Here is a 72,089-nt window from a genome sequence, read left to right on the forward strand (position 1 = left end):
ACACAAACACTGCAGTGCAGTGTAATAGTATTATAGCCTACAGAATATTCTGTCTATGCGTGCCGTAAACATGGAGTGCTGTCTCTGTGTGTGGAGTAGGAACTTTCATCTCGATAAACTTGTAAACATTTTGCGCTGCTGTCTGTTATATCAGTGCGCTGTGCCTCCATGCCCAAAAGAACAGTGCGTGGCTGCGTGCTTATAGTGAGAGAGCGAGAGAGAGGTGGGGGGGGGGCAGTCCCACACATGAACGTTATGAGTATAATTTTATCACCATAGATTTATCATTTCACTGTGTAGGCTAGTTTATGAATGGAACACATTGATAAAGGTCCCCCCTGCTGCGTTTCCAATTGCTGCGGATCATGACAGTGTGAAGGCAAACCGTAGCCAATTAAATATGCAAGAATCCCATTTCTCCGCCCATACGCATTCGAGTCTACCGAAGTATTAGGTGAGAATGCGACCTTACAGAATGTTGTATTTTAATAGTCATTTGAGCTGAAAAGTGACTGCAATACTGTAGTGAGAGTCTGTCACTGTTCACAAAGACTACACTCAAAGCATGCCACAAGGCCATTAAAAAAAATCGTGGTCGATGTCTGCCATCAATTACACCCAACAGAAAAACATCAGTGAGGCCCTTTGATTGTTTTGGATGTAATTTATTGCCTGAACAAATTCCCGCCCATTCTCTTATCTTGGGTGCCAGAATTATTTCAATCATTTACAATTTACATACTTGCATGCATACTTATTGAGTTCACCCCCTATTGTGGCACTTCTATTTAGCTATAAAATATGACTTATGCTATACAGGTTGTCCTATTCAAAAGGTGATATTGCTCAGAACAGGTGACGGATGGCATACATGGCATGAACCTTTAGGGGGTGCTATGTACACATTCACCACCATACTAATCAATACTCACTGTACAGTAGTCTTAACTCAGGAGGCTGTGCCTCAGGCAATGATGTGTGGTACAGAAGTTGGACACTCCAATAGGCCAGTGATTGACCAAATTAAATGTATAAACGTATACACATTTTTATATTTTTGTGACTAATAGGGGAAGTTTTGTGCTGATAAAGAAAACTCGAATTGATGTAAACAAATACTTACAAATAGTTTTAATAAAGCTAACAATACAACTGTGTATAAGTACAATTTTGAGGTTTTGTTTTTACAGTCCACTACAAACATTTGAAAACTTCACACCTATAGTCAATTTAAATGAATGATTTTTTACATTTTTATTATAATTTGTTTTACATTTTATACATTTGAAAACTTGTGAAATGGGATCTTCTGCATAATGAGTACTTTCTATTTTAGGTACTTTCAGTACATTTTGATTACATTACTTTTGTACTTAAGTTAAATTTGGAATTCCAGACTTACTTGTAACAGTATTTCTACATTGCTTGCAGTATTGATACTTTTACTTTTCCCCACCACTGGTCTCCAAGAAGTAAACATACAGTACCGTACTCCATTTTCTGATGTAGAATGATTCAAAACTTTTTATTAGGTGGTTAAATATGACAAATGTCAGGGTCACAGGTCACATGCAATGTTTTGCTCTACTCCCAAACTAAACAGTTATACTATTCTCTATTTCGGTAGGGTTTAAGTAGTTGTAGGGCACTACCAGGCTCACACACACACACACACACACACACACACACACAAAATCCTAATAAACAGATGTTAAAAAAAGAAAACAATGAGAACATGTCAGAAAATGCAACAACCTCTGCACCTAGCATCCTCATTCACAACCTTTGATACCTAAATGGTTACACTATTCTCTATTTCGGTAGGATTTAAGTAGTTGTAGGGCACTACCAGGCCTGCGTTTCTTGCTGCAATAGCCTCACTGAGGAAGGAGAGCTCTGCTTGGAATTCCTTGATCATCTGCTTTGGGGCAGGCTCATCAAAGTGTTCATCTGGATATAAACCCAGGGGAATCTGGAAAAGATGGAAAACAATCAGAGGTGGAAGAAGTTCTCAGATGTGTTACTTAAGTAAAGTAGAAATGTAGAAATACTGTGTTACAAGTAAAAGGGGTATTCAAAATGTTACTTATCTTTCCAAAATAGCCAATCTAGCTTGTTGATCGGCTATTTTAAAATAGACACTGACTAACATAAGCTTTTGTGGGGAGGTAATCGGAATAATAAACTTTATTTATATAGCACCTTTCATGTCATAAAATGCAATGCAAAGTGCTTCACAGGGCAAAAGGAGATAAAACACAAACATAATAAAGCAAGCAATAACACATACAGTAACATTAAAATAATAATAATAAAAGAACAATAGCAAAGAGCTTAAAAACAACAAATAGCAAAGAAAGAGCAAAAAACAGCAGTAAAACAGGCAAGGCAAATGTGAATAGGAACACACACATGGGTAAGAACAAACCGGTTTAACGACTCAACTAACGGTAAGAGTAAAGAGGTGAGTCTTAATTGAGCTGTGCTTTGAATAATATTCAAAGCATATTATGCCTACAGAGGGTGCCTGTCTAAGCTGTAATGGGAGCTTGTTCCAGGCTGTTGGCGCATAGAAGCAGAAAAGTGAGAAAACCGCCTCACCATATCTTTTAGTTGCCATCCCTTTAGGCCTGTCCTCAAGCAGGCCAGCAGTGGAGGACCATTTAGAGCTCATTTAGAGCTTATAAACCAGTAAAATCAATTTAAAAATCAAGCCTAAAAACTACTGGAAGCCAATGTAATGAGGCTAAAACTGGGGTATGTGTTGTCTCATCTTAGTTTTTGGTTAAAATTCATTCAGTTGAATGCTCTCTCCAAAACACTCTGACACTGATTATTTTTAGGAGTAGAATGGGGTAAGATGTGCTTAGTTGACCACCCCCTTTATCTAGAAAACATGTTGTCATGTGACCTTAAATCTAGTAACTAAAGATCCATCATTTACACCTAGCTTTGAAGTAGTTGGGAAGCACATCTGGAAAGTAGAAAATATTATTTTACACAAAAAACTGTTTTGTCGGTCAAAGTCAGATTTCGCCAGGTAAAATGACTGTTGGCAGATTCTTTAGATTTTACTGCCATCTCATTTTGCCATGCTTCCAGGACAACTTAAGCAAAAAGTGGTTCATCTTACCAGGTGAATACCGCCGGATTTGCCCCGGGGCGACTGTGTTTTAGGTTGAGCGTTTTGGTATTCTGTGGGTAATGTGTGTTTTGTATTAAGAATCTAAAAAGAATACGTAGTAATGAAAGTTTTCAAATAATTGTAGTGGAGTAAAAAAGAGTAGTATTGACAGTAGTCTCAAGTAGAGTAAAAGGGCCTAAATGTATTACTTAAGTACGGTACTTGAGTAAATGTACTTAGTCACTTTCCACCACTGAAAACAACGAAACAAACAGGTTTAGGAACAAGGTCTTAGTCACAGCATATAATGGCAATAATTAAACTATTGCCTAGTAAAACTTACAGAGTCCTTGTATTTCTTGGTGAGTACCCAATCTACTGCCAGGAATGTGACTGACTGTCCAACTGTCGGAAGTGTCTCAAAAAACGTCTTCATGCTAGACTGTCCCTTCATGGTTGGAGGAGCTTTACGCAGTAGGAGAGGGGAGTTTGGGACCCAACATCCATATTCAAACTAAAATTGAGATTAGACAATGCACATGCACAATAAAACAAATCACAATTACACAGCACATTCATCTTCCCTGCAGGGACAACCAACAGACTCATGGGCCCCATTTAGACTGCATGCAGTCACATCCAGTCAAATATGCTCTTCATATCACACTGCATTTGCAAATGACCAGATCGGATCTGTCACTGATCTGTGTGTTCAGACTGGCAGCCAAATCCAGCAGATCTGTGCCACATCCAGATTGATTTGTTTAAATACTGTAGGTCTAAACACAAACAAGTCACATGGAATCCTGATTTAGATCAGGCTACTGCGTTCAGACTGAGACAGATCTCCTAAAATTAGATTTGAATCAGATTTGAAACCACCTGAATGTGGCTCAAGTCACATTTGTAAAAATCGGATTTCATGTGACTTGTTTGTGTTTAGACTTACAAATCAGATTCCTATATGGATGTGGCACATATCTGATACAGGCTGGATTTAGCTACCAGTGTAAATGGGACAAGAAAGAGTTCATATCTCTGTCATTCAATTTGTAATATACAAAGTCTGATTGTTCTCCAAAAAAAGCACCCTCAGGTGTTTGGTCCCAAACCATTTTGTTTGCTGGATTCTACAATGTTTCGAATCGATTAACACCGTGTGTATTTTGCAACAAGGTATATTTAAATTAACTGATTTCTCATCTCACCTGCCCAAGGTGGACTGCAGCATGTTGACATGACACATTAAAGATCAGCATGGTTATGAACCTGGTCACTTCCTCCACAGTGTGAAAGGTGCCAGGAATCCCTGTTTAGATCAATATCAATATACATTTTGAAGCTTTTAGATTCATTATTTCAATCAATCAAACAATCATTGAACAGACCCTGCAAATAGTCGTCACTTTTCCCTCATTAGCTGGCCTTGGTAAAAGGCCAGTCAAAATAAAGCTATCAGACCCTGCTATCAGACCCACAATATCAGTCGGTTCAAACTAGGGATGCACCGAAAGGGAAATTCTTGGCCGAAACCGAATACCGAATATAGGAAACAGTTGGCTGAAAACCGAATACAGAATATCCGAATATGATTTATATTATACATCTTTTTTCCTACCATTGCTGTCTGTGGCCGTACCTTAAAGCGACCTGATTTATGTCAATATCAAAATAAATGTTTATGGCAAAACTTAAATAATAATCACTATTATGGGTCCATAAAACATTTATTCAGCCCTTTTGAATGCATTAATTGCATACACTATTCGGTGATATATTTTCTGCCTATTCGGGCCGAAACCGAATGGGCCGAAAATGCATTTTTAGCCATTTTCTGCCGAACATTTTCTGCGGCTGAATATTCGGGGCATCACTAGTTAAAATAGTATGTTTATACAGAGTAAGTACAGAATAAATTATCTCTCAATCACCGGGTAATGACTGTGACACAGTCCTGTAGCTGAAAGGTCAGAAGGTCAGTCCTTGCAACCACAATGTTTCCAGCCAGACAGGTCTAGTCCAGAATGCCACTTAAGCACTATATACTTTGTTGTACAACAAATAGCAAAGATTGTTGACCTACAAGCTTGTAGATGTTTGGATGGTTATCACTTAACATACCTACACCCGCACAGTATCATTGGTATGAAGTGTAACTGAATATCGCTGTTTTAGTATCCCCACTTAACCCATTAACCTGAGTTTGATTCTACAAATGTTATGTTATGGTTATGGCAAAACATAACTTAAATAATAATCACTATTATGGATCCATAAAACATTTATTCAGCTCTTTTGAATGCATTAAGTGCATACACTATTCGGTGATATATTTTCTGCCTATTTGGGCCGAAACCGAATAGGCCGAAAACGCATTTTTAGCCATTTTCTGCCGAATATTTTCTGTGGCCGAATATTCAGTGCATCACTAGTTCAAACACTTGAGTCCGTGTCAGGAGAAGCACAGCCTCTAGGAGGATTTAGCCCAGCTTTTAGACACACGTTTGTCATACTGTAAATGCAACATAAACAAAGCTTCTAATGATGTTATCTAGTTTGTCAACACCATACCATAGATTTGTGGTTTACTATAAATAGCATTATGATTGGTTGAAGGCAAACTAATACCTGAGCTTTCGTTTCCTAAGAAGGCTTGGATGAATATCTCGTTGATCCAGTCCTGGAGTTCAGAGTCTCTACACACGTCACTGTCTGAGGGGTAATAGTGGTCCACTATTGCCCTTACAAAGCTGCAGATACATTACGACAAATATTTAAAATATCACTGGCCTAATACATTTCAATGCAGATGAAATAGATAATTATATACCATAAACATTATAAAAAAAATGATATTGGTGTCATCACCAAAAGCTCATAAAACCTCAATTCATAAACTTTCAAAAAATAAAATAAAATACATTTCAGATAATAAACAAGGAAGTCAAACAATACAAGAACATGTTATCACATGTCACGTGTAACACATCCTCCTGCCCCTGCAACTATTGCAATACTTACCACAAAAATATAATGCATCTAAATATTGTCTGAAGTGTTTTGATTTCTTTCTTTCTTTTTCTTTCTTTCTAAAGAGTCACGGTTAAAGTTGCAAGCTGCAATCTAAATGAGATTATTTGCCAATGTGCTTCATATGGTTCAATGCAGGTCAATGGTTAATGATCACCTGTTGATGATGTTCCACAGCTTCAGTCCATCATCTCTGTAGTAGAAGTTTGGGACAGATTCCAGCCCTCGTGCTCTGATGTTCTCTGGCAGACAAAGCGAGGTGTAGGTCGTTTCAGAATGAGCCCTTCCCATGAACTCACCGATACCATCTGGTGTTAGTGAAGTCTAAATAAATAATTAGTATTAGACAAGGTTAGGGGCTTTGTAGACCAAGGCGTTTCTTTCCGTTTGTTTAGCATTAAGAGTTGTTTTCAATGAGAATGCCATGAGCATCTATTTTGTGCTGCACGTTCACGTCTGGCATTTGTATTGGGTTGAGAGTTGAAATATTTTCAACTCTGGGCACTTTTGGACAAGAGCACCTTGATTTTTAGCTAGGAATAACTAGCCCTGATCCAGAGCGTTAGCGAGTTCTCTCTTAACTCCCTGCCAGGTGTGCTCGCTGACTCAGACCCATACCAAAGTAGTTTTGCAATTCAAGTTTGACACAGGTGAATATTATATTACTTACTCCAAACAGAGGTCCTCCAGGGGCAATAAGTAGTTGGCGGGCAATAACATTTACTTGGAAGGTGTAACGGAAGTGTGGGATCAGCAACTGGACAGACAAGAAGGAAGAAGAACCATGTCAAAGATTCATCGCTAACCCAGAATAATGTTCTTCTACACGGTGGTACAATATTAAATGTTTTATTGTGCAAAACTCAATTGTTTTGGTTAAAAAGCAGTTTGTTATATATTCTAAAATCAATCTAAGAGTTGTCTGACTGAAATACAGCATGGTCATTTAAATGATCTTCATGACCATACCTTGTAGAGAGGATGAATCACTGGAAAGCTTCGCAGAGTTGCAACTGCGAATGCTTCTGCCAAAAAGTGAGTGTTCAATAGATGATACACAAACTGGTGGTAGATGGTATCGGCATGTTTCACAAACAACTTGGCCAGCAACCAGTCACACTCTGGGTCACTGGGCAGAAAAATGGGATTCTGCTCTGAGGGCTGTTGGGTCAGCTGGGAAGATAAAAGGAAAGATCTTTCTTTTACATTTTCATGTAAAAACCCTCAGGCTCTAAACCTTCTCAGTATCTCATCCTTACGTACAGTAGTAGCCAAACAATACTCATAGTGTGACTATATAGTAACGGAATGACCTCATCAGTGAAATACCTGAATTGCAATGGGCATCAGTTTATTCTCTGGGCTCATGTAAAACAAGCAGAGACCAGGTGTCAAAGGCAGAACTTCACCATTGTCCACGTTAGTGGACAATCCAACCAATCCCTTGTAGTCACATAGGAAAATATTGCCTTTCTGTGAGAGAGAAGAACTTAGATTATAGATATGGCATATTTGTACTTCCCGGCTGTCACAGGCATTGACAAATTAATTGAAACTACCCAAATTATAATACACTCCATACCTCCATCTCCCTCTGGAGAGAGCTACCGCTGTCTAAGAAGGGCTTCACCATCTCCTCTGTGACTGGAAAGTTGTGAGGAAGCTCCAAGCAGCGCTGAATCATATTTGGGTTTATTCCATTCAGAAACTGGAATCCATAGAAGTCATCCTCCATCCAATGTACAGAGACATACTCTACAGGGGTGACAATTGGTAAATGTTTTGTTTATAATGTATTGTACACCGCATATACATTTCTGTTTCCTAATGGTCAAAGAGTATTTCATTCGAATTCTCCATTGAGTTACACTAGAGTCCATTTCTACCTGACATCGGTGTCTTTTTCAACCAGAAAACTCTTTCCATGGCTTCAATGTCCCACTGCTCAGTAGAGGTAGTCATTCCCTTCAGTTTGAGTTCAACATTACTGGGAAAAGAAGAAGAAGAAGAAACTGTATTATTTTCATTCACTATCATCATTACTAGGTCTATTTGTCTTTGTTATAATATGTAGGGATCCTGAACCATATGGACTTACGTCATTCTTTTTTCAAAAGCGAATTCAAAAGCTCTAGAGAGTGAGAAACAGGCTTCATCAGGGATCTCAGAACTGTCTTTAAAAGACGCGATGTACGGCAGCCTTTGACCAATGGACCATGTCACCCACCTGTAGTGAAATGACAGCATGAAAAACTTCATATTTTTACCGTGTCATATGTCAGGGTATACCTCAGGCTTAAAACTAGAGCTAAGACAATAGAAGCATTTGACAGACAGTATAACAACAACCGTTTTTGCAGTATATAATTGTGCACACATAAAACTCACTGGTACAAGTCATTGTGACATTTTAACTCTCTTTTTCTGTGGTCGGTCAGAAGGGGATGATCATCCTCAAAGGCCTTCATGGCTGTGGACAAAAACGAATAGTTCATCAATCATCACCATGAAATGGGAGTGAATGTTTGACCACAATTACTGTATATTAGTGATGCACCGAATATTCGGCCGCAGAAAATGTTCGGCAGAAAATGGCTAAAAATGCATTTTTGGCCTATTCGGTTTCGGCCCTAATAGGCAGAAAATATATCACTAATAGTGTATGCAATTAATGCATTCAAAAGGGCCGACTAAATGTTTTATGGACCCATAATAGTGATTATTATTTATTATTTTTAAGTTAAGTTTTGCCATAAACATTATTTTTCCATAAATCAGGTAGCTTTAAGGTACGGCCATGACAGCAATGGTAGGAAAAATATGTATAATATTAATCATATTCGGATATTCGGTTTTCGGCCAACTGTTTCCTATATTCGTTATTCGGTTTCGTCCAAGAATTTCCCTTTCGGTGCATCCCTACTGTATATTATAGTGTTGATTTTATTTGGAACACACCTTTCCCTCCTCTCAGCTCTACCTGTTCCCCATCGGACACCCATCTGTAGCATGGGAAAAGGATGACATCGTCCTCTGGAGTAGTCACCACAATCTTAGAACAGAACCACGCATCATCTAATATCTTAAAGTTTGCATCTTTCTCCAGTTTCACCAATAGAAGTTGCCCGAGATGTAAACTGGTTTTCACAGTGTAGCTCCCCTCCTGTATGTAAAAAAGAATAGGAAGAAAATGGCCAGGGAAACTTTGCTGACAAAATGACAAGCTGGGCTGGTTTAAAGTAAATGGTAACATTCAAAATAGCAACACTCATCCCTTTAAAGTTTCAATGACTCTAAGCTTACCTTTCCAGCAATAAAATCTATGCCAGTATTGTCCAAATTTGTGCGTTTACTCTCTCCTTCAGTTCCAATTATGGTGACATATATGCAGTCTAATGTCCCTGCAAATGCCTGGTCACCTGTTGACACCTCAAGCTTATACTCAGCCATGATTGCTCTGTGTCTAGAATAAAGAAATTAAAAGGCTTCCAATTAATTATGCCTGTTATAAAAGTTTCCAAGTAGGCCTATGACAATTTGCATGGCCCCTGTTGTCATCAGGAGTTACTGCTCCCTGGTTATTTTGCAGCTGGCTTTTTATAGTACTTGGAACACCCGAGAAACCTGTATTCTATCTCTTTCCCTTTGCTCTGTCCCCTCTCTTCTTCTAAAAATGAAAAGAATTTCAGCCACTGGTTTACACCTGTCATTTTGTAAACCTGTTATGTAACAAATAGAGAGAGAAGGTTTTCAAGACTAGAGCCTTTGTGTGTGTGTGTGTGTGTGTGTGTGTGTGTGTGTGTGTGTGTGTGTGTGTGTGTGTGTGTGTGTGTCTTATTATTTCTCAAACGAGCCTGAATAATATTCACATGTCAAACTTGAATTGCTGCTTTCATTGTCCAAACTAAGGCCATTTGTCCAAAACAATTCGAAACGCAAAACAAAAGGAAGAAACGCCTTGGTCTACAAAGCCCCTAGCGTCGGAAACCCAGACGTTTTAAGCCCCTTCACTTCACTAAAACCAGAGGGTCTCGTTGAGTTAATGGGAAGGGCTCATTCTGAAACAACCTACAGTACAGCTCGCTCTGTCTGCCAGAGAACATCAGAGCACGAGGGCTGGAGTCTGTCCTAAACAGACCTTTAAGAACTTTAACCCTGGCTCTCTATTTTGGGCATGGCATTCCGAAAATATTTTGAAAATAAATCATTATATATTTGTAAGTGGTTCAGTGGTTAACTGAAGGGGAAATAGTTGCAGGGGCAGGAAGTTACATACAGTCACACCCAGGAGCCACTTGATGTAATGTTCTTTTATTGTTTGACTTCCTTGTTGTTTATTCTTTGACTAATATTTTCTTTTTTTTAAATGTATGATGTGAGGTTTTATGCAATAGTGATGATCTTTTGGTGTTTACACCAATATCTTATCATTTTCTAACATAATTGTATGTAATTATCTATTTCATCTACATCAAAATGTATACTGTAACTATAAGTTTAGGCCAGCGGTATTTAAATATTTGTCATAATGTATCTGCAGCTTTGTAAAGGCAATAGTGGACTACTATTACCCCTCAGACAGTGACAGTGTGTAGAGACTCTGAACTCCAGGGCTGGATCAACGAGATATTCACCCAAGCCTTCTATGGAAACAAAAGCTCAGGTATTAGTTTTCCTTCATTCATTAATACTATTTACAGTAAACGGCAAACCTACGGTATTCTGTTTATGGGTGGGCATGCTTAAAACAATCATTAAAAAGTCCATATTCTTGGCTGCCTCCTGGTCATGCAGCAGCCAAGTCTATGGACCACCCATGACATACAAAAGCAAAAAAAGCTTCACACAAGTGTGATTTTTCTTTTTAGTCCAAAATGGTTCTTTTCACATTTTTCTTTATATTCTTTGTACTTTCACTTTCTCTCCATATTCTTTGTACTCTATGAGTGACACGCGGCAAAGGCCGTCAGGCTCGGGAGTTGAACCCGCGGCACGCCTTCCGGCTGGCTTGGCAGCCTAGGTGCCCAGACGGTTGAGCTAACCATCCGGGCCTTATTTACTTTTTTTATATATTTTTTTGGCGTTTTCTGCCTTTATTAGATAAGTACAGTAAGCTGACAGGAAATGGGGGGGAAGAGAGATGGGCAGTGACGCACAGCAAAGGTCGTCGGGATCAGGAGTCAAACATACGACACGCCGTTAGGCTGGACCGCTATATAGGCCAGCCCAGACCTTACTTTCTAATCACTTTCTAATCACTTCCTCCGCAGAGTTTCAGTAGCAGTTTCTTATAGTCACCTGATGTGTCTCCGGAAATGTGTGTGTATAGTGACTTCCCATATTTCTTCAAGTATTCCTGACGGATATCCAACATGTCAACCTCAGAGCGGGTGACCATGATTCGACTCAGGGTTCTGTCGTTGGTTCCCGCACCCTTCATGGCTTTGTAGAGTCTCTCAGCAAAGTAGACGGGTGTGCTTTTAATACACTTCACCACGGCTACCATGCCACCCTCAAGGTCACCGGACATTTCTCTTTTAAGGCTGTTCTGAATATCCCTGCCACACATCTGTTGATACTCATGAAACACCGCTCTAAGATGGGGTTTGCTCCTGGCACACAAAATAGCATTGAATTTAGACTCGTCAGTTCCAACTTTGCCTTCTCCAGCAACATAGAGTGCCTGAGCATCCTGTGAGGCCATAGACTTGTCCACATGCTCACTTTCATCGCGATTACCTTGGGCCAGTGAGATCAGGAACCTCCGGAAGTGACCTGAGGTATCACCACTGATGGCATCCTCCAGTGACTTCTTGTACTCACTTTTGAAAACCTCATTAATCTTGTTGATTTCGGCATTTGATCGGGACGTAAGGATCTCTATCAAGCAGGCTTCATCAGTTCCAGCTCCCTTCATGGCACTGTAGAGCTCGTAAGCATCAAATCCAACAGGGGTCATCAACATGGCTAGAACCAGATTCTCAAAGTTTCCAGATAGTTCTGATTTCAGGTCTTTAATGAGATCCTTTCCATACGCCGTTTTGTAGGCCTTGAGCAACGACACACGCTGCTTGTTGGAGCGGCTTCCCAGCAGGTCAATAATGGCCTGCTCATCAGTTCCAATACCCTTCATGGCCTTCCTCAGGACCTCCGCATCACTCATTGGGTCAGCTCCAGGAAAGTCTGTGATTGTACCCTTGAATCCTCTATTGATAGCAGTAGTCACAGGCATGGCTCCTCCAGCATAGCTTCCACCATAGGCTGGCATGAACGGGTTTAGCGAGGCATCCTTTGGGCATCCTGGCCCAGGCCCTTGCGCTCCTCCATAACCGGGCATGGACAGGTTATACGGTGGTGCAGAAGGGTATGTACCACCCGAGGACTGGCTTGGCTGCCCAAAGAATCCTGGGCCTTGTGCCTTTTGCATGGTCCCTCCTGGGTTCTGGTACAGGCCATATGGCTGTTGGTTATGGAAGGGAGTACCAGCGGACCCGGTGGCCCAGCCACCAGGTGATGGCATGGGAGCGTAGCCTCCGGCTAGGGGAGCGTAGCCTCCAGCCTGTGGTGGTGTGTAACCCCCTGGGGGGTAGCTGGCTGCTTGGGGAGGATATGCTCCATGCTGGGGTGGATACGCTGTTGGCTGTGGAGGGTAAGCGCTCGGCTGTGGAGGGTAAGCGCCTTGCTGAGGAGGGTAGCCCTGCTGAGGCGGGTAGCCCTGCTGAGGCGGGTAGCCCTGCTGAGGCGGGTATTCACTGCTTTTCTTATGAGGAGGGTATCCGGGGTAACTCATGCTTTCAAGCTTTAGTCTAAAATGTTTTATCTGACTATTGGTTGGGATCAGAACTCACTGCTTAATGTCTTCGGCGCCCGTAGTGACTACACCAATTACAGTAATGGAAGACAGCTTATTACAATAATGAAGATCAGAGCTCAAAGTCTCTGCTGAAGATGCAAATGCAAATGCTATAAATACCGTCTGGGCGTGTTTGCTCCTGTCATTGTGACGAGGTCATGATGCATTATCAATGTCCATATATGGAGTCTGGGGTTCATCAAGCTCATATTATGTTGCCTTGACACAATGACAGCTTTTTGGGTTTTTGAGATTCAGCTATTAGTGTAGAGAAAAAAATAATATATATACATGTGTGTGTCACTGTGTGTGCGTGCGTGAATGCTGCTTATCCTCTTAGCCCATCACAGGGATCCTTCGAAGACGGTTTTGAAAGCTGAATGTTTGAAGTTTTTGCTTTTGGACCTGTTTTGTACCTACCTCCTCTACCTGTTTATATTTGTTCTATTCTCTGTCCATGGTACCTACAGTATGTTTTTATGATGGGAGTATACAGAGTGTAGGTGTGTGCTGTAGTAGTCTCCTAGTTAGTTAGTGACTGAGCACAAAATTGTAACGTGTGAGTCTGACTGTGACAGTAACCTCGCCTCACCAGGCTTTCCACCACCTCGGAGGACACACTGTGACAGTGTGTGTGTGTGTGTGTGTGTGTGTGTGTGTGTGTGTGTGTGTGGGGGGGGTGATCAGCTATTGAATCTGTAACATTGGAGCTCCCTCTACTGGAATTACTGGACATCGCTGAACTGAGAAAAAACAATTAGGCGGCGGCCTATCACAACCTTTTACAGTCTATGGTCACAACTCACAACCGGCAACAATCCTGTGAGTGTGAGCATGTTGATTTATACTGTGAGAATGTTTGTCTTTGGGGCGCTCGCTGGCCTAGTGGTCCAGGCGCTGACAGCGCGTCGCGTGTTCGAGTCCCGTTAATGACGACCTTTGCTGCATGTCTCTCCCCTCTCTCTCTCTCCCTCTTTCCTGTCATTCTTCACTTGTAGGCTATCAATAAAGGCAGAAAAGCCCAAAACAAATATTGAAATGTTTGTCTTCGTTTGTTTGTCTAGCTCTAGCTGATACGAACTATATTTCTTGTTTCTTTTCTTTTTTGCATTAGAATGAGACGAGCATTTGAATTTTGATGAAAGACTGAGGATATAAAGTTGAGTTGATAAACCTGGGTTTGTTTGAACCATGAATGAATAGTCTCGCGTAGCCAGAGACAACTATTCCACAACAATCTCCGAATACTATATGAAAGCGTTTGGAAATTGCGAGAGGCAACATCTTAACCGAGTAGTAGTAGCTTGTAACGCGAGACTAAACCAAACCATGAAGAACAGTCCGGGACTATGACGTTAAGCGGATGTTGTTATCATCGCGGAAGTACAGATGTGGTGGTGCTCGATATTAAGCAACTAATCTTATGCCTGCTGTATTTATTGTAGCTTTGTATATACGCAAGAGTTCTCCTTCTGCAGTGACCTCAGGTAAACAAGCAAAACAACCCGCTTCAACATAAATGAACACAATTTAGACTGTAACTGGAACGTCCTGGTTTAGCGAACAGGTTATACACGCTAGCAAAGGAGCTAATGCAATGTCGTAAATCAATGCCAGTCATAATCTCACACACAGTGATCAAAAACCAGAGATAAATTAGAAAGATAATTGGATAAATAAGAAAGATGTTCCCAAGGAGACTCATACCAAAATGTCTGTTTGACATTACGACAGATGAGCATGGCATTGTTGCTTGTTTTTAACTAAGCACAGCCGCAACACAACCCCGGTGGCCATGGTTCAAGAAGTTGATCGAAATCTTCATGTCAAATTGAAATAACATACATTATTTTATATCTGAGTCTGGTGCAATGTCAATACAGTCTCGGTTTGGAACGGGCTCTATGCCAATGTCACTGGAGGTGCAGTATAAATCCTGACTGCAATCAGATTTCATCAGTGACCATGCTTGTTTGTGTATTCTCCTTTAAAATCTCAAAGAGCATGGGTTTTTTGGAAATGTAAGTAAATTGAACTAAATCAAGATTTATTTTAATATTGACAATACCAAGATAAGCTTTTGTCACTGTACATTTAAACGGCCTGTCCCCGAGGCTAGTGGCTACTTAGCCCTACAAGCAGAACCCAATGCTACACATTTCAGAAAAGCTTTACGGAGGGTTCCGAGAGGGGCTGGCTACTGTACATTTGATGGCTTGTGAACAAGCGTTTTGAAAATTACACACAAGAGTACGCACAAACGTGTACATTAGCTATAACCTTCATGTTATCCAAATTAAGATGGAAAGATTTCTGATGCAGATTTTAAAATCAATAGACTCTCTCTAATTCTGCTGCTGTTGTGATTTGAAATACGTTTTTTAATAATTGATGCATTGATGCATTAGAGCTGCATTGAAAGCTTAAAGGAGAATTCCTTGCTAGAAGAAGGCTTTTTTTTTTTAAATCTTTCTTGCCTTTCTTTGTAGTTATGTCCCCACCAAAGAGGTGCTAATTAGCACAACACCCCATAGCCCCATTCAATTCCCATTCAATGCAATTAATTTAGGGCTTATGGTAGGGAGCCAATAAGGAGCTTTTTCACAAAATAACACCTGGACCTCTTTGGTGGGGACGTAACTATAAAGTAAGAAAGCCTTTTAGTTTGGAATACTCCTTTAAGTGTCAGTTATGCTGCAGGCTTTGGCAAATTAGCATTTACATTCCATTTGCGACTGGCCTTTCTCGTTTTAATGATTCACGGAATACCAGTCAAAAATGTAACCTCTGCCTTGTAGTGAAGAAAATTAATGCAATAGTATGATCATTGATGATCTGATGCAATAGTAATACAAAATAATCAGACCTTTCTGAAGTGACATGTTGCTACCCTAGACATTGGACAGACAGACATAGGGATGGACGGACATTGCTGGTTCTAGGAGTGGTTGCACCACTCAAAAAATATTCATATTTATTTATAAGACAAAAATATTCAACCAACTACAGCTGCCATGCCTGTGCTACTGAAACTTTCTCTCCATTTTCCTCTGATCACTTTCCCTCAAATTCTTCGGTGACATATTGTTTTTGTCAAACCTTGATTTTTGGCTGGTGTGTGGTGTGTGGCCAGGAACTGGTGTTTTAAAAACATGTGACCAAGGCTGAAAGACTGCTCTGAATTTGATGTCGTTTCAACAGAGTAGACTGTTGTGAACGCACTTGCAGGAGTGACAGCAGTGAACTGCACAGTGCAGGCACGTGAAACTGCTACAGTTGCTTGCTGTTGGGCAGAAACCTCTTATTTGTTTTTTTGTAAATTAATGCCCTACTAGATCATAATACAGCGTCACACAAAAGTACAGTAGCAGATCCACAGGCTCAAACGTGGCACAAAGTCTGTTTTGAGCTTGTATGTCTGCTACTTTTGCTGTTTGAATCAGTTTTGGACACCCGTGACCTGACAGAGAAACGAAGAAAGAGTGCCATTAATGCTGCAGTTTGGCTAGTTTGCATGCCATTAGCCCTCCGCCTCTTCGCCCTAGGCCTAGAACATCACCTTTGATTCACCGAATACCAAGAATTGACCTAGTGAAGAAAATGACCTGATGCAATACTAATTGTGTTTTTTCTTTTGTTTTGTAACGAAGGCTTTCACTCACCTTCACGTATGCGTATTATGATAGGTCGCCAGAGTTACACACTGAATATTGGTACGGTATCTAACTAACCTATCTAAGTCTGACATGACAAACTAACTCCATATTTGGTTGTGGTTGATCTTGTACTAGAGCTCCATAAATATAGAGCTGGCTGGCCCGGCAGAGACATTTAGTGCTGACAATCCTGACATGCTAATGATAAAACTCCATATATGGATATATCTGACTTATTGTGACATGAGTGAGATGTAACCAGCATCCAGCCAGCACTAAAGAGTGGCATATCACACCTTGAGTTCAAATGGAAGCAGTATTCAGTTGATTGAACTGTCTAATGTGTGTTGTGCCTGTCTTCCTAGTGTGTCAGGTGGAGGTGAAACGAATCAAACTGTGTAATCATGGCAGACCACAACGATGTTAGTCTGTCACCAGAGGAGCGTGTCCGTGCTCTCACCAAGAAGGGGAGCTCAGTTGAAGTCAACGATGATGTGCCCCCGCGGCGTTATTTCCGCTCTGGCATGGAGATGATCCGGATGGCTAATATCTACATAGAAGAGGGCAATATTGAGCATGCGTTTGTCCTCTACAATAAGTACATTACGTAAGTGTTTTGTGTGACTTCTGTCTAATGTTTTGAATGCATGATGAAAATGGATATGTTCAGAGCATTTAATGTTTTGTTTTTCTCTTTCTCAAGGCTCTTTATTGAGAAACTTCCAAAGCATAGAGACTACAAAACAGCCAACATTCCCGAGAAGAAGGACACACTCAAGGTAGTCGCTAGTTTAAAGTTTTTCAGAGTTGCCCCCTCCCTCCTCTCTTTCAAAACCCACCTCTTCAAGATAGCTTTCCCCAGCTGAAGTCTGGTTTTTATTATTATTATTATTATTATTATTATTATTATTATTATTATTATTATTATGTGGCCTCTAGAACAGTTTTGTTCAGGATAAATAAGTTCTTAATTTTCTTTTGTGTCCTCTTTCAGAAACTTAAGGAAATTGCCTTCCCTCAAGCAGAGGTCTTAAAGAAAGCTCTTTTGAAGAGATTTGAACAAGAGCATGCACAGTACCATGTCAAAAAGGTAAATTCCATAACAGGAACAGGAATAGATGGCCTCATGTGTGACTATTTCTCTGAAATATATGTATCATCAAAGACAATCATTAAAAGATGGGGGAATTATCAGGTTTGATAAGTAAAGTAAACTAAGTTTAACATCCAGAGATAACAAAATGTAACGTCCCATTTCTGTGGTATAGCTCTTTTGTCTTGCCATTATTTCGAGTGTTAACTACATTTTTATTAAAATGTACTTCACTGCATTTAAAAAGAAATGCTACAGTTTATATTAAAAAGACAACAAGAGCAATACAAATGGGTTAAGGTAGGGAGAGTTGCAAAACCATAACGGAGCATCCAAAAAAGATAATAATAATAATAAACATGTCTGAGATTTATTATATGCAATGTGACATTTTAAACCAAGGTGTATTAACTGTACACCACAAATAAATTAGGAACATAGTTGTGGGAGTTTTCATTAGAACAAAACATGGGGCCAAGGTATTGCAATAGGACCAGAATAGATTTATCAACGTTATTCAATATGGAACACTTCACATGAGTCATATTGCTACTCACTCAATGTTTTAAGTTAGAGTTAATGTGCATAGATGGTATTATTTGACATCAAAGATACCATGATAAGTGAACTGTTACTCGTTACTGTAACTCGTAACTGTTACTGTAACATGCTTTGTGTGCGATGTCCATTACGATACATTGTGGCGATTATCGGTGCGTCGCCACCCTCACCTACTGTTCAGTCACGTGATGATACCGTTGCCCAGCCACACACTTTTTATCAATGACATGACGTCTGAGTGAGGAGTGAGTCGGGCCGGCAGCTCGTCTGAGCTCCGGAAGGACTGGCTGTTTGTTTGATGCTGCGGTACACGTTTGTTTTGTTTGTAGCCTTGTAAAGTTTATATTTTCGTTGTCGCTTCGATCGGTTCGATTGTAGTGGAGGATCACACGGAGGGGGCCCATTTCTCTATGGATCATTGGGATCGTCATAAGGAAACCCTCTGAGCCGTGGGGATTTAACCACCAAACCTACGTCTGTGAGTAAACGTGCAGACAAACCAGAGGCAGAGCTAAAGGGTTTGGTTAACCTTTTCCGTGCAGGTTTACGAGGAACTGTCGGGTTCTTGTGAATTGAACTGGACGGTTGTGAATCATATGACTTGAACTTAGAATATATATATAAGCTAAACTGCAACTTTATTGTCTCTTTGAATTATTGTGTGTGTGTTGCAGTTGGTTGGTTGAACGAACAGTTCTTGCACAGCCTTTTGTAGTGGTTAGGCTACAGGCTAACAAACCTTTTGCCAGGTGAAACGCCTGGCTGGCACCCCAGACCATTTTCGTATTTGGCCAAAACGTTACAACATGCAAGCTATATGTTTTTTTAATTTCAAGATTTAACACTGAAGTGAAAGGTGCTTTGTTAGCTGTATAAAAAGATGAAGGTGTTGTCAAGTTGGCTCTCATCATACCATGCGGATTGTCTCTCAATTGGTGCTGATATACAGAAATCAGAGGAGGAAGCCTTGGCCCGTGAGCAGTCGAAACAGAGGGCGCTGGACGTGGAGCGCCAGCGCGTGGTGGAGCTGCAGCGCCGCCAGCGGGAGCAGGAGCAGTTCAGTGCCTTCGAGGAGATGATCCGCCGCCAGGAGCTGGAGAAGGAGCGCCAGCGAGTGCTCCTGGAATTTGCCACACCCGGCACCCCGCCCCCTGACATGCCCCTCATCCCGGGCATCCAGGGCCCGCCTGTCGGAACATTTGCAGTGACTCCTCCGCACAGCCCAGGGGACTTGTCTGGTGGTGGCACCAACGACAACCACAGTCGCCCTCCGGCCACGGCTGGAGCACCCACCACTGGCCCACCCACCTTTGACCGATCGCTCAAACCAGGCTCTCTGGCCAGCCCTGGGAACAACAGTGAGTTAATCTCATTCAGAAACGAGTGGAGCCTACAGGCTTTAAACGGTTACCGGAGAGCTCGTCAGTTTACCAAGTCGCCGCAGCAAATTCTTCATCGATGTCTTCATCGTTATGCTAACGGGCCGTCTTCATCAGTGTAGTATGTCAAACTCACAGAAGTTAATTTCCAAAGTGATCAAATTATTTTGTGCAATTAAATTGTCAGCTAGATGATGATAAAAAGTTGAGTATGTGAATACCAATGATAAGTAGGCCTACTGTACTATTTCAGGATATTGTTTACTAATGAATTACATTGTTTCGGTACTTTGGTGTTTAAACTTTTAGCATTCCTACTTTCTCAATGTTAACTCTAAACAACTATCCTCTCTCTCTCTCGCCAATGCAATTTAAATGAAGGTGAAGTAAAACTAAAATGCACTAAATCGCAGCGAGTTGGTAAACTGGCGAGTTCTCCGCGTACCCTTTAAACCCAACCACCCCTGCTCCAAAGTGTTTATTCTCTGCTGAGCTGATATTGTTTGACCTACTTTAATCATGCATTGTTTCAGTAAAAACAAAAACAAACAAGAAAGCAACTTCTCCAAAATCAGTCCGTGATCATTATTTTTGCAGATACAATGTCGGATGCCATTCGGCAGTTGGCGGTGCCTGCAGAGTTGTGTCGGAGTTTCCTCAGGTTGGCAGCGGCCAACACAAGCAGAACTGTAGAGACGTGCGGGATCCTGTGTGGCAAGCTGGTAAGAAAAGAAACGTCAGCTTTGTGCAACTTCAAGTATATGTATTATACATTTTTCCATAAAAGTGTTTCTCTTTAAGCTTTTCCCCGCAAAGGTTACTTTGTCTGTGAAAATGATGTGGCCTTTTCACTCTGAACCCAAAGTGGGACACACAGCAGTTCTGCATTGTTGGTAGTCATTTTTTGTGTCCTCTCAACAGACCCAAAATGCATTTACCGTGACCCATGTGATAGTGCCAAAACAGACTGGTGGACCTGACTACTGTGACACGGAAAATGAGGAGGAACTCTTCCTCATCCAGGATGAGTACAATCTCATCACCCTGGGCTGGATCCATGTGAGTAAAGACAACCCCAACTCACCTGCATACTTTGTTCTGCATGGTGTTGCACAACCAAAATAGACAACTTACTGTGACGTGTTGAGAGCTTCTAAATTGTGTATTGATCAGGCTTTATAGGACACTGTCGTGTACATACTTGCTCTGCTCTGTTGTCAGCCTGGTATACTGCATAACCGCTATTGTGAAAATAGCTAATGTGGAGTTATGGGGACACAATAGTAAATATGCTGAAGTATGCCTACATGCAGTGTCTGGAATTTCCTTCGGCAGCAATATCAATCAATCACTATCTATTTCATGTTAATTACAGTTGAGTATGTTTTATGTAATCAGGTTTTGATGATAGATTATATGGAAATTGCTCAAAGCATGGCTCAAAATAACCCTGTGGAGGAGATCGCAGTGAGATGTTTTGCTAGGAACAGCGTGCCTGACATGCTCTTCTCTCTTGCACCACAAGACACTTTTTTCGGCCAGTCATACCTTCCGATATGATGCCGGTAGATGGCAGGAACGATGGCAAAATGCAGAGGAAAGTTTGATATTGGACTCGACTGAACGTCTGCTTGACTAAATCTTTTCCTTGTAATTCATTTGATCACCCGTTTACATATGCATTGTTGGAAGTGTCTACTCTGCACCTGTATAATGTAAAGATTGACCACTGACTGCCTGAATTGTTCTTTCAGACCCACCCAACTCAGACGGCGTTCCTGTCTAGTGTAGACCTCCACACACACTGTTCCTACCAGATGATGCTACCAGAGGCCATTGCTATCGTCTGCTCACCCAAGTTCAATGAGTGAGTCTTTAGGCAGGAAAGTCTCTGGGAAATTGTTAATGCTTCACTGATGTTTTTCACCATGCAATTACACAGTAAAATCCTCTGTTAATTTTACTCTGAGAGTGTATTTTGTATTTTTTGTTTTAATGTGTTTGTATATTTGTCAACATAATTCCCAAGATATTTTCCTTGAGTGTCTATGTGCTAAAGTTGTTCCAAGCATGACAGGGTTGCTCTCTGTGTTTCTGTTGCAGAATTGGCTACTTCAGGCTAACAGACCGTGGAACAGATGAAATCTCCACATGTAAACAGAAGGGCTTTCATCCTCACAGCAGAGACCCTCCTCTTTTTACAGTGAGTACACTTTTATACACATGTTGTAGGGCTGTGGATGTTACTTTTGATGCTTTTGTGTTGTTTCTGCCCGACAGCAAAGACATTACACACACACACACACACACACGCACACACACACACACACACACACACACACACACACACACACACACACACACACACACACACACACACACACACACACACACACACACACACACACACACACACACACACACCTGTATATGAATGGTGTATAGTGATTAACCCATCTCTTTCCTCTTTCAGCATGCAGATCATATCACCATCACTGATGGCACAGTGTCCATGTTAGACTTGCGGTGATTTTATACACTTAACAGACTCTCTAAGGAAACACAGAACTGTCCTGTTCTAGAAAATACCCATTTTCAAGATGGTACCAAGCAAATAAATGGCTATGGGTTTGACCATTTTCAACGGACCTCAGTTGTTCTCAAAGAGAACAGCATTGGGATTTTCTTTTCTCTATTTCAACCCCTTTCAGCACTTTCCAAGCAAACAGCTACACTTAATGTGTAGGGGAAACCTCTGGCTATTCAAGTCCATTGTTTTTGTGAGGGTGTACAATGGCTCCCCCTCTTTTTTACTTTAAACTTTGCCATTATGTCAAATTTGTGTCAATTAAATGTTGCTTTAGTTGACATTATGTACGGTTCAACTGTGTACCTTCAGCCTTTGTTTCATGATTTATATGAAGGGTTGGGCATGCCTAACAATCAAGTGCCAATGTGGTTTTGTTTATTATGCTTTTTATCTAGTGACATGTACCGGTATATTATGGGTGCTTTCAGAAATACACTTTGAGAATCTGCTCCGATTTCAGAGCTCTGGTGGAGATGTAATGGAGCACTCTGAATAGTTCATGTCAGAATAGTTACTCATTTACTAATGTTATCATTTTCAGCTTTTAAAATGCATCCCATGTATAATCATGATTATTCCATGTGTGAATTGTGAAGTGTTGAATACTGCATACAAACCATCTCAGACTTCCTCCTCCAATGTTCAGATGCTCGACCTCGATTTGGAGTCGAAGCAGTCAGTGTGCGCACTCCCAGAGAGCAACACTCACAATTTCCCAACGGCAATGTGCTGAGCACTCTGAATTTACCAATGACCAGACAGCACTCAGGGTGCACTTCATTGTTCTCAGTGTATATCCGAATGCATCCTATAGGCGAGTATAGTGCATAGCATTGTGCGTGGTTTTCTGGTTCCACTGAAAAATTGTCCATTCATGTTTTCCCATTGAGATTTACAAAAATATGTATTTATTTATTTTAAGCAAGCCATCCAGAATCTGCTAAACTAAGGGTATTTATTAAATGTAGTATATCATATCATTAAATATTACGATATTTTTTCACAGAATTCACACGGAACCAACTAATGTGTTTCTGATTAGTGCCTTTTTTTCTCCAGTGAATGGAATCCTTAATTCTACAGCTACAATAACATTCTCCTTCCAATTTCATAGCAATACCTTGCAGAAGGCTGTTTTGTGTTTAAGAATGACAAACCCTCCATGCCCCAGATGCCCCTCCATAATAGAAATGAGTGAGGAAGAATTTGACTGGTCTGCAGCGCCCTGACCTCAACTCTAAAACTTTGGAATGAATTGGAACACCAATTGTGATCCTGGCCTAATCGTCCAACATCACAAAATATTTCAGGCATTTTACTTACTTTTCTGTGAGGAATATCTTCAATATTGTTAAAAATTAGTCCAGAGATTTTCAAGTTGTGTGAATTTCTGCCTCTTTGGGGGGTATCTATATGCAAATATCATGAACTGACAAATGGCATTGTAAGACCCATTGTAAAACAATGGGACCCAATGATTAAATTGATAATAAATTAAATTCAAAAAATAAAATCTTTGAACTCTGTTTTTGATCAAATTTTTAAATGTTGCCCAAAAGCATCGCAGGGCCCTGCAGGGTTAATGACCTTGTGGCTGAATGGAAGTAAATTGCAGTAACAATGTTCCAACGAGTGAAAGGAAGCATGCAAATTGTCTTGTCACTGAGAAGGTGTTTTGACAGTCTGACCATATTGTCCACTTTGTCCAGTCCACTTTGCCCACTACCTGGCCATGAACAAGAAACAAACTATCACATCGCTGTGAGAACCTCAAAAGGTTATTCCTCTTCGAATACTGCATGCCATGCCTTTTGCTACGTCTGTATGAATATTTTTTATGTATTGTATACTGTAATTATGAATCTGTGCTCCATACATGTAAACATGGTTTAGTTATATAAATGATGACATTCGCTTACAAAGACCACTAATCAGAAACACTCATTAGAATACAGGCTTTTGGTGTATGTCTTATCTGAACTGGTCTGTTTCTCTGTCAGCTAAGAGAAAATAAAATCAATTGTAACTCAGGTATTGTAGCAGTGTTTCTGCACTGTTCTCTAATTTTGTATACAAAATACATCGTAGAGTGATTCAGTTCAAATTATTTCTGCTTACCACCATATTTCCACCTGATTTTCTTTGTTTTGAGGGGATATTGTTAATGAAACAGCTCAGACGTGTGACGTATTCATGGCATACTGTACCTACTACTGTACAATACTCACCAGCTGACCATCATTCAAGCTTAACCAGCTTTGTTTCTGCCACACTCGCATTAGAATAATTGAACTAGACATACTTATATGATAATCTTTGAATCTCTAAATGCCCTGTCAAAATAATGAACTTATTGTCTTAGTTTGTGTGTGAGTGTGTACAGTATGAAGGGAAATATAGAGTGGCTAAACAGATGAGTCCTTTAATCACTGTACACTCACTGTATGGCGAAGTTATTGCGACCTGCGGCTTGAGAATCCACCACTCCTGAATGAAGAAGAGTGGTGCAACGCACAGGTGCTGGACCTGGTGAGAGCAGGAGTGAACCTGGTGAGACGTAGGAGGGGCCCGGACAGGAGTCAACCCACAGAGCCTAGTCCTTCCATGTGCCAGATTTATGCGATCCTCCCGCATACCCAGACCCGGCAGAGTAGTAGTAGATTGTGTGGCCCTGGTTTTTCCCTAATGGAGACCCATTCGAGGGTAGCTACTGGGTCGTAAGTCGGGACTTGATCACCCCGGGGTGACCAAGCCGGCTGGGTCACCTGAGTGAGGGGTATGATGTTGGAAGACCCGAAAACCTGATGACCTTGGGATACATCACTGAGGATACGTCCCAGGTGCATCCATGCGATGTATTTTTACATGTGTGTGTAAATATGTGTTAAATATCTCTATATATATATATTTTTTTTTAAATTTAGTGTAGCCAATAATTTTTTACCTCCCTTTTCTCCAGAATGTAGCCTATTATTTATTCCAATTAATTCCTCCTATGGGCAATTCATTAAGTCATATCGGTAAAGGACGACGTTGGCCTTAAAATGTAATACCAAAATAATAATAATAATCTGTTTTAGCAGATAAAGTTGGATTACATTCTTTTGCTATTTTTGAATTGGAATCTTGAATTTTATTTTATTTCAAATGCATTTAGTTATAGTTATATTAACTTTATGAACTATACTGGTAAATACAAATTGGACATAAAAAGACAAACATTTTAATAATGAGCTGAAATCATTAATGTTCGGACCTCAGACCTCTGGCTGTCCATGGCTGACCGTCAGCATCATAGAGATTGTTTTATATCCTGTAGAGGGCAGCATTACGGATTTCTAGGGTACTGTCTGGAGCTAAAGAGGTGGAAGAAGAAGAGTAGACGAGATGTTACCGGAAGAAGCTCCCTAAAATCAAACGCACTAAATGCAGAGCTTTCTAGCATTATTGTTTTGCTATTTAGGTACAGAAAAAACATTATTTGTTCTATTTAGAAACATTAAACAACCGCAACAATGGGGAAGCGTCAACACCAGAAAGATAAAATGTAAGTAAAAGTTCGCCTTGACAATTCCAAAGAACAGGTTCACGTTAAATCCTTCCGACGTTAGTAACTTTACCGGGTAAATGTATTTTTACGCCATCGTTTGTTTTACCCCTCACTCTCAATTAATTTGATACCATTTATGTCTTATCGACCTTTATTTGCTGTTCTATTTTCAGTTAAAACAAGCTAAAACAAAGTACGTCTGATTTACATAGTAGCCTAAGCCTTGTATTCCAGACTATCATCATAGATGTATTTTTTTATCGAGTCTGTCAGTCTGACTTTTACTTTCGTATCTATGTAAATATCAAACTCTAAAAATAGATCTATGATAGCCATCTAGATGTATTTGATCGGCCACTGGCCATGACAATATTCCCTCCAACTTTCTCAGAGACATAATAAACCTCTCCATCAAACAGGGACAGGTCCCTCAAGATTTCAAACTTGCCAAAGTAACCCCCCTGCACAAGAAAGGGAGCAAATTAGAATTCCAGAATTCATGGCTTCAGAACATCAACTGACGTACTTCACTGACACATGCCTCCTCTATTTGAGCGACCACATCAAACATGAGGTGGATGCTGGAAAATACTGCGGCATGGTCAAGCTGGACCTCCACAAGGCTTTTGACACCGTGACCCACTCCATACTCAACTGGACAAGCTAAAAGCAATTGGTTTTGATAGCACATCAGTGAGCTGGATGCAATCCTACCTGGAGGGGAGAACACTGTCTGTGAGAACACTGTCTCCCCTCCCAGTGAGCTGTGGTGTTCCACAAGGAAGCATACTATATGTAAACGATATGACATCAGCCTGTGACTGCAACTTGTTTATGTTCGATGACTCAGCTCTGCTGGTCTTGGACAGGAACAAACTGCAGGTTGAAAAGGCCCTCAGCTCTGAACTTGGCTGCACCTGGCTCACTGATAACAAACTATCTTTACACTTAACTGAATCCATTCTCTTTGGATCATATAGTAATCTCAGCAAGGCAGATGGCTTCTTCGAGTGGGTGACAATATTACCACACAAAGATGAAATTGCAATGGGTCTGGAACACAAGATTTGCTACACCACCAAGATACCCATGTACCTGTCTAAATACTTAATTTCAACAAAATTCACACCCACAACTCGAGAGGGAGTGTTGAACTCCCTCTCCATGTGCAACCCAGATTCGGCACAAACAAGGGACACATTTTATTTCGCTCCTATGCCACCAAAATTTGGAACGCCCTACCAACAGCCATTAAGACATGCAAATCCCTTGACTCCTTCAAAACCACCCTCAAAGGGCACCTACGGACTGCACCTACGGCTGCAATTCGAAACTGGCCCTGGTAAAATATGGATACCCCCCTCACTGTATATGTTTCTTTTCCCTTTTTACCTCCTTACATGATTTCCTGTTTTTTGAGTGGTGCAACCACTCCTATAGACAGCTATGTTTGTCCGGAGATGCCCATACGGACAACATACACTCCGTTTCTTCATCAGACCATTGCACATTCTTTGAAGATAGATTTAAAAAAATTGCGGCATCGTTTATCTGTTGTGTTATGTTATGTTATGTTGCGTGTGTCTGCGTCCTCCCAAGTTCCAACCCACTGACAAGTTCCAACCTACTGACACACCCACTTATCGTCTCGGTTCACAAAGCGCTGCGTGCAATTCCAAAGCTGAACCACCGTTTTGTGGTTCACATTGGGAACGAACGTTTATGGTTCGGAACCAACTCATTTTCAGTGGAAACACTCTGAACTGGTTCAATATTTATTTGGCGGGAGGAAAGAACCGAACCGGGTTCAACCCCGGTGGAAAAATGGTCTGAGTGTAGCTCTGGTCTATAGCTGTACCCTCTCAAGGTTACACATCCAATAGGGGACCAAACAGGCTACTTCATTAGTTTAATCTTCCAATGCATTGTGCCCTCTCAGAGTTAAATGAACACTAATTGAGGAGCCTTACTGTGTACTGATGGATGTCATCTCTTCACAGGTACATCACCTGCGCGGAGTACACTCATTTCTATGGAGGGAAAAGCGCAGGTATATTTTGTTTCAACCAAAACATTCACTCAATCACTTGCACTACTTTCTCTAATAAGACGATGTTTATGCACATGTGCCAGACATTTATCCCTATTGTCTTTCACTATTTCAGACATCCCAAAGTCAGATTTCAGACGGCTTCCATTTGACCACTGCAGGTAAAGGCGTGATGTTAAGTGATTGCCATCACAGTGGAACGCTATCTGCAGGCCAGGGTTACAGTAATACATTGCTACCATCATGCATTTTGCAAGAATGCTGCTGATAGAATATTCTTTGGTGAGTTAAAGTCTGCCCTTTTTCAGCTTGTCGCTGCAGCCATTTGAGTATCCTATGTGTACTGATGAGGGAGTCATCTTTGATCTGCTGTGAGTATCTGAGTAATGTGTTGCTCACTGACAACACTGACTATTGTCTTAAATCTCCACTTTTTCTTTGTTTGAACTGATGCATCCAAAAATAATTGTCTTGTCTCAACTTCATGTGCCAGCAAGGGAACCGCATCAGAAATGTTGATTCAGCATATGATTGCGATTCTTTTTGTCATGACTCACGTTCTGTAATTTATCGATATATTATATCTTATCATATTATTTCTGATAAGTCCACTCAGACCAAGCTAATCGTTGATTCATCAATCAACGATCAAACCCTTAGATCAAAGTAATTCGAAGGGGACGGACCTAAAACCACAGGATAAAAGTATCAAGCAGTGGAACAATGACTCTGAATATTTGATTTCGTATTTGTATTTTTAAATGTCTTTATTGAAGAACATACAGCAATGTATTGTGGATACTAGGGGGACATTTCAGTCTACAGCAAATACATTGTATCTTGTATCCTCTGTTTCAGGAGCATTATTCCATGGATCAAGAGGTATGGCACCAATCCCATCTCTGGAGAGGTATGGAAACATAAAGATCCCAGAGAACCTGACATAGACCACTTATTTTATACAGGCTTGAATTCTCTTGGTTTTGTATTGGCTGTCTTGGTAAAGGGGTGGCTTTCAAAATGTATCTCTTTCTCTGTCACTAGTCTCTGCTATTTGTCACTAAAACACATAAGTAAAATACATACATACATAATTCCGTGCTCAGCCAATCAAATCATCACTATGGGGTTCACACAGACACACAAAGCTGGCCAGCGCCCCTAAAAAAAAAGCTAAAATGCTTCTGTAGTTCTATTTGACAGTTAAAGAAAGGCGAAATGCACAAAAGTGGGTGCTAAACAGTTAATTGAATGAAAAACAAGTGACTACAATATCAACAGTGAACAGGTGAATGTGAATTAAATAAATCTCTTGAAACTCCAGGACTGTTTTTTTTTTTTAATGCCCTGAAAGGAAAATAATTAATATTTATATATAAGTTCCCCTTTTAAAACAGTTGCTGTTTAAAACACCTTTTCTATGTTTGTGTATTTTTCATTTCCCACAGAAGCTTGAAATTAAGTCTCTAATTAAGCTCATCATCGCCAAGAACAGTGATGGTAAGTAAGTGGTCATTTGTGTTTAATTCACAACTTTTACCATTTAAAACCTTTAAAGAATCTGCATCATTTTTTTTTAACAATATATTTATTGCATTTTTTTTTTTGGACAAACAGACAATACAACAAACAAAACAATACATAATACAGACAATACAATTACTTAAAATGAAAAACAAACAAAACAATAACATACAGTACGTACATAATAATAATAATAATGGCACTCGAATGGTAACAATAACAGAGTCAAACAACAAACAAGACCAAAAACAAACAGCTGCAGAGAATAAGATTAAACAATTTCCCCCATTAAATAAGATAAGTCATTAACAGTAATATATTGAATAAACTTTCCCCATATCTTATCAAACATCTTCTGTTTATTCTTCAAAGTATACGTGATTCTTTCCAGAGGAAGACACAATGATAACTCCCTAAACCACTGAGCAATACTGGGTTTGCCTATCTTTTTCCACGATAAGGCTATAGCCCTTTTGGCTTGTAGTAAACATAAATCCAGAAATCTTTGTTCGCTACTCTGAATCTTATGGCCAGGTGGGCAAAGACCTAATAGAAACAGTTTTGGGTCAAGCTCAATATCTATCGACAATATCTTCTGAATCTCCCTCCTCACTTCTTCCCAGAATTCTTTCACTCTTGGACATGCCCACAGACAATGGAAAAGTGTACCTTTGTCTTTACCACATCTGATACAAGTATCTGGAATATCTGCACTAAATTTATTTAGTTTCTCTGGAGTGATATAGACCCTCATCAGACAGTTTTAACCGAGTGTTACCGGTCTGGGATTGAGCATCCATACAGGCTGAGCTCCACTCTTCCAATGTCAATTCCTCTTGTAGATCAGCATTCCATGCATTATATTTGGATTCAGAGGATTCAGGAGAGAATTCTACTAACATAGAGTATAAATCAGAAATGATGCCCCTATTAAAGGGGTTTCTGATAAGCTTTTTTTTCTATTATTGACAGGGGAATCTGCATCATTTTAGATTGTAGCATTATATCATCATATACCTGACGAAGGCCACAGAGGCCGAAACGTTGTGTTTTACCCCGCCTTGGTAAATAACGGTTTTGGGGCGCTTTCAAAACGGTGTGCAGACTTATTCTTCCTTTTTCAGTCTGTTCTTTTTTGTTCGAGCACCCGTTGAATTTACCCGGGATGTGCGTGCACCTCCCGACCACTTTAGATTGTAGCATTGGCTATTAAATAATGGCAGATATATAACAAGCTCACAGCTCACAGCCTCTGTACCCGGTGTTATATTTTCGTTCGCATTCGGCTCAAGTATATCTGCTATTGGAACATTTTTGAGAAATCTTGAGTGTGTGAGAACTGAGAACTACTGATTTAGGGGACGGTCACACCAAAGTTTAATTCTTCTTATATGGGTAGATTCTGGCACTGCTTTTCCTATATTAATGAACATTACATAAAAATGTAGCGTAATTACACCGGATATACTTGCTTTGCATTGCCTCATTTATTTATGCCTCCTGCAGTGCCACAGCATGAAAATATTGGTTATGTTGTAGATATGGATTTTGTGCCCTTACATTTCTTACGTACTTGATGTTTTACTTTTTCTAGGCAAATATCATTGCCCAGTTCTGTACACTGTCTTCACAAACAATTCCCATATTGTTTGTAACAAGGTCACTGGCAATGTGTTTTCTAACGAGGTTGGTGAACTCATGGCACTCTCACAACACAAATCTGCACACTCCTTTTACATTACAGATGCAGTTCAAGGTTTTCATTCTGATATTCACGCACACACAGACAACCTTGGTTACTGTTCATCTGCTTGTCCTCAGGCTGTTGAGCAACTCAATATTAAGACCAAGAGTTACAAAGACCTGCTGACTGACGAACCATTCACCAGACAGGACCTCATAGTGCTACAGGTGGGTTCTTGTGTTGTTTGCCTGCAACTTGAACCTGTATTACTGTGAAAAGCATTATCACAGTAATTGATTTGGAAAATGCTTTAAAGTCTGATGGATAACTTGGGTTTGTTTCTTGCCTTCTCTGCAGGATCCCACAAACCTGGACAAGTTCAATGTCGCCAACTTCTTTCATGTGCTAAACAACCTCAAAGTGTTAGACCCAGGTATGCATGCCCCTGTCTCAATAGCGGTGGATATCACGTACATGGCTGTAATCACCCCTAGTGTGAATTTGATAATTTGAGAATTGCTTTTTTATGAATGTTGATTAGTCCATGCCCAACTTTTCTCAATGGTAGATGCCTGTGGTAAAAGCATTATCTTTACACAAGAAATACTCTTTGGCCTCAATTCGGCCATAGCCACTTGTGCTGACCTCATCACATTTGTGATGGCTAAGGCCGTTTTTAGCCCAAGTAAGTAACTACTATAAGGGTATTGTGTGGTCTCCATCACTGCCTAGCAATTGCCTTTAATTTCATTGAAAGACTGCTATTATTATTATTATTATTATTATTATTATTACATCTTTTCCTCCTGGCATGGTGCAGATGAGGAAAAAGCAAAGCTGGATCCACAATACCACCTGAGGACCACCAATCTGGAGACAAAAGAGACGCTTGCCGAGCTATACAAGGACTACAAGGGAGACAAGCTCTTGGCCTCGACCATGAACGAACCGGAGGCCAAAAAGACCGACAAGCTTAATGCTGTAAGACCATTTACAATTTTACATAATTTGAGGGTCTGGGAGTGCAATAATTAAACTGTCCACACAAGGGAGCCACACGAGGGACTGTACACTGGCACTAGTCTAGAAGTGTCCTCAGAAGGTGAAATGAACATGGTCCTCTGTCAGGTGTCGAGTAATTCACTAGGAAAGGTACCTGGCGAGGCGGTGAGTGACACGGTGAAGTGCTGTAAAAAATATACTAGGATACGAGGGCAGGTGGACATATTGATTTATTAAGAAGTCTGGTTGGGTTAAAACATTCATCCTCACTCACACAACCCCTATCCATCCCCATCGTGAGTGCAACTGAGGGACAGACATGCATGTTTCATGTAACTTTTACTGCAAGAACTCCTGTTTTCATTATGCTTATTCTGTAGTCTATACGTTTAAAGGTAGCCAAACTGATATTGTTAAAATGTTCTTGTGAAATGGCAATTGGCAATAGCAATGATTGCAATAGCAATGATTGCTATCACAATTTAGAGTTATTTAGCACATGGTTCAGAAAAAGAAAAATCCCCAGTGTCTGTCAACAGGCCTTCAACAGTGTTAAACTGGAAGCATATATTATGTAAAGTGCCATCTCAACAATACATATTATTAAGCCATCTGTCAGGATTCTGTGTTGTACAGTACACACATCCATATAGTATGTGCACAGGTACCAGAGTCAAAGCTGGGGTCAGTAATCCAAAAGTATAGCTGGTGCCAGAGTCAATGCAAGTGTCTGCAGACGGTGCCAGATTCAAAAACAGGAGTCAGTAATCCAAAAGAACAGATGATGCCAGTGTCAAAGCTGCAGTCGGTAATCCAAAGGTACAGACAGTGCCAGAGTCAAAGTAGGAGTCAGCAATCCACAAGAACGGACCCTGCCAGATTGTCAAAACGACAGTCGGTAATCCTAATGGAACAGAACAGACAGTGCATGTGTTAATGGAGGTCAAGCTTGGTGGTGTAGCCTGTGTGCTGAGGGGAATGCGTCTGTGGCTGACTGTGCTCCTCGTCCCCGCCAGCTCATATTGTAGAGGGGATGGGAGGGGTTCTTCCAGACAGCGTCCAGTTCAATCCCAGGTACATAGTTGGCTACCTCACCGGCTTGTTCCGTTTGTTGACATCCTTGTTGATTTCATTTTAGCACATTCAGGCCTACTAACGGGCTATATATATATATATATATATATATATATATATATATATATAAATTATATGCACCAATATTAGATGCTGACTTCGCTTATTGGATGATGGGGTCGAATTAGTTTTTCATTACTCCATTGCTTTTCCTCTGGTTATTAGCTCTCCTTTGATGTTGTACCAATGTCTCTTTTCATGTAATGCTTCTCCTTAAATGCTCTTTGCCTTTTTGAGACTCCCAGACATCACAGCTGAGGTAGCGCTTGCGAGAACAGGGAATATAGGTCAGACGGAGCACACAAGGTGAATTCTGCGCTTTTCATTCAGCGTTTAGCACCACAAGTAGAGCAGAAAAATACATCATTACTACTCAAGAATGTCTGTGGAGAAGGCTGAAGGTTTTTCTAGATGCTCTTGCATCTAGCCAAGATTTCTTTCTGTTTACTTGACCGACTGCATTATGAGTAATGTATGCCGTACGTAATGTATTACCACACATGCTCCTAATCACACTTAACTATTCAGCTGGTCAGTGCTTACTGCAACCACTTCATACAAGGGGTGAGACCAATTTCATAGAGCATCAAGCAAACACAATCAATCTGCCTTAACCCATTTAGGCCTGACCTCAAAATAAAAGCTTCTAATTTTTTTTTTTTTAAAGCTTCTGATTTTTCAAAAATAGCAGACCACTCGGTGGCGCGCTATGAGCTTGTAGATCTCCTATTTTTAACATACCGGTAATTCTAACACCAAAAGGGGTTCCCGCCCAAAATGTTTTAATAATGCAGTTCCGTATCGAACCAATATCAGAATAAATATAGTATGTTGGTTTTATCCAATACCTTTTATTATAATATTTATTTGAAAATCTGAGGTGTCAACAGAAATACAGCATTTACATTGTTCGAATGTACATTTGTCTGTTAGAGTCCTGTTTTGACTTTGACATCTGTTCTTTTGGATGGCTCATCATTGCTGACTCATGCTTTGACTCTGGCACTGTCTGTACTTTTCGATTACTGATGCCAATTTTGATTCTGTTTTTTTTTTATTCTGAATTTTGATTCATCTGTTGACAGGACACCACTACCACTGTATATTATATCTTTGCTAGATTGGAACCGTGGAACATACAATATAAGCCACGCTCAAATGATTGGCACACGCTAAAGGTTTGAATCGAATGTGCATCAGTAGGAATGGCCTAAATGAGATAAGACTTTTTAAAAGTCTGCATCAGACATATTTTAGCCTGGCGCTCGAGTGACACAGTAGTAAAGTACCTGCCCACCGCCGCAGAGTCTAGAGAGGTTTGAATCCACCGCGGTGCGTCCTCGGTGTCTAGCGAAGCTGGACGACGAGCGTGATATTTGTCACTGCACATAGTCCTACGAGCTGGGCCTGGGGCGGCACCTGTCGGCAAGGAGTGCTGGGCCCTTAGTGGGCTAGCATGAATCGTTTAACTTTTAACTGTTTGTGTGTGTGTGATTGTGTGATTTGTAATGTGTATTTATTATTAGTTTTACTTCCTCACAGGCTCACTACTCCACAGGCAGAGTTTCAGCCTCTTTCACGTCCACAGCGATGTCTCCTGCCACCACACATGTAGCAGGTAGGTTAAATGAAACATACACCTGCCCGGAATGGCCGGAGTAGATGACATAATTACTGTCCGTTTCACTTGGTACACACTCTTTGGTATTTAAGGACCGTCCGTCAAGGGGCCTCTGATGAGACTTGGTTGATCTTTACAGATGCCATCGCGGATGACACTGTTCGCTACCAGTACGTGAAGAAGAAGGGTTATGTCCGTCTGCACACAAACAAAGGAGACGTCAATCTTGAGTTACATTGTGATAAGGTAACAAAATGACGTTTCCACCACATTTTATTTTATTGCAACCGCAGGTCGCAGTTAACTATGGAATCTATCATTTCCAGTCAGTGTGTGTAGTGGGTCGGTTGGTCACCCCAGGCAAGCCCCCCAGGTCATCGTGACATCAGCCCCCCCCTCAGGCAAGCCCCCAGGTGCCCAGGTCACCGTGACATCACATGACATCATCAGGGATGGCCCTGATGTCATAGTAAATGCGACAGGTCGCAGTTACAATTTACAATTTAGGCATTTAGCAGACGCTCTTAATCCAGAGCGATTTACATTAGGCAAGAAGAAAAAAGCATGGGAATGCAAGAAGTAACCTTTATACAGATTAAATAGAGCTTGTTGTGATTTTTATGCTCTCTCTCACTCTCTCTCTCTCTCACTCTCTCTGACACTCTCTCATTCTTTTCTCCAAAACAATAGTTAGTAAATATTTAGTCATAAGTGAAGAAGCGAAAGAGGAACATTTCAGAATTTCTGTTTTTGTTTGACAACCCTAGCCAAAAAGCATGTGGTGTCAGGGAGTAATCAAGGCTGTTGAACCCAGACACGGCATGTGTTCTGGGCAGGGTATCTTTGCCCTGGTAACTGGATGCTACTTGTGCTGTCTTTTCATTGGCTTCCCAGCTGTCGAATCAGGATAATGCAGAAAAGTTACAGTGATTAGACGACCCAGTGTCTCCTCCCCACATCCTCCCCAGTGGCTCCACTCAAGACGCGTAGCTCTATTTGTGGCCTGCTGTTTATGAATTAATGAGTGTTATTTCGCTGTCACATACACTCTCTGTCACACACATCCTGGGTCCGCCTCCCTGTGAATTTCACATTTAGTCAACCAGCTTATGTCTCCATTCATTGCTCTCATTGGCTCCACACAGCAAAATCATCATTTACTTTATTTGTACACTCTCGGGGAGAGTGTAGAAATGTTACCAAACTGGACAGTATTTGTACACTATCAGAGTAAAACACTGAGTATCTTACTGTGAAGTGTGAACTGTCTGTGAAATCTGGAAGGACGAGGATGATACACTCGTTGCCGGTATGCACCCTTGTATGAGTCACACTGGATATCTCTGAAGATTGTAGTCCATAATATGGGAATGACAGACAATGGATTCATCCATAAAGGAATTCATCCATAAATGACTGTCTTCAACTAATGCACTGTCTTCACTTCAGCAAGGCTTCTCTTAAGATTTGTGTTGACGAACTACTTTCCTCACATAACCCATTAAGACACTTAATCTGTCACCTTTGCTTTTTACCACTTTAACCATATTTTTTTTAACTTTTAGCTGTTGAACAATAGCAGATATACAAGCTCATAGTGTGGCACTCTGCACTCTGTGCTGCGCTACTCAGAAAACAGTTTGGATTTAGAAGACCTTTTTTTTATAACTTTTTTATAGTGATCCTCAAATTCATCCTCAAACGATATTATTTGTATGATCTGCGAGCTGTGGTTCGTTTGTTTGATTGATTGAAGTATATATTAACAGTTTGCAGAATTGAGAACAAGCGCAACTCAATACAAAAACTGTTAACTGTGAGTGGACGACCCAATAAAGCATTACACTTGTTTACAAGAGAGTCCACCTTGTTCAATTCATCAAAACATTCAGAGACGTACAGATATACACTTCTATATAGCCAAAGGACAGAACTCATCATAAAGAGGTAAAAAATAATAGTCTTTTGGCAGATGATCTATTTGTACACACGTATTCGGGTGCCGTTAAAGTAGTTTTTGAAACGCTATTATGACGCAAAACGGCTATTTTGAAATTAACTTTGCTTAAAATGCGCATAGCTACAAAGAAAGTGATGGATACCATGTTTGATGGCAATCTTCTTTTCGTGTCTTTTGAAGCATGTGGTTAGATGACAGTTTCCCATTTCTTTACACAGTCTTTTGCATTATTGTTGAAGATCTTTTAAGCTGCAAGGTTTGGGTTGTAGAGGGCAGACAAGGCAGTGCTGCATCCTCTGGTCCTCTTCTCCACATTCAAAGATGGTTGGGCCGCTTTTGTAGCCCCATCTGGCCATAGCAGCTTTTGATCGCCCCGTTCCTGTTCTCAGGTGTCTTCCACCGGACCCATGGTGCTTCTGAGTCAGAAGGGAGGTCTTCAGAGGGGGGATTCCCATGTCAATAGGAGGGGGGGTCATTCTCAAGCTATTGTTGTCCATAGCTGGAGTCTGGTTTCTTCCCGAGATGTTGTAAGGGGCTGGACATGGCAATCAAAAAGAGGAAATGACAGTTGAAATCAAGAAAATCCCCCTCTCCCCCCCCATCCAGCACAACTGAAATGTTGGCTGTTAATTTGATTAAACAGCTTTGTGATGGAATACAAAATGCACAGTGCATTTCCTTATCGGTGGATGAGTCCCCTGGTGATGCTCAGTTCAAGGAGGTCTTTATTGTTACATTTGGTGTAACGGGTACATGCAAGTAAATCATTTTTCCCCTGCAGACATTGCAGTAGCATAATTAATAATAAAAAACGGTAATAATAAAGTGGAAAAAAACTGTCTACATACAATGCTATAATGGTGGTCCCAGGGTGCACTTGCCTGGGGCTGCACCATATTGACACGAGTTCATTCCTCAGATATCTGAAAAGTGATAATGATCGTTCAATAGACCACAATGGAAACAAGCCCCCGGGGATGTTTGTGTGATCTCATTTTTAGCATAACCTTTGAATACTTTTTTAACGAGTATCTACTAGTCAATCAATCAATCAATTCAAAAGCCCCTCTAATGTATGCTCTCCTATGACGGTATAGAGGTCATGTGACAGTGATACGTTGGTGTCACCTCCCATACATGATGGAAAACACAATTATAATCCCATTGTGGCATGTTTTTTCGGACATTCAGTCTCTGCGGTGAACCGGGACTGACCTGGTCCGGCAGAATCCCTGACCTATTTACACAGTATAGAACCGCAACGTATACACATACCACAGTTGTATACATTAGTTACTTGTTATATAAATATATACACTTTTTGTGGCTTATGATTGACCTTACAGAACTTTGTCTTATTGAACATTTTCTTGGTGGACCTTGGATTGTATTTCAGTACCCTGCTCTATACTTCATTGACCAGTTATACTTGGTCCGCTCTGTTTTTACCCTTTACACATCTCTTTGCCAAAAAAAGCCTACATGCATCTACAAGAAAAGCATTAAGTAGTTTAAATTCCAGTTTGAGTGAAGCTGCTCCTTGGTGCTGGTCCCAGGTGTGCATGTGTGTAAGGGAGGGAGTTAAAACTAGCCACCAGTACAATGCTGTTACGTTTTTCCTGTGGTTGGTATGTTTGACTATTCAGAGCTATTTGTCAGGCAAAGGGTCAAGTGGCTTTTTTAAGGGGTGCTAGCCCCTCCTATATACAGCTTTTGTCCACACACGTCTCATATTTGCCATTGACGATGAAAGGAGAAATTAGGTCAAATGTCTGCCAAATATGACGTAATTTGTGGCAACACAAACATTAAATGCCATTTACAATGTATGTCATATTGTCATCATGTTCATGAAATGATGTATGAGGATGCACCTCACTTCACACAGGTGTAATCTTTCTTGTACAAAATTGTGGAATGTATAGCATGTAGCACAGACCGGTATTATATTTACGCATACTCTCACTCTCATTTGTCGTTTATGACGTCGGCTGACGTCAAACATTTTAAGGCAGCACAGCATCACAATCTCAAAGGTGTACAGTGTTATGAGTGTTATGGTTCATTTGCCATAATACTCACTTCAGTATTCACTTATGGGGTTGGTTTTTAACTAAATGTTTCGTGCTACAGACAGGTCTAGAAACCTTGCTAGCACCTGCAGTAGAGCAAGGGACAGCTATCCACCATGACGCACTGTATTTGTTGGCTGTAAAGGGAAAACCGACCAAAGAGAAAACTGAGATTTCACTTAGTGTTAACTGCATTTGTGCTAGTGATGAAATTAGACTGTTACATTAGCCATGCATGGTACAGGTAGCACAAGTAAGCAGGTAGACACGCTCTGTGTTCATGCACGTGGGATGGAATGGAAGTGGTTATCGCTATAAGCTGTAACCCACTTTTTTTCCCTGGAATATTAAATGCAGCTCCAAATAAAATGGGATATTAAATTGGACATAGTTCCTGCAGCGGATACTTTATACCCATAGATGTGGCATATTACCTCATCCAAATTACCTCATCCAAATGGATCCAGGCCAAAATTGGCAGAAATCTGCAATGTTAACATTAGATCGAGTATCTGTTGTATCCGAGGCATTTTACTACATAGCAAGTAGCGGGAACGCCAAACATTATGTTCAATTGACCGATATTGTTATATGTAGATATCAAGTACTTCTGACTTGCACACATTCACCAAACGAGTCACAAAATAGAACAGTGTTGTTTATATTGAAGAAAAAAAAGAATGGAAAAAAAAGTTTTTAACTTTTTTCAAGTATGTTTTTTTTTCTGTGGTAAAGAGCTCAATCCCGAGGTATTCATCACATAACTGTGGTTATTGGTCCATCACTACGGGCTGGTAGATCTGAGGCTTGGGAGTTGGAGCAGCATATGGAGAATATTGCTGCTGCTCTGTGTTGTACATGTCAGATGTGCCAGGTGTGCCGGGGGTCTGGGGATTGTCCTGTGGCAAGGAGCCTTCAGGGTACCCAGGTGTCTGGGTATCGGGGGTCTCTGCATATGGCTGAGGGTAAACTGAAGGTTCGTTGACATAGTCAAAGTCATACTCCTCATTGCTTCTGGAAGGTGTGTTGGGGTTATTGGGGTCCCAGGCCGCACCCTGTCCTGAGGTCCTGCTCCCATCATTGTGTAATGGTGTCTGTGAACCATAGTGAGGTGTACGAGCTCCATCGTGTAATGGTGTCTGTGAACCATAGTGAGGTGTACTAGTTCCATCGTGTAATGGTGTCTGTGAACCATAGTGCGGTGTACGAGTTCCATCGTGTAATGGTGTCTGTGAACCATAGTGAGGTGTACGAGTTCCATCGTGTAATGGTGTCTGTGAACCATAGTGAGGTGTACGAGTTCCATCGTGTAATGGTGTCTGTGAACCATAGTGAGGTGTACGAGTTCCATCGTGTAATGGTGTCTGTGAACCATAGTGAGGTGTACGAGTTCCATCGTGTAATGGTGTCTGTGAACCATACATTGGAGTTCTCGAGCCAGTATACATGGGAGTCTGGGAGCCATACATGGGAGTGTGGGAGCCATACATGGGAGTCTGGGAGCCATACATGGGAGTCTGGGAACCATACATGGGAGTGTGGCGACCGTGCGGGGAAGCCCTACCACTGCGTTTTTTGGCTCCCACGGTGGTTAAACGCTGTCTGTCCACAGAGATGGTCTGACAAATGGAGTGAAGCTCCACTCTGGCTGTGGACTCTGTGGCGTCCTTCACCACACCAATGTACCCTTTGTAAGGTCCCTGGGAGATTCGGATGGTCTGTCCAATCAGGTCATTGTCTCTCCTGCCACGCCCCCGCCCAATCATTCCTCCTCCACCTCCTCCTCTCTGCTGGTGGCCTTCTCCTGGATGATGCATTGGGCTGCTGATGCGCGGGCTCATGGGAGCAAAGCCTCCCACTGTGAAATTAGTCACATCTCTGGGCTTAGATCCTCCGGCCAGTGCCAGGTGTCGAGTCTTACAGACAAACATGCCTCCGTTCTCCACCAGCCTCTTGCAGTGAAGGAAGGCAAAACCACGGAATAGATGGCGGATCTCACCCTCGCGACCCTCACGGCCGTCGATTTTGTCGACTTTGACAATGTCCTTGACATGGATGTTATTCTGTTCGGAGTCCAGAGCCATGGCAAAGGGGTTGTCCTTCCGCCTGGTTACTGCCTGGTGGCGCAGTGTCAGCACTTTACCGTGCATGTTCAGCACCTGGAATGTTTCTCTCTCCAAACGGACGATGACTCCCACAGTGTGAGGGTCCAGTTGGACCAGTTCTCCCCACTCATGCTGCCCACCGGCGTCCACACCAGACGCCGTCTCCGAACACAGCTGCAAGTCTCTCGGCAATACTTTCAACTCGTGCATGGTGAGATCAGAGAACAGGATGACAAAGTTCTCCTCCACTCTAACAATGAGGCCGGTGTCTCCTTCATAGCGCCCAGCGATCACCTTCACGTGGTCACCCGTATGGAAATATTTCCTCAACTCATGGGGAGGGAACTCCAGGGGGTCCTTGAGGTCTTTGTGTTTGGGCATAATAGTGATCTTATTACCATCTACGCTGAGGATTTTCCCCTGCAGATTGATCAGCTCTCCCTCACAAACCTCCACATTATCACCAGCCTGGAGGTTGTGTTGATATTGTTTACATGAGTCAGTGACCATCTCTAGGGCAATCCCCTCAGGCTGGTCCTCAAACTTCTCCAGCTCTGACAGTGTGGGTTTCACGCCATCTGTGATCACAGCAGACATCGGAAAGCTCTTGAAAAGGAACCCTTTGCGGCTGTAACGATTTCCCTCAAAGATGATAAAGTCACCATCATGGCTCACTTCACCCAGGATCTCAACATCAAACAGCTTCTGTGCAGGCCTCTTGAACTTCTTCCTTTTGGCAGCCCAGTCTTTCAGGCTCTTCTTGGCCTTGATTCTGTCGAGGTCTATCCGAGGGATGATCTTCAGAGAGATCGCATTCTGGCTTGGCTCCACATAATCAACCTGTGCAATGTCATCCTTGTACAGACCTCTCTTGAGGCGGACCCAGGACTTGGATTTGAGGTTGGTAGCCTCCTTAACCACCTTGAGGACGTCTGTCATCTCTTTGATGGGGACCATCTCCTGGTTCCAGTAGCCCATGCGCAGGTTTCCCACACCTTCAATGGCCGCCTTGACATGGGTCTGCTTGTATGACTCCACGTAGATGTAGCCTTTGACATGCTCCGGAACCACGACTGATTTAATCTGGAGAGGTGTGTCAGTGACCTGGTAGGCGATGAACTTCCTCATCAGGGCAATAGCAGTGGCCCTCTCCTTTCCAATCTTACACTTGACTGTCCAAAGGTTAGGATCTTTGACCCCAGGAAGTAGTTTCTGCTGTTTGATATCATCAGACAGCTCCTCTGATCCTCCTGGGACATGCTCAGAGGATTTAGCATATTTCTTCATAATATATTCCTCCAGTGCACCTTCAGAATCGTTCCATGGGTTCTGAAGTCTCCTTGACCTAGAGTGATCCTCATCCAGAACCCCACGGTCTATGTTGGACACGTCTGCCTTTTCCTTTTCCAAAATGTCCTCAGCTCCTTCCTCCCATAGATCTTCATCTTCACATTCATCATCCACATCAGCCTCGTCCAAGATGAAGCCTCCGTGTCTCGGTTTCTTCCGGGGCCTGTCACCATCGTCTTCTTCCTCTTCATCATACTCATCTTCTTCATCCTCTTCATCCTCTAGGTCATTCCCTTCTTCTGCTACTTTATCACTGCCCACAGGGCTGTCCGTCTCTTCCTCATTCTCATTATCCTCTTCCACCGCCTCCCCATCGGTGCTGTGTTCACTCTGGCAGTCAGAGAGGTCATCATCTTTGCTGTCGGTCATCGTGTCCGTCAACAGCAGGACGCAACTAAACAGTTCTGACACACAGACACACAAACATACAAGCAAGAGATGACTGTTGTGGCCAGACTACAAGGAATTACCTCTATAACTGCCCTTTGCACTCTTCCGAGGTCTGTTTTAAAGATGTGCTATCTTGACTCGTGTCATCACTATGATGGAGTTTCATGAATCGTGCCTAAATATGGAGGTGATGTACAAGTACACCCCATGGACATGACGCTAGTATTTCACAGGGGCTTACCGCAATATCTTTTTGATATTTTATTTTCATTGCGACTACAGGTCTCATTTACTATGAAAACGGGCATGTCAGTCAGTCCGTCCGTCTGTCACCCACCCCATGCCTCCATATATGGTCATGCCTCGTGACATCACGTGACATCATCAGGGATGGAGATCCCTGATTTCATCAATATTAAGCCCATATATAGGAATGCCCATATAAGGAGATCCCTGATGTCATCAATATTGGCCAGCAACTCTACATCTGACCTCAAACCCTTAGATCTCCACATATGGAGCTGACCTGTTCTGACATTCCGTATGTTGTTGCTTCCCCATTCATCATTCCACTTCGATGTCTCCCTGTTGACTGATACCTGTCCATTAAACTCTAGACGGGCCTGCCTCAAAGTGCAGGACAGGACTAAAATGAATGCCTGGCCCTACCTGGGGCCTCATCAAACCCTGTACACTCAAGACACTGCCCACGCTGCCACCCTTAGATCTCCATATATGGAGCTGACCTGTTCTGACATTCCATATGTTGATCTGACCTCATCAAACCCTATACACTCAAGACACAACCCATATATGGCCAGTACAGAATTCATTACATATGTTGATCTGACCCCCCCATGCCAACCGTCACCGTTGGCCCAGTCACAAAACAAAACTGTGCACACAGCCACACACTCCCTGCATGCCTATTCCGAACCTCTGCCCCAAACCTTCCAGAACGGCTGGTTATAGCACCACCGTGAGGCCAATTTATTTTTAGGTGCATTAGCCCCTCCTATGCACAGCTTTGTGTGTTTGTTTACTTAGGCTCATCGCTCTTAGTGGAGCATAGGCCATCTACGACTCTTCTCCATCCAACACAGTTTTGGGCTGTCCTTTCTGCCTCCCGCCAGCTGATTCCCTGTCTTCAGCTCCGCCTCAGTGTCCCGCCTCCAGGTATTTTTAGGTCGCCCTCTCTTCCGCTTCCCCTGTGTATGCGAAGTCGGGGCCTGGCGATTGGTGTTGGTTACCGGTTTTCTCAGAGTGTGCCCTATCCAGCCCCACTTTCGTATCAGGATCTGCTTCTTTTCCTACATTTGAGTTGAAGAGCCACACTTTAGTTGAAATGGCTATGTCTTTGGAGGACCAGATGTTCTTCAGTATGATGAGGCTGCCCTGGCTTTGTCTACTCTGGCTATAACGTCACTGTCTGTTTCACCCTGCTTGTCTATGATTCTGCCTAAGTAAGTGAAGGAGTTGACTTCCTGAATGGGTTCACCTCCTACTGTGACTGTGTTGTTGGTAGAGGTGTTGATCGTCATTAGGTTGGTCTTCTTCCTGTTTATTCTCAACTCGGTCCCAAGGGATGTAGTTGCCAGCTTGGCTTTCTTGTCCTGCATTTGGTTGTGGTTTCGTGACGGGAGAGCCAGGTCGTCAGCAAGGTCGAGGTCATCTAGTTGTGTACATAGGGTCCACTGTATGCAATTTTTAATTCCTTTTGTGGTGGTCTTCATAATCCAGTCTATGGCTATGAGAAACAAAAATGGCATCCCTGGCGAACACCGGTCTTGACCTCAAAACATGATGTTCCTTGATGGGTGTTTTGAATCAGGGTGATGATCTTCTCTGGGTTTCCACAGTCTATCCAAACTATCAAAGGCTTTTTCTTAGTCTACGAAGTTTATTTATAATGGAGAGTTCCATTCGATGGATTGCTCTAGGGTGGCAATTTGGTCCGTACAAGATCTGTTGCTCTGGAAACCGGCTTGCTTGTCAAGAGCTTTGTGTGTTTGTACCTAGGAAATTATTTGATTGGCTGAGCATGGAATTTGATGTATGACCATGTATGATCACATCACACAAGTGTGATTTTTATATTACTCCTACAGATTCTATCCATACATCAAGCAAATCGGTGATCAAGACGGATCTGTCCGATTGTCCATATTCCATCCTGTTTGGCTAATATTGCCTTCCAAAGTTTGCAGGATTGGTCCGTTTTGAACAAAATGCCTCAAATCATGAACATGGCATGTGATTCCCAGAGGCCGAGGAAGAAATGCCACTTAAAAAAGCGTCATGGTGGCACTATAACAAGCCCATTCATGTTTTACCTATAACTGCGTCCAATTGCTGTGAAACTTTGCATGCACATTTCCATTACGTTGAGGAACAATTAATGCCCCCCTTTTTAACATTGCTCTATTATAGTGCTGACCTGGTGTGCTCTGAGGAACACTTTTTCTAGTTGTGAATATTTTGTTTGAATATTTTTTAACATAATTGTGAATATATTCCACATGTATTTACTTATTCTTCCTTCCTTCCTCCCTTCCCTTGTCCCACCCTCCCTTTAGGTTCCAAAAGCTGGAGAGAACTTTGTCCGTCTCTGTAAAAAAGGCTACTACGATGGAACCATCTTCCATCGGTCCATACGCAATTTCATGGTAATGACTGACATAAGCTAGTTGAAAGTTCTCTTATAGCCTCACTACCATTGCAGTAATATGAATAATCTGCATTAGCTTTGCCAGGTAACAGCCATTCAATGGTATTGGCAGGAAACTAAGAACCAAATACTACCACAGTCTGCTGTCAACGTTTCTCTAATTGGCACCCTTTGTTAAGATAAACTTCCACACCTGGACTGAGAAGTGGAGAACCCTGGGATTCTTTGAATTTATTGGTGTGTTTGTTGATGCATAACATACTGTTGTATTGGTGCTGGCTGCCATGTTGCTTTTGTGAGTTTTGAAATTATTGCCGCAGAGAGAACCATCTTTCTTCAAGGCAGCCTTCAGATTTATAGCACTGTTTACAGATGTCCCTTAAAGCAGTCCATCAAGAGCCTGTGATTGTGAGAAATGAACATTTTCTTCCAATAACTATGAATTTTGACTTCCAAGAACTATGACTTTTTTTTTTTTACTTCCAAGAACTATAACTCTGGAGCGGCCCAGCAGACCATTCACCCTGAGGCTAAAATTGTCAGAGTGGGTGTGCACTGCTTTTCAAAGATAAGGCAGGTGTTTTGTAAGCTCACATAGAATCTTCAGCGGGTTTCAGTAAATGGTGCCAAAACGCCCCCAGTCACTGTTTTTTTTACTGAGTTTTATAGTTTTACTGAGGTTAGGTTTCTAAGTTTCTAAATCTTATATTCGGAAGCTGGAGTTACTGGGGGTCAAATGCTTAAAGTGTAATTACCATTGAGGGGATTATGCATGTTTACCCATTAGTGTCAATATTAGACCATCAGCATGGTCTGATTTGGTCTGATTTTGAATCTAAATAGCTTTGTGTTTATGCTATTGCCCTGGAGTATCATCTCCTGTAATTGAGAGCAATTTGGAGGTTCGGTTTAGGTATAGTTCTACTGAGGTTAGGTTTAGGTATAGTTCTACTGAGGTTAGGTTTAGGTATAGTTCTACTGAGGTTAGGTTTAGGTATAGTTCTACTGAGGTTAGGTTTAGGTATAGTTCTACTGAGGTTAGGTTTAGGTATAGTTCTACTGAGGTTAGGTTTAGGTATAGTTCTACTGAGGTTAGGTATAGTTCTACTGAGGTTAGGTTTACTGTAGGTATAGTTCTACTGAGGTTAGGTTTAGGTATAGTTCTACTGAGGTTAGGTTTAGGTATTGTTCTACTGAGGTTAGGTTTAGGTATAGTTCTACTGAGGTTAGGTTTAGGCTATCAATCACAGCGACTGGCCAATCACAGCGCACCATCTACTCAAACCTGCCGAAGGCTCGCGTTTTGTACAGCCAAACCTGGCTAAATGAAAAGTTACCAAAAAAATCGTACTTTAATGAAAGCAAAAAACAAAGGACGGTACCAACATCAGTACTTGTCATTGGCCATTCACAATATCGGCCATATAGGCGGTTTGCCCATTGATGGCTGTATTTAACAAACCACATTATGGTGTGCAAAATTGTCAGCAGTAATGTATAATAACGTATTCAATAAGTTGTCAATTGAATAAGGCCAATGGTCCTTTAACCCAAGAATTTGTCTTACCCGTGAGATTTGTGTTTCTAGATACAAGGAGGAGACCCCACTGGTACTGGCACAGGTAAGGTCAGACCTGCACTTACATCGCTTACATAACCCACATGCTTTTGCAATATTAATAGCTCCCATTAGATTTTCTTTTGTGCAGATCGCATTCATGACTACAGACGAATCAAGAAAGTTACTACATATACTTTAATGCCACAAGAGCGCAGACACACACAACACATGCCTGATTTTTAGAGGGACTGACTCATGAAAATCAACGTGTGGTTAGCTGGTTCAGTCCTTGTCGTCATCTGCACCGTGCTTGGGTGTCTTGGAGCGTTCAGCAAAATGAAGCAACCATGTCACATTTATGAGTGTGCAGAATTCCTGGCCACTGGGCAAACATCCCAAAGTCACCTGGGTGTGAAATGGACACACACACACACACACACCCACCCACCCACCCACCCACCATCTTTTGGGCCACTGTTTTGTTTAGTGTAAAGTCCCTTGATCGAGCATTTCCCACACAGAGGGGAAATATCTTATACATATTCTATGTAATTTAGCAGGAGAGAAATGCAGAGAAATGCAGAGAAATGCATCTATGCACGGTTTTAAATGGAATCAAGGACGATGTGCACCAGGGAGCTGGAGGAAATCATACAAGGCACCAACTCTGCTCATCAGCAGTAATCTGAGTTCCCAGAAGTTTTATTTCTCGCCACTACATCAGCAGTAGTTTGGGGTTTCGGTGTCCGGGAACCTTTCCGATCCGGCTGCTCTATCTTCTGAGCCCCTATCAATCAGTCACAGATGATGGGTAGCAAGGCCATGCTTTGTTCTGCCACTTATGTATTCCCTGTCATCCTTTTAAAGACCAATTCAAAGTCCCTGTCACCCTTTAATGACATAATGAGCAAGTCTCATTCAAAGTTTTTAAGAATACACCAATAGCTACAGGTGTATATATACCAGTATATTCTAAAGATTGTGTGTTCTATCCATTAAGTTTGGATATTCTGGATTTGGATACCATAGGTTATATATATACTTGAGACATTTTGAAACTTAAAAACTAGTTACCGTAAATTAGCTTTGACTGATTAATTGCATTACTGTTGAACAAGATAAGGGCCCAGAAGCACCATTTGGCTATAACCACCTTGTTTAACATCCAGTCATACTGATGGAAAATGTCAACCAGTTGATAAATTATGCAGAAATGTCACCAGGGGAAGTGTATGGCGTCTGCACAAAGCCCCTAAAGGGTAGACGGGCTGGCGGTATGCAATGTCTATGTGTGCACTGAGCAGTGAAACGGACCTCTACCAGTTGAGAGCTAAATAAGCTGACAGGATGGATTTGGCTTGAGTGCAGGCTGTTGCTATGTTGGAATGGTCCGATTCAGTAGCAGTTAACTAATTTCTCTGAATTAGTTAAATAATATTAAATAAGACTGTCTGAGAGGCAAAGAAAAATATATTTCTGGGGGGTATTACAGTGGGGTGATATTTTCGAAGATTCCCAATCCCATCTTTGTCCAATCATTTCTGTGTCACATCCTGCCTTCCCACCTCTCTCTCTCTCTCTCTCTCTCTCTCTCAATCTTCAGGAGGGGAGTCATTCTGGGGGAAGCCTTTTAAAGACGAGTTCCGACCCAACCTGTCCCACACTGGGCGGGGGGTCCTCAGCATGGCCAACTCAGGCCCCAACACCAACAAGTCCCAATTGTAAGAGATGTTCCTCCCTATTGACACCTGACACAGTGTTAAGCCTTCTCCTGTCAGCCACAACACTTGAGCAAACGGTCAACAGCAGCCAAGCACAGCCCCTTGGGGGGGCGTGTTGTCGTCACTTCACCTCCCCTAAACTTGCTATTGTTTTCTGCAGAAATAATTCATCAGGATTCATTTATCATCCCACAACTGTTTAAGACGTTACGTTTGTATATGACTAAAGGCCCTGTAATAGTTTGTCGTACAACAAAACAGGATTTTTTTTTCCAACTTAAAACTACGCATTTCTGCAGTACAACATGGTCCTTTGAGTATGTATAAATTAACCTTGAGCCTTTTGCTTTTGCTGACACTGTTCTTGTAATGAGTGATAGTCCACCACCTAAATGCACGAGTACCTATATACAATATATATACTTCAGGTCTCACTTTTTTCTCTTGTTTGATTGTCCTGTGTTCTAACAAAGTGGGGTTTCTTTGTCTTTTAATTTGTTTCTCTCAGCTTCATAACATTCCGATCATGCGCCTACCTTGACAGGAAACACACTATATTTGGAAGGTACGTATCCTTTTCCTCTGAATAGCAAGCGTGGAAATGATATGATATTAGTACTTTATTGTCAGTTTGCACTGAAATTTGTCTTGCGACCCAGCAGCCTTGTATGCAACACATACAGTATTCACACATTTCACATAACGCAAAACGGAAAAGAAAATACAATTGCATGCATAGAAATGTCCACAGCTCAGTCTAGTCCTGGCCAAAATCCTGATTAAGCCTCAAAGTCGACTGACAAAAGTCAACTTTGGTCAGGACCTTATTGTATGCTGGAACACCATATCTCCATCCTGAAGGCAGCAACCTATACTCTCCATACAAAACATGGCTAGTAGAGGTGATATTCCTTGCTAACCTTAGGATGCTATGGTTAGGATGCTAAATTTGTGCCGTCTTTACTCTTTCTGTGCCGATAACACCTTTCACAACTTATTTTAAAGTGTCAATCCATGCGCTTGACGCCTTTCATGACTTTTTTTTTATTTCTGAGGTGTGCTAGCCCCTCCTATGTCCAGCTTTGAGAGACAAACATGGTCTTAAACATTGCCCCAATGGATAGCCAGCTTTGAATGCCATTGACAATGAATGGCCAGCTTTGAGTGTTTGTGTAAACACAAACATTGTGTTAACACAAACATTGAAGACGAAGGACACAAATTCTGATTGGCCGCAATGAGATGATGTATGATGATAAGACCACCCCTCACTTCACATGGGTGTGATTTCTTTTGGGTGTACAGACGACCCTCGATTATACTAACAGTAGGCGAGTTCATTCCACGAAGGAAGGCGATCCTAAAATTCCCCCTTATAACCACGCTGCATTTTTCTCAGAATCTTTTCTCCATCCCCGCCAGGATTGGCTATTAGGCGATATCTGAAAAAAACTCTTCGATGCCCTGCGGTTAGCATATTAGCACTTCTAGCAGCACCGAAGGAGCTGCAGACTGGCTCCAAGATGGTGTTTCTGAGTGAGCGCTCACGTTTCCATGGTGTTTTGAGTGCAGGGGGGGGGGCGTGGAAAGGAAAGCAACTATGTTGTGCACATGCACGGCACGGAAATTGTATCTGTGACAACCAGGAGCTCTGGCTCCCCCAGGCAGGCTCACTAACCACTCGGCTATGGAGGTATGGCCGCCCAAGAATATAATATACCGGTAATATAATGTGACCACAATTGCTTAATTACAATATATTCGGGAGAGGGGGTGTTGTCCAGTTGGCAGTCTTGTGGATTTGATTGCTTTGGAAAGCAGGCATTTGAAATGCTCACTTTTTTGCACTTAGTTTGATAAGTCACATCCCATTCTCAAAGGTGTTGTTTGACACAGAATAAACCTAGGTGCCTGAACAAGTAGGTTATTGGAACATTTGGTCTCATTTATGTGGGCCATAGCAGTGGGTGTTCAGTAGACTATGAAATTGTAAGTCTGGGTTTTCAATGTGTTCGGTGTAGTTTTCACATTGTACTGTAGGTAACTGGTAATGGTCTTTGGTTATTAGTTACAGATCTGGCTTTTACCAGTATGACTGTGCCGTGTTGCTGCCTAAAACATTGACTAGGGTTATTATCACAGTAATAATTGCCATTAGGAGATTATTGTGTAATTATTGTGACAGGCCTAACATTGACTGCTCTTTGCAAATGAGTCTTTTGAGGATTCTGACAACTTAAAAGTCCTGTTTTAATGGGTATTTAGTCTTTCCATAACCATACTATTCTAGGTCGTCTGGCTCTTGCTAAATGACAGGTGGTAGCACATCCAGACTCTCATGATGATTGTGCAAAAGAAGTACTGTATGGTTTTTGTTATTGAGCTAAAATATATTGTTGTGACAGTAAGCAGCTCACACACGTGTTCTCCCCCCCCCCCCACACACACACACACACCACAAGCAGAGATTGTTACATGTGGCAACGGGTCACATGTGCAGAGAGCAGCACCCCCTCCCCTTCCCTTAGCGAGTGGGCGTACAGAGACATAGGATATATACAAAGTTAAATCCTTAGTGTTACTTTAACTTTAAAATGTACACGCTCTGATAAATATTATCACCGCATATTTGACTCACACACACACACACACACACACACACACACACACACACACACACACACACACACACACACACACACACACAGTTCTGATTGCGGGGTAACAGTGGGTTCCGAGGGAACAGCTGGATAGAAAGCTTTCAGTCAAGAAACAAGTTGTTAAACCTGCTCTTCACCATGGCAGCCAATGAGCCGTCAATTAGCAGTCATCTTTAGTCCCAGGGAATATATACTGAAGTAGTCTGTGTAAATGGTACACTGGTCAGTGAATATATACTGAAGTAGTCTGTGTAAATAGTACACTGGTCAGTGAATATTCAAATTGCTCATTTGAATGAGTTCTGAAAATGATGATAGGATCCTTGTTAATTAAAGAATCAAACAATGTTTCACGCCAGCAACGATCATTATCTTTCTTTATACTGTAAGTGTTTTCGGTCCAGCAGATTCTATCTCTTTTCATCTACTGGTGAATTTGTAATTAACAATAAAGGCTTGAGTCATGATTATAAAACCAGTACCGTAATTGAATGCAACACGCCTTCAACAGGACATTTTGTTGACTTGCTTTTGAAGCGCTAGCTTTTATACCAGCATAGCTTAATGGGTAGACATGATTGTCAAGACTAAATAGCTTCCGTCTGATCTTGATTCGTGGAGCTTTGACTATGGGAGACTTTAATTTTGGCCATCAGACGTTGAGGCGGCAAGTCATCTTGATAGTGAGAGTTTGTCATTTGTTTCTCTTCTGCAGGGTCGTAGGTGGATTTGAGACGATCACGGCTATGGAGAATGTGGAGGCTGATGGAAAAACGGACCTACCCAAGGTATGGAATAATGCTACGGGCATACATCTAACTACTTGAAAACTAGCGTCCCTATTCTGGGGAGAAAGTTTGCCCAAAGTAGCAAATCTTAGAAGCTCACAAGTCATGACGTGTTGCAACACAATATTTTCACTTAAGAGGTTTGGTGTAAAGGGATGATAGGTGTGGAGTGGACTGAGGACAGAGACGAGTATAGAGGGTTTTAAGTGGCTAAAGCTTTATATTTGAGTTTTTATTCAGAGCAACACAGGCTTTTTGTTTTGTTCATGATTTCAGTCACTAGAGAGCATTTCTAATATTGCTTTTAATTAGTGAGAGTGGATTTGCAACAATCCGAGTACAAGTGGGCGGCAAAACTCCCTGAAAACAAGATACTTAATAACTCAGAGTAATGACAGAAAGTGACCACTTGGTGGTCAACAAACGCTAACTCCGTACTCGGACAGACGGACACAGGGACACACACAGCTGTCTGTAGGAGTGGCTAGCACCACTCAAAAACAAAGAAAGAACAGGCTCCTGCATTATTCGCCAGTTCGCTTCTTTTCACCTGATAGTGAGGAGTTTTACCAGGAAGACATATTGCCTGCAGAGGAACACGCTATTCCTCCCTGTTCCTGCTCCATGCCGGACAGGCATTCCAACCTGTAGGAATTGCTTGTGTCTAATGCTTTCCTGCTATACAGGAGATTAGAAAAACACGCAAAACATTGCTGCCATGGTAATATTTCATAAAGGGGGGCAGCATTTTCATAGTTATCTTAAAAGATAGTCCGTTTATACCCTTTTGCCTATGAAGGATTATTCATAATCATAATGACGATAACTAACTCTAACTCTCTGATTATTTCATCCACAGTCAGAAATTAAGCTCCTGAGTGCCACCGTGTTTGTGGACCCTTATGAAGAAGCTGATGCCCAGGTTTGTGTCTCTGAATGCATACAAAAAGACATATTTTGTTAAAACGGCACAACACGCAAAAAAGCTATGGAGTAAAGTGTGACGTAACCAGGTGATCAAAAATGTCATTGAAGCTGACGTTGAGTCTTGAATCTTTTGTCTGCCCTTGCCATCGTCCCACTGTTCCCACCACATTTACCAATCCTTATCGCAGCTTTCAATACAGGAAGTAGTGGTGCGTCTCCCGCCCTTGTGTTGAAAAGTTCAGAATATTTAAGCCTGAGGCCGAGTCTATAAGTGAATTCTGAACTACTGGTTTAGAATTCATTTGTAGAATCAGAGACGTGCTAAAAACTACAGATTTTCCAAAAATAGCAGATGTAACGGCTCGCGGCACGAAGTAACGAGCCGTGAGCTTGTATAGCTGCTATTTTTGAATATCCAATGTTACAATCTACAATGACATGCTTTCCCGGTTTTAATGGGTTCAACTTTTATTTGCGTCTATTTCTGCTAGAAAAACGACTTCAAATGAATACCATGATTGTTCAAACTTTTGGCTCCATTGCAATTAATGAACAATTATTAAAAAATTGATAGATTGATATGTATAGTGAAAAGAGATGATCTATAAGCTGTCACAATGCGACACATTTGTGAGCTTGTAGATTGGCTATTTTCTCAATTGTTGTACACCACCATTATACAACGATGTATATTACAGGGTTAATTGGTTAATCAGACTAATCGATTTAGTGGATTATAAAAAAATTGTTAGAATTATTCGTGTCAATTCGTTAATATATAAGAAGTAACATTCCCAACTGCTTCTCAATTATTTGGTTAATCAGTGGTTTTCAACCTTTGTCATATGATGGCCCATTATTAATTTGGCCTCTCAGACCAAAAACGAAAGATTATTTTATCAAGATTTTGTCCAGAATTCCATGCTGTATTGATGTTGGTACCATAGGAGAGATAATAATGTCGATCAAATAACAATTCTTCTACATTCTCTAATTGTGTAGACTTCATCAAATGAAGTTATGCAGATATTTAACAATGATTTAACTCTTGAGAGCATACAATGAAAACAAACTGACTTGTAAGGGTCCATTTGGATCCATGTTACGTTCTCAAGAGTTAAAGATCTATAAGGGTTGGTTACCAACTCATCATTTAGCTGGGGACCACCAGGAAACCCCTCATGAACCACTGGTTGAAAACCACTGACCTACATGAACAAGATTGAGTCTGTTATTGGTTCTCAATGTCTGTTTTGATATTTCTTCAATTAATTGCATAGGCGGGCGATTCGGCCTATTATGCGTACACACGGTTCCGTGCTTTTTGGAAATTGCATTTTGTCTGCGTGTGTGTTTCAGATCGCAGCCGAACGTGAACAGGAGATTCAGAAGCAGGAGGAGGAGAGGCAGCAGACGAATTCTGCCCAGAAGAAAGCCAAAGCAGATCAGGCCCCAAAGGCCTTTAAAGAAGGTGTTGGGAAATACATCAACCCTGCCCCAACGTAAAAAAAAACACGCACACACACACACACACACACACACTACAAACTACAACTCTATTTTTCTTTTATGGTAACGGCAACACAACATTTCCTGCTGCGTGCCCTAGGCAGTAACCAGGGGCCTCATTTATAAAAGTTGTATATGCACGAAACAAGCCTTGAGAGAAACATCCTAGTTTATAAGCAGAAACTGAATATTTAAAAAAAAGATGCTTTCCTCAGCGCAAACTAAATGGCTTGCACATGCATAATCGGAAGTTAGTAATGAAATAATCTGTATAATATTCTTTTAGACTGTGCACTTGCAGATATGTCCATGTTATGCACATACAGTATGAGCTACTTAGTAAACAACTGTGGTTGATGAGAATTTATCGCCTTTGCGGCTTTGTTTTTTCCGCAGGTTCCCTTTGCTGACAGTAAAAACTAAATTTGGGCCACTTAGGGGGGTAATAAAAGAATTGCAAACTAGAATGTAACATTGTGACACAATATTACAATTTTTTTTTTTTTTTTTACTCTATTTTCATTAGACCCTAAGGGTCCATTAACTCCATTTGATTTCATTTGTATGCCCTGTAAGGATCCAATTAGTTTTATTTTGTATACTCCTAGAGCTTAATTTTACAGTCTATTCACTTGTTTCATAATGTTTCCATACAGAAAGCGCCCAGCTACTAAGGAGGAAAGTGGACCTTCTACCAGCGGAGTGGTCGCCAAGAAGGCCAAAAGCAAAACTAACTTTGACTTCAGTTCCTGGTAGAGCCAGACACTTTCAACTCCCACCATTTTGTCTTTTGAAAATCTTCTCCTTTTTTTACTGGCTTACCTTGAGTCTAAATTTTACTCTGAGTCTACCAGTGTAACCAAATAGACCCCCTAAGAAGTATCCATTTGCTTACATTTGTACACTCAAAGATCCAACACCAAGACTTTTACTGTTATGTTGTTTTTTGTGTGTATATCAATAGTGTTCTCTATTTGTTTAGGTCTTGTGGTGATATAATAAATCCAGTTTTTCAAAAATGGTAAGATTTTCTGCACTTATGTAATGTAGTATTGTAACCTTTACAAGGGAGACAAGAAGAGAAGTATCTTGTAGCATCTATATCAAGTTAAAACATTAGAGCTATAAGATAACAGCAGAGATATATTAAGTAAACTTGAGAACAAATCTCTCTTGAGAGGTAATCCTGCTCTTAACTCCCACTCCATGGGGAAGAGAACCACAGTTTATATGGATATCTAGTCGGTATGATAGATGGAACCTGCAATCCCTAAATCTAACCTGCTCTTTTTCGAGACGGAATCCCTGCTTGTGTTTCAGTGGCAGTACCAGTGGCAGTACCACTTGTCAACCAGTAGATGTCCTATCCGACACCAGGATGAACATTTCTCAACTAAATTGATTGATTGAATACAGGTAGCTAGCTACCATCAAAGGTATGTTTAAAATAATAACAGTTTATTTCCCATTGTGGTCCATTGCACTCAATTCCTCAGTAAGACGTTTATAAGCGTAGGAGACCACCTCCAACCACTGCAGATGTGTTGGTTAGGTTATATTGGATTAAAGGAGCACTTCTCCCATTTAATACTGACTGCATCTAATTGGTGGGCTATGGACAGTTCAGAAACCTGGGGCGGATATCCACGCTAATGAATGTACTCGACATTAAATGAACAACTTCAGTCTGTGGTTCTTCAGAGCGTCAGGAAGAACATTTGAGCTGGGAATTTGATTGTTATTTTGTCTTTACTTTAGACAGTGATTTTGTTTAAGATTGAAAGTTGCTTGAATCAATGCAACACAAAATCTTTTTTTTATGGTGTGGATGGTGGTTTGTAATAGAGGGTATGTGCGTGACATCATCATACCCAGAAGTTATGCGGAAACACCTGAGTGGCAAAGAAAACGGCTTTCTGGCCTTGACAGCCCATACATCCAACCGGAAACCTCCTATCTGCATTGACTTTAAACAACGTTAAACTCACTTTGACACTGACTCGCTTTTTGCATGTGCATACCCTCTATAAATCAATCACAGAACTCTGTGCAATTGAGTCTTACATTCTGGTATGGGTAATACTTGCTATTAGCCCATGTCTATAATGCCTATAATATATAAAATATAATATGCTCAAGTTTTTGAACTGTGCTCCAGGAGGAAATGGGGAAGCAGCCATTAACGGGCCGTGTTGTGATCGATTGAAGTTGAGTTTTCATTTTCATAGGTAGAACATTTTCTCTCGTGATCGTGCAATACTTTTGATTGCTTTTTTAATTTGGATTCATAACTTTCCCATTTACAGATCAGTTGTGACATTCACAAAAAGGAAAATCTTAATTTTCCTCCACCTCAGAAAGGACAGGAGGTTCGTTTGAGTTACATCAGAGCTCTAGCCTTTAAATCTAAAACATTTATGATGGTACACAGTCCAGAGAGACTGAGAGGTTGAAGTAAGTCACAGGAACTCACTATCATACAGTACACGGCTTACATTGAGCCTTTTGAAGAATATGTGAAATGCACCTGCTATTACGTTTCTTTACAGTACCATTGATGTTAAGCTGTTATCCAGGAGCACTTAGTTGCGATAAAGATTATCAGTACAGTCAATCAGAATTCATAAAATACTGTTCAATAAAGCCTTATTGTTGACATAAGACCAGGCTAAATGTAGTTTTAGTCAAATCCAGGGCAACTACATAGATTGCTGTAGGGTGGTGAAATTCTACATCAAGAAGCTCACAGCATGTGAGCTTGCAGATTGGCTATTTTCACTACTTTTGTGTGACATTCTTGTATGATGACACCTATCAAAGTTTCCCCATATATTAAAGATTTGTTAAAGTGTTTGCCCAAACCATATTGTTTGCCCAAACTTCAAGTTTTTCTTTCCCCCAATTTAGTCATTATGCCAATTGGTTCCTCCCCACACACTTCATCGCTGTTGTATCGTACTGGCTCACCTGCCTCCCTGCCAGTGAGGAGCCCCCCTCGACACCGGTGCCGTGTCATTAGTCAGAAGGTTCATTGTTCCGAAATTACTATCCCTATCTCTAAACCTAACCTAAACCTAACCGCAAGCACGGGAGCAAACCTAAACCTAACCGCAAGCACGGGAGCAGTGCATGTTCGGACTAACGGGACTTCGGATCTATGGGTAGTTCCCCTCGACACCAACACTCCCTGCTGACAGGTGCCGCCCCAGACCGGCGTAGGCGTATGTCATGTCACCCTCCCTGCCTGGCTTCTGTCCCCCAAACCCAGCCCAATTATTTGTATGCTCGACAAAGCTGGATTTGAACCCTATATAGACTGCAGTGGCGAGCAGGTTCTTTACCACTGTCACCCGAGAGAGTGACAGAGCTGATTCTGGACAAATTTGTTATTTCCACCAGTAGGCTGGAAGTGGAGGGATTATGTTTTCACTCCTGTGAGTGCATTGAAGGAAGCATGAGCTCAGTTCGGGGCTCTCCCCAGCTTGCCAGAGGCAGAGTAGTGCCCAGCATCACAGCTTAAGCAATTAGCACCGGGTGAAAAATGGGTTATAAAAAACGTGTGATAATGTTTTTATAAAAGAAATGGCTAAATAAGTAACATGAATTGTTTTCTAGTCTTATGTTTTCCATCTCTTCTGAAAGAAAGCTTAGACTGTAAACAGTCTTCATGCCTCTTTAGTGTTGCTAAACACAAGCACGAGCAGTATCTGGTTTTGTTCATGAAGGTGTACAGCCTACATTCGGACACCTTAATGGCTTTCCATGAGAATTATGAAAGGGTTTGATATCAGACAATGGCATGCTTCAAAGTATGCTACAGACAGTGCTGTATCTTGTTTTTCTTTGTTAAAGAACTAAAATAAAGAAGGACTTCCGTGATAGTTTGCCAAGCCCTCCCACTCTGCATTTCATCCATTTTGACATGGCAGAACTCAAAAGAATTGTGTTGCTTTGCCGCACGCCTTATTTCATACGGTACAAGAGTGTCACACAGAAGTAGTGATAGCAAATCTACAAGATCGCAATTTAAAAGTTGTAATATGGAGGCACAAGCTAGGTTTCTGCCTGACAGCAATGATATCAACCAAAACTCAAGTCAGTTACAAGTTACAATTCCATACAGATTTGTTGCAGTAGCACTTTTAGTTGCTGTGCATTTTTCACCCTCTAGCCTTCAACTCCAGAGGCTCTCCCAACCCGTACACTGTCAAATCCCCAGTGTTCATTTAACTCTGATTGTACAAATGCAACCATGTTTTCATTTAGTTAGTTACAGAGCCAGAGTTAAATTAGCACTGAGGATTCTATTGTGTACTTGAAGCAACTCTATATGCTAAACTACACCCAAATATACCTCAAATAGCAGATCAAAGGGATGATTTTCTCCATTGTGTCCCATTCTGACATGCACAATTACATGTGAGTGAGATAATATGCAATTATTACAGGGCAAATGAGTCATTTCCTTTTATGCTTTTTTGCCGGCAAGAACCGATTTATAAGATGACATTGGCTTCTTGGAAAGTGACATGGAAGTGGTGGACAAAAACAAGTACTCAACCAATACTTAAGTATTCAAAAGTACAAATGAAATTTTCCTTTTAATGTCAATGTATTGCTGTATTGAAGTTTAGACATTTCCCCCCAGAAATCTATGAATAAGTCTTAAGTGGTTATTTCATAATGTGCCTTTTCCCTTCCTATAAATGTAGTGTAGTCAAAAGTACAATATTTGAAAATGAAGTATCCAAAAAGATAAGATAATTTCTTTTTTTAATTTACTGTATAAGTACATTACTCAAGTAATGTACTCCATTGCTGCTACAGTATATATTATAAGTTGGTGCGTCAGCAAGCACAGGCACCCTGTGGTTGTGTTTTTCACCAACCTTTTCATCTTCCATGATATCACTGACTTCATCTACTGGATCACACACCTGTCAGTCATAGGGAGCGGCCAATGGCTCCTCCCCTGGCGAACAGAGGTTGGTCAAAGGGATTGTGGCGGAGGCAGCATTGTAACCATGGCTACAGAATGGATGCTGAGTGCTGCCACGTCTGTAGGCAGAAGTCTGGATGGCCGTGACATCACTACAAGAAGAGAGAGAAGGAAAACAATATCTCCAATGTGGAGTGGACGACGTGCGCGTGTCTCGTCCTTGACAGTTCTCTATGTTCTGTGTGTCATCGTACTCTGGTGTCAAAGGTGACGTGACCGATGATCACATTGCCGGACCGTGGCATGGTTCATGTTTCTAGCTGACATCATATGGGTTTGATGGCTTTTGCTGCATTAACACAGTGCTTCTCAAACCTTTTCATGTCAAGTTAAAAAATATAATATCGTTGCTATCGGGGAGGAACCCCTAAACTCAATTTTTGAGGTTTTTGATTTTTTCTTTTGCATAAAATGCTATGGAACACCCTTTACGTTGTTTCGAAAATATTGAACCAATGGAAAGTAGTAAAAATGTCTTTGGACAAAACTCACCTCTCCCCCTCTCAAGCAAATACCGGTAATTGACAATATATAAAGTCACAACATCAACTTTGATGAGGCAGTATTGCTTTGTGTTTAAACTGATTGAGAACTACTGCATTAACAGATTGAAGAGGAGCTGTGTGTGGATGTCTGCATTCATGACTCTCCAGTCTGGGTGCCAACCTGTGTTTCTGGCCAGAGTTTTGTTGCTACTGTTGCTACTGCCAGTTTGTTTGTTGCTGCACAAAATGTACTGACAAGCCACCCAGGTGACAGCATGTGGGGCGTTGATATTTACACATACTTTAGTGCATCCCTTTCTTTCTCCCTATCTCTCTGTCTATCTGTCTCTCTTTCTCTGTTTCTCTCTCTCTCTCTCTCTCTCTCTCTCTCTCTCTCTCTCTCTCTCTGCGTGTGAGTCACGCTCCAGGGATAAGGGCTGGCCCCTCCTTTGGATGACATCAGAGAGCTGTAAATAGCAGCAGCATTAAAGCTTCCAGCCATGGGAGACTGCTGACAACCCTGCACTCAGGACAACCACTTCCAGCTATAAGGAAGAGCGAGGGATGAAAGAGAGAGAGAGAGGTTGGGGGAGAGCAATAGAGGAGATATAGTGGTGTGACAGATGCAACAAGAAGGAGGGGGTCTCCTTTGAAAAAACAGCGAGACACAAGGGATGTGGGGATGGAAGGCAGTTATTCTTGTATTATTATTTTTTTAATAAATTGATAACTTGCCTGTTTTAATCATTGAGATGTGTATCCATGTTGATATTTCCCCAAGGGTATAGTCACAATATTTACGTATTGTATTTGTAACTATTATACTGTTTGCCTTAGGAACACGCATGTGTATGCACAATGCATTCATCATCCAGTGGCCTACAGCAACCTCTCCTAGTGGGACGTCGTCTTGTGTCTAAAAATGGTGAGAGACTGACTACACCGCTATTTGTTTAGTAGACCGGTGTCCCCCAGGGCTATACTGTATAGCCTATATATGCCACATGGTACTGTACTTTTAGGCAGACATAGCAGAATAGTACAACAACAACTAATTTCAGTAACAATGGAGGAATGGAACAACAATGGAGGGGGATGAGCCATTCATTATCCATCCATCATTTTCATTTGACCAACAACAACAAACTGGTTCTAAATGTTCTCCTTTGACAAACAACATTGATTATAAATGTTCTAATTTCTCATATTATGAGAAATAAAGTAAAATAAACATGAAAAAAAAAAAATTGCGGAGTGTTGCGGAAAAATTGTGGAGTATTGCGGAGGAATTGCGCAGTATTGCCGAGGAATTGCGGAGTGTTGCGGAAAAACGATTGGTTATAGGCCATCGTTTTTTTATTTTTTTGAAAAATTGCGGAGTATTGCAGAGGAATTGCGGAGTGTTGCGGAAAATTCCGTTTTTCATTATTTTTGAGGATTTGAAAAAATGACGAAATGACAAAAACGATGGGTTATAGCCCATGTTTTTTGAAATTTTGAAAAAAAAAGTTATCCTCGTTTCTCATCATTTTGGACCATGGGCTATAGTCCATATCATACGGCATACTATAGCACGCCGTTTTTCATCATTTTTGAGGATTTGAAAAATAATTAAAATAATTAAAAAACGACGGGTTATAGCCCATCGTATTTTGAATTTTTGGAGAAAAAAAAATCCAGGCCCATGAATTAGAGGATAAAGCTCACATGTTACCCAAATAGTTGAATACACAAAAGCTAAGCACTGGTACTGGTAGGCTACTTCTGGTTTACCGGAACGGGGTTCAACTCCTTGCAGTGCCCTGCTCAATGTGTTATATTTACCGGAAAAATTGCGGTGTTGCGGAGGATGAGAAACATTAGCAAATTGCGGAGTGTTTAAAAAAAGAAAAAATTGGCGGAGTATTGCGGAGGAATTGCGCAGTATTGCGGAAAAATTGCGTAGTGTTGCGGGAAAATTGCGGGAAATTGCGGAACTTAGCACAAACTTTGGCATGCTACTAGTCCTACATACTTAAACCTACCAACCCCATTATAGCCTACTTAGGTTCATCTTAGGGTGGACATGTTTGCCTGAAGAGGAATCTTTGAAATGTGTCATAGTTTTAGAAATATAGTGCTTTCAAATTTGAGACATTTAACATGGGGCTCAATGGAAGCTTTATAGGCACTCAAAAATCACATTCACCTAGAAACTCCATTCACACTTTTTATTATTCAGCTTACTGTGGAGACACATGCTGGAAGTTTTTACTTTGAAATGTTTTGTAGTTTCTGAGTTATTGTGGGCTCGCCACAGCGAGCACACACTAGTTATCCCCAGTTTATATTTATATATTTATTATTCCAATTTCCGCCCTTTTTTTCGGTCTCCTACTACTTCCACATACTTTATGCTAGAATTTTAGTTCAAACTTCAAACTGTTCAGCTCTTTGCAGTTATATTGCTTGCATACAACTTTTTACAAAGTTTTATACTTTTTATACTTTTTAACTTTTTAACTTTTTTTTACATCCTTTATAATGAGAGTCGATGGAAGAAAGGTCCCATTTTTCACAGTTAACTTTTTTGAGCTCTTATTACTCCGTCATACTTTCACTTTGAAACTTCATTCAAACTTTATAATGTTCATCTATCTTTGAACTTTCATTGGTGAAAAAGTTGTTTTGAAAAAGTTTATACTTTTTAATATATTTAACTTTATTTATAGTTTTTTCCTCCCATTGACAATGTATGGGGTTTATCTCTAAATCAACCTCACTTTTGCAGCCTCATTACTCTGGCATACTTTGTCGTAGAAACGTGATTTAAACTTTAGAACGCTCACACGACTCTGGACTTTTTCGTGGTTCAAACCGTATTCGAATACGTTAAACGGTCTTTCCGGAATCGCAATTCAATCGCAGGCCGTTTCGCGTAATTAGTGCCAAATTAGAGTGCGGGGCTTCTTTGACTAGAGTGTGGAAACTGAATTTCTTTCCTTAAAAATTTACCAAACAAATTGTCGTCCCGGCCAAAGTATTCATTTTACACGCATGTTCTTTGGTCATTTTGTAGCCACACATGTCCTCTTTCACACAATGTGACCACCAAAGCACAGAGACATACAGAATGTGAACTACGGCCTTTTAAGTGACACAAAAACAGTCAATCTGCTCATTGACCTCCATTGTATAATTCTTACGAGGAAATTATCGCGCTGACAATTCTTAACTCGCTCTTATAACCACATTTTCAATCGTACCAACACCACAATCGCACATGGTGTACCTCAATAGCTCAGGCCACTCACAGCGAAAATATTTTTTTACTTTTTGCGATAGAGCAATTTGTTCGGGCATAGTTTCCCCCATCCAGGACCATTGAAATATCCCAGTCATAGTACTGGCATAGAACTTGGAAGTCTTTTACTTCCACAGCTGAGACATATAAGGGCTTAATTACAGGGCTGACATTAAAGTTACAAGATCTCAATGAGTTGCTCTGCGATACCTTGTGAGCTTGTAGGTCTGCTATTTGTGCAATTAGGCTAGACACACGCAAATGCACGCACGCACGCACGCACACACACACCCTGTCTTTTTATTGGCTGGCCTTTACACAGCTCTTGCAACGAGCATAACGAGGATAACTTTTTTTTTCAAAATTTCAAAAAACATGGGCTATAACCCATCGTTTTTTTCATATTTTCATTATTTTCAAATCCTCAAAAATGATGAAAAACGGCGTGCTATAGTATGCCATACGATATGGGCTATAGCCCATGATCCAAAATGATGAGAAACGAGTATAACTCAAATTGTCGTAGTGGTTAAGATGTTGGCTTTCCACGTGGGAGACCAGGGTTCGATTCCCGGCTGTTACACTATCATACAAAAGAAGACCTCAACAGCGCTAAGAAAGATCTGATTAATATGATGCTGTGTTATTTAAACTTTACTAACTGAAGGCTAACGAACAAAAGATCACTTCAAAATTACCAGGAGACTTTGCCTGAGAGTGTCTGACTGATGGTGCAGTGGTCTAATCATCAGGGTTTCAGTACAGACATTCCATGTTCAAGGCCTGTTCCTCCTACAGCTCAATGCTGCAGTAATTTGAACTTTTCAAGGCTAGAATAAAAAATAAAAACTCAAAAGCACCCGGAGACATCTGCTGAATGCCCAAAGGTGCCGTGGCGTAATGGTGTGGAGCGCTTGGCCCGATGCCTCTGCTACAGTCAGTTGGCCGGTTCAAGTCCCATGTCATGACATCAAGGTGCTGGAGGACCATCGGGAGTTCCTCCTACAGCTCAATGCTGCAGTAATTTGAACTTTTCAAGGCTAGAATAAAAAATAAAAACTCAAAAGCACCCGGAGACATCTGCTGAATGCCCAAAGGTGCCGTGGCGTAATGGTGTGGAGCGCTTGGCCCGATGCCTCTGCTACAGTCAGTTGGCCGGTTCAAGTCCCATGTCATGACATCAAGGTGCTGGAGGACCATCGGGAGACGGTGCTCTCTCCCCCTGTTTCCTGAAAAGTAACGGTTGGGGGTTATGCCGTACGATATAGGCTATAGCCCACGGTCCAAAATGATGAGAAACGAGGATAACCTTTTTTTCCAAAATTTCAAAAAACATGGGCTATAACCCATCGTTTTTTTTTTTTTCATTTATTCCGCAATTTCCATTTCTACAATTTCCATTTCCGCAATTTCCATTTCCACAATTTCCATTTCCACAATTTCCGCAATTTCCATTTCCGCAATTTCCGCAATTTCTTTTTCCGCAATTTCGCAATTTCGCAATTTCCGCAATTTCCGCAATTCCAGCAATTCCGCAATTTCCGCAATTACAATTTCCGCAATTTCCGCAATTTCCATTTTCGCAATTTCGCAATTTCCGCAATTACCATTTCCGCAATTTCCCCAATTACAATTTCCGCAATTTCCGCAATTTCCATTTCCGCAATTTCCGCAATTTGCGGAAATTGCGGAATAAATGGTTATAGCCCATGTTTTTTGAAATTTTGAAAAAAAAAATTATCCTCGTTTCTCATCATTTTGGACGGTGGGCTATAGCCTATATCGTACGGCATAACCCCCAACCGTTACTTTTCAGGAAACAGGGGGAGAGAGCACCGTCTCCCGATGGTCCTTCCCAGCACCTTGATGTCATGACATGGGACTTGAACCGGCCAACTGTCTGAAGCTGGCAACTGGGTCAAGCGCTCCACACCATTGAGCCAAGGCACCTTGGGGCATTCAGCAGATGTCTCCTGGTGCTTTTGAGTTTTTATTTTTTATTCAAGAAAGTCAGTGTGCAAAGCAAAGCATCACAGAGACACATGAATAATGTGGGATTTGAACCGTGGACCTGTGGATCACAACTAAGTACAGCCACTCATCACACTGAGCTAACTGCTGGTTACTACAACACAGCTTTTCTGTGCTAGTTGATGTTAGTGTGGAATGCAAAGTGTCAGTAAAGATTTGAGTATGTCAGGGTTCGAACCGGCACACTTCTACTAGGTATACTACGGATATCATTTGACTTATCCGTTGGTCCACTGAGGCACACAATCATTGGGAATTTCTGTGCTGCTTTAAAGTTGTCCTTCTGAAAGTCAGTGTGCAAAGCAAAGCATCACAGAGACACATGAATAATGTGGGATTTGAACCCTGGACCTGTGGATCACAAACACAGACACTCATCACACTGAGCTAACTGCTGGTTACTACAACACAGCTTTTCTGTGCTAGTTGATGTTAAGGATCCGGAACAATTCTCTCTGTTTTACCCCTGCCCTTATTGGCCGCCCAAAAGCATGCAGGTGTGGTATCTATATTTCATGATATTCATATATAAGCCATGTTAAAATGTCCGACTTATACATTTGGTCACTGTGCTAAGGGCATGCTAAATAAGTCAACTGTCACTATCTGCAGTCACTGTGTCTGCAGAGGCCTGTCTTTGATATTTAAAGTCAAGGTGTCGTGGGCCTTAGTCAAGTAGCTTGGCCTGGCCAGGTGTGATAGGGAACTTAGCATTCTATTGTATCCAGGAGAGACCTTTGCTTACCAAGTGGCAATATGTTGATGAATACCGGTATGTAAAGTTTCAGTCTCCACCTCCGTATATCTGTGTATATGCAAAAACACTGTATATATGTCCTGTAAAATGCAAGGTTTAGGGAGTCTTAAACTGGCCGCGGCAGCTGTTCAGTACGAGGGAGTCCCTGAGCTCCAGGCTCAGGGACAATGGCGAAGCTCTCTGTCTTGGTCTCGGTTGCAATAAAATGATCGACTCTACACTACACTTCAGAACACTCTCTGCCTGCCTTCATTCGTCCGGTGCTTTTGACTACAGCCTACAGCCTGCCGTATTGCTTAGCCGTTTCTGTCTCAAATAGATAGAATTATAGTCAGTGTAAAGGGAGAAATTACACGACACAGGCTCCCATTGGCCCGTGAGTTCCAACCTCTCGGCCAACGGGAGATTGGCCCTGTGTTTCGATCGCGTTGCCACGTCTGCTCGTATCAAGCCTGGCTTCGTCCACTGAAAACGTTTTTATTTCGGGAACATTTTTCTGATTTTATTTGACTTGATTATGTTGTTCTTATTTGCTTGTTGTACTGTCCTGTTTTAATTATGATTGATTTTATTGTGTCACTGTACAGCACTTTGTAACATTGTTAAGAAAGGTGCTTTATAAATAAAATTTACTTACTTACTTACACAAGGCAGGTCGCTGGTTTCCGTGGCAAAACATGGCAACGACCCAGTGCGTCTCACAATGTTGTGATTTCTCTGCATGCATGCAATTAAAATGAATGACCACTAGGTGTCGTCAATGCACAGCGTCTGATCAATAGTTGAAATGTCAATTTTGATTGATTGATTGATTGATTGAAATATTTATTAACAGTTTGCAGAATTACAGTAGGCCTACATTTCAAGCACAAACTCAATACAAAGACTGTTAACTGTGAGTGGACAACCCAATTAAGCCTTACACTTACAAATGCCGTACGGTAGGGGCTATAGCCCATGTTCAAAAATGATGAAAAATGAGGATAACATTTTTTTCAAAAATAAAAAAAACAATGGGCTATAACCCATGTTTTTTGAAATTTTGAATTTTCTTCAAATCCTCAAAAATGATGAAAAACGGCGTGCTATAGTATGCCGTACGGTAGGGGCTATAGCCCATGTTCAAAAATGATGAAAAATGAGGATAACATTTTTTTCAAAAATTCAAAAAACAATGGGCTATAACCCATGTTTTTTGAAATTTTGAATTTTCTTCAAATCCTCAAAAATGATGAAAAACGGCGTGCTATAGTATGCCGTACGGTAGGGGCTATAGCCCATGTTCAAAAATGATGAAAAATGAGGATAACGTTCTTTTCAAAAATTCAAAAAACGATGGGCTATAACCCATGTTTTTTGAAATTTTGAATTTTCTTCAAATCCTCAAAAATGATGAAAAACGGCGTGCTATAGTATGCCGTACGGTAGGGGCTAAAGCCCATGTTCAAAAATGATGAAAAATGAGGATAACATTTTTTTCAAAAATTCAAAAAACGATGGGCTATAACCCATGTTTTTTGAAATTTTGAATTTTCTTCAAATCCTCAAAAATGATGAAAAACGGCGTGCTATAGTATGCCGTACGGTAGGGGCTATAGCCCATGTTCAAAAATGATGAAAAATGAGGATAACATTTTTTTCAAAAATTCAAAAAACGATGGGCTATAACCCATGTTTTTTGAAATTTTGAATTTTCTTCAAATCCTCAAAAATGATGAAAAACGGCGTGCTATAGTATGCCGTACGGTAGGGGCTATAGCCCATGTTCAAAAATGATGAAAAATGAGGATAACATTTTTTTCAAAAATTCAAAAAACGATGGGCTATAACCCATGTTTTTTGAAATTTTGAATTTTCTTCAAATCCTCAAAAATGATGAAAAACGGCGTGCTATAGTATGCCGTACGGTAGGGGCTATAGCCCATGTTCAAAAATGATGAAAAATGAGGATAACATTTTTTTCAAAAATTCAAAAAACGATGGGCTATAACCCATGTTTTTTGAAATTTTGAATTTTCTTCAAATCCTCAAAAATGATGAAAAACGGCGTGCTATAGTATGCCGTATGGTAGGGGCTATAGCCCATGTTCAAAAATGATGAAAAATGAGGATAACATTTTTTTCAAAAAATCAAAAACAATGGGCTATAACCCATGTTTTTTGAAATTTTGAATTTTCTTCAAATCCTCAAAAATGATGAAAAACGGCGTGCTATAGTATGCCGTACGGTAGGGGCTATAGCCCATGTTCAAAAATGATGAAAAATGAGGATAACATTTTTTTCAAAAATTCAAAAAACTATGGGCTATAACCCATGTTTTTTGAAATTTTGAATTTTCTTCAAATCCTCAAAAATGATGAAAAACGGCGTGCTATAGTATGCCGTACGGTAGGGGCTATAGCCCATGTTCAAAAATGATGAAAAATGAGGATAACATTTTTTTCAAAAATTCAAAAAACGATGGGCTATAACCCATGTTTTTTGAAATTTTGAATTTTCTTCAAATCCTCAAAAATGATGAAAAACGGCGTGCTATAGTATGCCGTACGGTAGGGGCTATAGCCCATGTTCAAAAATGATGAAAAATGAGGTTAACATTTTTTTCAAAAATTCAAAAAACGATGGGCTATAACCCATGTTTTTTGAAATTTTGAAATTTCTTCAAATCCTCAAAAATGATGAAAAACGGCGTGCTATAGTATGCCGTACGGTAGGGGCTATAGCCCATGTTCAAAAATGATGAAAAATGAGGATAACATTTTTTTCAAAAATTCAAAAAACGATGGGCTATAACCCATGTTTTTTGAAATTTTGAATTTTCTTCAAATCCTCAAAAATGATGAAAAACGGCGTGCTATAGTATGCCGTACGGTAGGGGCTATAGCCCATGTTCAAAAATGATGAAAAATGAGGATAACATTTTTTTCAAAAATTCAAAAACAATGGGCTATAACCCATGTTTTTTGAAATTTTGAATTTTCTTCAAATCCTCAAAAAGGATGAAAAACGGCGTGCTATAGTATGCCGTACGGTAGGGGCTATAGCCCATGTTCAAAAATGATGAAAAATGAGGATAACATTTTTTTCAAAAATTCAAAAAACGATGGGCTATAACCCATGTTTTTTGAAATTTTGAATTTTCTTCAAATCCTCAAAAATGATGAAAAACGGCGTGCTATAGTATGCCGTACGGTAGGGGCTATAGCCCATGTTCAAAAATGATGAAAAATGAGGATAACATTTTTTTCAAAAATTCAAAAAACGATGGGCTATAACCCATGTTTTTTGAAATTTTGAATTTTCTTCAAATCCTCAAAAATGATGAAAAACGGCGTGCTATAGTATGCCGTATGGTAGGGGCTATAGCCCATGTTCAAAAATGATGAAAAATGAGGATAACATTTTTTTCAAAAAATCAAAAACAATGGGCTATAACCCATGTTTTTTGAAATTTTGAATTTTCTTCAAATCCTCAAAAATGATGAAAAACGGCGTGCTATAGTATGCCGTACGGTAGGGGCTATAGCCCATGTTCAAAAATGATGAAAAATGAGGATAACATTTTTTTCAAAAATTCAAAAAACTATGGGCTATAACCCATGTTTTTTGAAATTTTGAATTTTCTTCAAATCCTCAAAAATGATGAAAAACGGCGTGCTATAGTATGCCGTACGGTAGGGGCTATAGCCCATGTTCAAAAATGATGAAAAATGAGGATAACATTTTTTTCAAAAATTCAAAAAACGATGGGCTATAACCCATGTTTTTTGAAATTTTGAATTTTCTTCAAATCCTCAAAAATGATGAAAAACGGCGTGCTATAGTATGCCGTACGGTAGGGGCTATAGCCCATGTTCAAAAATGATGAAAAATGAGGTTAACATTTTTTTCAAAAATTCAAAAAACGATGGGCTATAACCCATGTTTTTTGAAATTTTGAAATTTCTTCAAATCCTCAAAAATGATGAAAAACGGCGTGCTATAGTATGCCGTACGGTAGGGGCTATAGCCCATGTTCAAAAATGATGAAAAATGAGGATAACATTTTTTTCAAAAATTCAAAAAACGATGGGCTATAACCCATGTTTTTTGAAATTTTGAATTTTCTTCAAATCCTCAAAAATGATGAAAAACGGCGTGCTATAGTATGCCGTACGGTAGGGGCTATAGCCCATGTTCAAAAATGATGAAAAATGAGGATAACATTTTTTTCAAAAATTCAAAAACAATGTGCTATAACCCATGTTTTTTGAAATTTTGAATTTTCTTCAAATCCTCAAAAAGGATGAAAAACGGCGTGCTATAGTATGCCGTACGGTAGGGGCTATAGCCCATGTTCAAAAATGATGAAAAATGAGGATAACATTTTTTTCAAAAATTCAAAAAACGATGGGCTATAACCCATGTTTTTTGAAATTTTGAATTTTCTGCAAATCCTCAAAAATGATGAAAAACGGCGTGCTATAGTATGCCGTACGGTAGGGGCTATAGCCCATGTTCAAAAATGATGAAAAATGAGGATAACATTTTTTTCAAAAATTCAAAAAACGATGGGCTATAACCCATGTTTTTTGAAATTTTGAATTTTCTTCAAATCCTCAAAAATGATGAAAAACGGCGTGCTATAGTATGCCGTACGGTAGGGGCTATAGCCCATGTTCAAAAATGATGAAAAATGAGGATAATTTTTTTTTCAAAAATTCAAAAAACGATGGGCTATAACCCATGTTTTTTGAAATTTTGAATTTTCTTCAAATCCTCAAAAATGATGAAAAACGGCGTGCTATAGTATGCCGTACGGTAGGGGCTAAAGCCCATGTTCAAAAATGATGAAAAATGAGGATAACATTTTTTTCAAAAATTCAAAAACAATGGGCTATAACCCATGTTTTTTGAAATTTTGAATTTTCTTCAAATCCTCAAAAATGATGAAAAACGGCGTGCTATAGTATGCCGTACGGTAGGGGCTATAGCCCATGTTCAAAAATGATGAAAAATGAGGATAACATTTTTTTCAAAAATTCAAAAAACGATGGGCTATAACCCATGTTTTTTGAAATTTTGAATTTTCTTCAAATCCTCAAAAATGATGAAAAACGGCGTGCTATAGTATGCCGTACGGTAGGGGCTATAGCCCATGTTAAAAAATGATGAAAAATGAGGATAATTTTTTTTTCAAAAATTCAAAAAACGATGGGCTATAACCCATGTTTTTTGAAATTTTGAATTTTCTTCAAATCCTCAAAAATGATGAAAAACGGCGTGCTATAGTATGCCGTACGGTAGGGGCTATAGCCCATGTTCAAAAATGATGAAAAATGAGGATAACATTTTTTTTTTAAATTCAAAAACAATGGGCTATAACCCATGTTTTTTTAAATTTTGAATTTTCTTCAAATCCTCAAAAATGATGAAAAACGGCGTGCTATAGTATGCCGTACGGTAGGGGCTATAGCCCATGTTCAAAAATGATGAAAAATGAGGATAACATTTTTTTCAAAAATTCTAAAAACGATGGGCTATAACCCATGTTTTTTGAAATTTTGAATTTTCTTCAAATCCTCAAAAATGATGAAAAACGGCGTGCTATAGTATGCCGTACGGTAGGAGCTATAGCCCATGTTCAAAAATGATGAAAAATGAGGATAACATTTTTTTCAAAAATTCAAAAAACGATGGGCTATAACCCATGTTTTTTGAAATTTAGAATTTTCTTCAAATCCTCAAAAATGATGAAAAACGGCGTGCTATAGTATGTCGTACGGTAGGGGCTATAGCCCATGTTCAAAAATGATGAAAAATGAGGATAACATTTTTTTCAAAAATTAAAAAAACGATGGGCTATAACCCATGTTTTTTGAAATTTTGAATTTTCTTCAAATCCTCAAAAATGATGAAAAACGGCGTGCTATAGTATGCCGTACGGTAGGGGCTATAGCCCATGTTCAAAAATGATGAAAAATGAGGATAA

The 72,089-nt window shown here is 40.7% G+C and overlaps 5 protein-coding genes across 5 annotated transcripts; 2 read left to right on the forward strand and 3 right to left on the reverse strand.

Annotated features, from left to right (window-relative positions):
- Window positions 1-1,792: 1,792 nt before the first annotated feature.
- LOC308316908 (hydroperoxide isomerase ALOXE3) lies at window positions 1,793-9,604 on the reverse strand (the record flags this gene model as incomplete). Its single annotated transcript, XM_080765693.1, has 13 exons — window positions 1,793-1,972; window positions 3,468-3,638; window positions 4,333-4,433; window positions 5,753-5,874; window positions 6,312-6,478; window positions 6,825-6,911; window positions 7,124-7,327; window positions 7,484-7,627; window positions 7,737-7,909; window positions 8,041-8,141; window positions 8,543-8,624; window positions 9,113-9,317; window positions 9,458-9,604. The coding sequence occupies 13 exons, from the start codon at window positions 9,602-9,604 to the stop codon at window positions 1,793-1,795; spliced, it is 1,884 nt and encodes a 627-aa protein (XP_080621819.1).
- Window positions 9,605-11,405: 1,801 nt separating this feature from the next.
- Window positions 11,406-12,944, reverse strand: LOC308316623 (annexin A4-like; the record flags this gene model as incomplete). The annotated part of the gene is made up of 1 exon (XM_080765318.1): window positions 11,406-12,944. The coding sequence occupies one exon, from the start codon at window positions 12,942-12,944 to the stop codon at window positions 11,406-11,408; it is 1,539 nt and encodes a 512-aa protein (XP_080621444.1).
- A 1,428-nt stretch (window positions 12,945-14,372) lies between these two features.
- Window positions 14,373-24,315, forward strand: LOC308316758 (STAM-binding protein-like A). The gene is made up of 10 exons (XM_080765527.1): window positions 14,373-14,494; window positions 17,029-17,270; window positions 17,367-17,442; window positions 17,658-17,753; window positions 19,267-19,675; window positions 20,294-20,418; window positions 20,618-20,755; window positions 21,451-21,563; window positions 21,800-21,899; window positions 22,170-24,315. Exons 2-10 carry the CDS (start codon window positions 17,068-17,070, stop codon window positions 22,224-22,226), a joined length of 1,317 nt encoding a protein of 438 aa, XP_080621653.1. The 5' UTR covers window positions 14,373-14,494; window positions 17,029-17,067; the 3' UTR covers window positions 22,227-24,315.
- Window positions 24,316-25,681: 1,366 nt separating this feature from the next.
- ppil2 (peptidylprolyl isomerase (cyclophilin)-like 2) lies at window positions 25,682-55,581 on the forward strand. Its single transcript, XM_080766073.1, has 20 exons — window positions 25,682-25,833; window positions 27,837-27,886; window positions 28,002-28,047; window positions 28,195-28,257; window positions 28,745-28,796; window positions 29,335-29,386; window positions 31,005-31,096; window positions 31,232-31,321; window positions 31,452-31,527; window positions 31,915-32,075; window positions 34,773-34,848; window positions 34,991-35,097; window positions 45,305-45,394; window positions 46,985-47,018; window positions 48,561-48,678; window positions 49,187-49,243; window positions 52,054-52,126; window positions 52,986-53,048; window positions 54,413-54,555; window positions 55,219-55,581. Exons 1-20 carry the CDS (start codon window positions 25,802-25,804, stop codon window positions 55,316-55,318), a joined length of 1,575 nt encoding a protein of 524 aa, XP_080622199.1. The 5' UTR covers window positions 25,682-25,801; the 3' UTR covers window positions 55,319-55,581.
- On the reverse strand, window positions 37,039-42,707 carry LOC308317767 (transcription elongation factor SPT5-like; the record flags this gene model as incomplete). The annotated part of the gene is made up of 4 exons (XM_080767047.1): window positions 37,039-37,346; window positions 38,027-38,048; window positions 39,672-39,943; window positions 40,211-42,707. The coding sequence occupies 4 exons, from the start codon at window positions 42,705-42,707 to the stop codon at window positions 37,039-37,041; spliced, it is 3,099 nt and encodes a 1,032-aa protein (XP_080623173.1).
- Window positions 55,582-72,089: the final 16,508 nt, after the last annotated feature.

The sequence above is a fragment of the Protomyctophum bolini genome (assembly GCF_963924005.1).
Source record: "Protomyctophum bolini genome assembly, chromosome: 6".
Classification (NCBI taxonomy): Eukaryota; Metazoa; Chordata; class Actinopteri; order Myctophiformes; family Myctophidae; genus Protomyctophum; species Protomyctophum bolini.

Excerpts from the sequence above, each read along its gene's own strand:
- LOC308316758 (XM_080765527.1), top strand. The coding sequence starts at position 17,068 with ATGGCAGACCACAACGATGTTAGTCTGTCACCAGAGGAGCGTGTCCGT. Across the intron at positions 17,271-17,366 it reads CTCTACAATAAGTACATTAC|GCTCTTTATTGAGAAACTTC; the intron begins GTAAGTGTTTTG and ends CTCTTTCTCAAG. Across the intron at positions 17,443-17,657 it reads AGAAGAAGGACACACTCAAG|AAACTTAAGGAAATTGCCTT; the intron begins GTAGTCGCTAGT and ends GTCCTCTTTCAG.
- ppil2 (XM_080766073.1), top strand. The coding sequence starts at position 25,802 with ATGGGGAAGCGTCAACACCAGAAAGATAAAAT. Across the intron at positions 31,528-31,914 it reads CCTCAAAGTGTTAGACCCAG|ATGAGGAAAAAGCAAAGCTG; the intron begins GTATGCATGCCC and ends GGCATGGTGCAG. Across the intron at positions 49,244-52,053 it reads AAACACACTATATTTGGAAG|GGTCGTAGGTGGATTTGAGA; the intron begins GTACGTATCCTT and ends TCTCTTCTGCAG.